At 39.1% G+C, this 58,049-nt stretch overlaps 1 protein-coding gene and 1 pseudogene across 2 annotated transcripts; one reads left to right on the top strand and one right to left on the bottom strand.

The window, feature by feature from the left end:
- The first annotated feature begins 6,071 nt into the window (after nt 1–6,071).
- On the top strand, nt 6,072–43,236 carry PPIL4 (peptidylprolyl isomerase like 4). 2 transcript variants are annotated; one of them, XM_045865724.3, is made up of 13 exons: nt 6,072–6,229; nt 12,236–12,303; nt 12,389–12,453; nt 12,721–12,838; nt 13,966–14,108; nt 15,062–15,158; nt 15,910–16,026; nt 24,209–24,333; nt 26,026–26,092; nt 29,757–29,868; nt 31,419–31,515; nt 35,719–35,866; nt 42,422–43,236. In XM_045865724.3, the coding sequence occupies exons 1-13, from the start codon at nt 6,160–6,162 to the stop codon at nt 42,671–42,673; spliced, it is 1,479 nt and encodes a 492-aa protein (XP_045721680.1). In that variant the 5' UTR covers nt 6,072–6,159; the 3' UTR covers nt 42,674–43,236. The 2 variants fall into 2 exon arrangements, with proteins under 2 accessions (XP_045721680.1, XP_064454280.1); XM_064598210.1 differs by lacking the exon at nt 31,419–31,515 and having other exon boundaries at nt 35,679–35,866.
- A 4,367-nt stretch (nt 43,237–47,603) lies between these two features.
- LOC123838062 (U6 spliceosomal RNA) lies at nt 47,604–47,702 on the bottom strand (annotated as a pseudogene).
- Between the last annotated feature and the right edge of the window lie 10,347 nt (nt 47,703–58,049).

Below are 58,049 nucleotides of genomic sequence, written 5' to 3'. Positions count from 1 at the left end.
TGGAGACATTGCCATTCAAGGCAGAATAAGAAACATTTAACCTTTTTTTAAAATAAAACTTTGGACATGGAAAGAACACAAGTCTCTCTCTTAGCCCTTCTTCTTTATCAACCCCTCTCCCCGTGGATACTTTTCTAGCTAGGGTAATTATAAAATCTTTGTAGGGTGTACTACAAAATCATTCAACTAACTCCTTGCCTACTGTGAGATATGTAACAACATTATTAACTTGCACGTGGTTTCTGCAGTCCCAACCACTCTTGGGTTCCAACTACAACCACTTGGTTTTTCACTCTATTTCAGACTTCTGGGATTAAAAACGAATCTGGAGATCAGAACACATGACATGTGGATCTGCATAATTTGAATTAGTAATATATGTATAAGATTTTAAAGTACATTTATATGAAAAAGTAGACAGGGAAAGTGAAGTAGCCTGTTTCCCAACAGATCACTCCCCATAGTCTGACTATCCATTATCCGTCCACGTGTTTTGTCTCCATAGCTAGCTCTGAGCTCCAGGAAGGCTGTGGACAAAAAACAGTAAAGAAGCTTGCTAGAGTTGGAGTTTGTTGGAAGTTTAGGAACACACCAACAGGCAATTGTCTGCCACACCAACTAAGTGTCCCACAATTTAATTCAATTCTGATATTATCTACCTAGAGATTGCATCAGATCCCACAGGATAAGGGATCAGTCCCCTGAGACAGCCCCCGCCTACTCTCACCCACACACACTTCAGATGCCAATTGCAAGCCCGGGTTATTACCTGTGCTTTTGACCAATCAGCTACAGAGCATAGGTTCCAATAACCCCCTCCTTGGATTGGATTAATTTGCTAGAGCAACTCATAGAACTCAGGGAAACACTTACTTATATTTGCCAGTTTGTTATAGATAGATATAATAAAAGATAGAACAGCCAGATGGAAAGAGATGCATAGGGTAAGGTATGTGGGAAGGGGCAGAGCTTCCATGCCCTCCCCAGGGACACCATATTCCTAGCACCTCCCCCTGTTCACCAACCTTGAAGCTCTCTGAACTGTGTACTTATGGGATTTTAATGGAGGCATCATCAATCATTAACTCCATTTTCAGCCCTTGTCCCATTTCAAGAGTATGAGGGGCAGGGCTGAAAATTCTAAGCTTCTAGTCACATCTTGGTCTTTCTGGTGACCAGCCCTCATCCAGGAGCCAGCCAGAAGCCCACCCAGAGTTACCACAGTAGAACAAAAGACACTCTTATCACCCAGGAAATCACAAGGGTTTCAGAAGCTCTGTGTCAGAGACAGAGTCAAAGAGCAATATTACGGGTGCCTGACTGGTTCATTTGGTAGAGCATGTAACTTTCAATCTTGGGGTTGTGAGTTCAAGCCCCATATTGGGCCTAGAACTTACTTTAAAAAAAACAAAAAGAGGCGGCGCCTGGGTGGCTCAGTTGGTTAAGTGTCTGCCTTCCACTCAGGTCATGATCGCAGGGTCCTGGAATCGAGCCCGTGTCGGGCTCTCTGCTAGGTGGGAAGCCTGCTTCTCCCTCTCCCACTCTCCCTGCTTGTGTTCCCTCTCTCGCTGTGTCTCTGTCAAATAAATAAAATCTTAAAAATAAATAAATAAATAAATAAAAACAAAATTAAAAAAAAAGAGAGAGAGAGACCAATCTTAGAACAAGAGATGCTCCTAGTGTTCTTATCTCTTAGGAAATTACAGGGTTTCAGGAGCTCCATGCCAGGAGCTGGGGCAGGGACCAATATATTTTCTATTAATTCACAGCATGTCTTTTATATGCAAAACAACCAATCCAGAGCCCATATTCTGAATCCCTTCTTCCACCAGGCTTTTACGGTCCAGGAGGCAATATTCCTCTGTCCTAATCATCCCAGACCAGGTACCAGACAACTAGAGACAGCCTATAATATACCCCAGAGCCCACTGATATTATTAAAACTAGCCAATTCTAAGCCTGTTTATCCTACCTTGTCTCACCTTCCCCCCATGGAAACCACAATAAGGACTCCTGCCTATAGTTTCCTCTTGGCTCCTTCCACCTCCTGACCAACCCTGATATTTTCTATTTGGCCCTGCATGGCATGTTGTGCCCCCCCACCCCACCTCTTTGGGAACTGTGAGTAACAAACTATCTTTTCAATGGCAGTCATCTCCTGACCTGTTGGCTTCACCATACATGAATAATAATAAAACCTACATTTTATTTTTTTTAAAGATTTTATTTATTTATTTGACAGAGAGAGACACAGTGAGAGAGGGAACACAAGCAGGGGGAGTGGGAGAAGGAGAAGCAGGCTTCCCGCAGAGCGGGGAGCCCGATGCGGGGCTCGATCCCAGGACCCTGGGATCATGACCTGAGCCGAAGGCAGACGCTTAATGACCGAGACACCCAGGTGCCCCTAAAACCTACATTTTAAAACACCATACTAATATCTACTGAAAAGGCCAATACTGTAATAATCACAACAAAGAAAAGGCGGTTGAAGTTCTTGACAAGGCAGATGAAGAAGCAGGTAAAGATTGCTTCCAAAGAGGGCAAAATGTCCTGCTTTCTAGCCAGCCAGAAATGTTCTCTAGCCCCTGGACTGTCACTGTCCCAGATATCTTACTGTAAATGTTATGACAACAGTGACTACGATGAATCTCAGTTCACCAAACTGAGATTCCTCAGGATGTGAGGAGAAAAAGCAGGAAAAGGAACAGATAAAGAAAATCATGCTGGACTTGTCAAGCACATGAATGCTTCTGCACCATATAATATTATATTTGATCATAAATATGTGTTTTTGTTGTTCATACATTTAATCATTTAAAATCATGATTTTACTTTTGGCAATTTTAGTAAGGCTACAGACATTTGAATGTGATTGTTCAGATTAGTATATGAAATGATGTCAACAAAGAAATTCGTCATAATGGTTGGTGATGTTGATATTCGGAAGGCAATACAAATTTACTAATCTTTTCTCTAGACTAAATCTACTTTAGTAGTTACATTTGGTAGAATTGTGAAGGTTGTATCTCATTTCTTTTCACCTATATATCTACTATATAAACCACTTAAGTATTTATACCATTAGAATTCAAAGTGTAATACGATGCCGACAAGCATAAACTATATAACATCATGAAATTATATTTTTCCCATGAAGGTAGAATATTTGATATTTAGTGATATATCAGTGTGTATATGTGTGTATATATATTCAGGATAGCATAATTTAAAGATATAGCAAATTACACACTGAAGAATAAATAAGGTATTCTATCTTTGGCTTAAGATATCACACCTGGGCCTCGAGTCTGCTAAAGAGTCTGGCCATATCATTTATGGTGATTAGTGTATCACTTTCTATGTTAAAGCATTCCTCGTATTTATTATGTCAATTTCTAATTCTCTTTGAATAGTCCAAATTTGTCTTTAAAAATTATTTAACTTTTCCAAATCCTCTCTTTTTCTTGATCTATTTCTTTTAAGCATACACAGAAATTTTTTTTTTTCAATTTAAATTCAATTAATTGGTGCGCCTGGGTGGCTTAGTCGGTTAAGCTTCTGCCTTGGGCTCAGGTCATGATCCCAGGGTCCTGGGATCAAGCCCTGTATCATTAGGCTTCCTGCTCAGAGGGGAGCCTGCTTCTCCCTCTCCCTTTGCCTCTTCCCCAGCTTGTGCTTCCTCACTTGCTGTCAAATAAATAAAATCTTAAAAAAATAAATTCAAGTAACATATAGTGTATTATTAGTTTCAGAGGTAGAGTTCAGTGATTCATCAGTCTTATAGAATATCCAGTCCTCATTACATCACATGCCCTCCTAATGTCCATCACCCAGTTACCCCATCCTCCCACCCTCTCCCCTCCAGCAACTCTGTTTGCTTTCTATGATTAAGAGTCTCTCATGGTTTGTCTCTGTCTCTGATTTCATCTTGTTTTATTTTTCCCTCCCTTCCCCTATGATCCTGTTTTGTTTCTTAAATTCTACATTATCAGTGAGATCATATGATAATTGTTTTTCTCTGATTGACTTATTTTGCTTAGCATAATACCCTCTAGTTCTATCCATGTTTTGCAAACAACAAGATTTCATTTTTCTGTGAGGGCTGAGTAATATTCCATTATGAATGTATACACACACACACCTTCTTTATCCATTCATCTGGGCTCTTTCCATAGTTTGGCTATTGTGGACATTGCTGCTATAAACATTGGGGTGCAGGTGCCCCTTCTGATCACTACATTTGCATACATAGAACTTTACCAAATATTATCCTGTAATTTCTAGTCTTACTATTAAAATTATATTGGGAAAAGATTAGTATATGTGCTGCCTAAGTGAGCACTATATTGGGAAAAGATTAGATGAGTTTTATACAGTATCCAAAATAGCTGTAGCACTTTATATTCCCATCAACAATCCCATTGTTACTTTAATTTGTATTTTTTTTTAAGATTTTATTTATTTATTTGAGAGAGAGAGAGAGAATGAGAGACAGAGAGCACGAGAGGGAAGGGGATCAGAGGGAGAAGCAGGCCCCCCACTGAGCGGGGAGCCTGATGCGGGACTCGATCCCGGGACTCCAGGATCATGACCTGAGCTGAAGGCAGTCGCTTAACCAACTGAGCCACCCAGGCGCCCTTAATTTGTATTTCTTTAATTAATTGCCAATATTCATCAATTCACTCAACTAATATTTATTCACCCATTATGTGGCAGGCTGTTATAGGCACTAGGGATACAGCAATAAACAAAACTGGCAAGATTGGCTATAACCTTCTAGAGCTTATATTTTAGTAATATAAAAATAATTTATATTTATCATCAACAAATTCATAAATAGCGTGTTAGATAGTAAAGAGAGCCATGGGGAAAAAGCTTTATGGAGAAAAACAAAAGTGTATGTATGTGGGTTTAATTTTAATTATGGTAGTCGGGGAAAGCTTCACTGAGAGGTGACAAGTGAGCAAGAGGCCTAAAGGAGGTGAAGGAGAGCCATGAAAATATCTCGGGGAAGAGGGTTGTAACTGGAGTGGGCAGCCAGCCCAAAGGCCCAGAGGCAGAAGTGCGGCCAACAGTGTTCAAAGAATAGCAAAAGTCTAGTGTGGCTTCCAAGTAAGAGAGAAGCCAGGTAGATACGGCAGCAGAGAGAGTATCATGTATGGCCTTGCAGACCATTATAAAAACGTTGGCTTTTGGTGAGAGGTGAAGTCATTGGAAGCTGTAATTGTACAAAATGGTATAAAAGTGACTGACCTGTTTGGTCAGATTTAGGGGAATAAACTGCATGAAAACCCTCAACAGAGGCCAAAAATCGTTTTGTTTTTTTTTTTTTAAAGATTTTATTTATTTATTTGACAGAGAAAGACACAGCGAGAGAGGGAACACAAGCAGGGGGAGTGGGAGAGGGGGAAGCAGACTCCCTGCCAAGCAGGCAGCCCGATGCGGGACTCGATCCAGGGACTCCAGGATCATGACCTGAGCCGAAGGCAGTCGCTTAACCAACTGAGCCACCCAGGCGCCCCCAAAAATCGTTTTATAAGTCTTCAAATTGAAAGATTACTGATAAACCAGTAGAGATTTGGGGCTGAAGCCTACTGTCTTTTAGCTTGTCGCAGTACGGACCTGTCACTATTAGCAGAGCTTCTGTCCTAGGCACGATTAGCCAGGGAAGAACTCCTTGTTAATCACCTTTCTGGGTAACAAACTGTACATTTAAGGCCTAAAGGTTTTGATTCAGGACGACGAAAAACACTGATCAGGAAATCCAGAGTAGTTGTCCCAATAACGTGGGAGAAGCTGGCGCCGTGGTCGCTCTCGATGCTCCCCGAGGAGCAGAGAAGAAAGGGCTGCTCGAAGGTCCGCCCTGTTCTTGAGAAGGGCACAAAAGGGACACAAAACCCTTTACAAAAGTCCTTTTGAGCGACGGGCTCCCGCGCCAGTCGCCCAGGAAGAACCAGGATTTTCAAAAAAGGCCGCGTCGGAGGCAGCGTGGGTCGGCGCCGACCAGGCGGGCCGCGACGGGAGGGGCGTCGCCGAAGGGAGGGGCGTCGCCGAAGGGATGACGTAAAAAGGCGTCGCGCCGAGAGTGACGCGTGGCGTAGATCACGACGGGCTGCGCCTGTCACACCCGCGGCTTGTTGCGGAGGAGGAGCGGGCGCCATGGCGGTTCTGCTGGAGACCACTTTGGGCGACGTCGTCATCGATCTGTACACTGAGGAGCGGCCGCGCGGTGAGACCCGGGCCCCGCTCACGTCTCGCCAGGGCCACGATCTCCTTTCCCTACTGTCCCTTCGCTGCCCGGTCCCCTTGACTGGGTTCGAGCTTCTAGGCTGCCGGTGCCCACGACTGGGCTATTTTATTAGCGGGCCGTGGTTCGAAAAGTTTTTGTGAGGAGCAGCCTCTCTCCTGTATCTGGGGCTGGCCAATCGGGTGGCGGGTGCTTGTGGCATTAAATGCCTATGGGGTGTGTGTGTGTGTGTGTGTGTGTGTGTGTGTGTGTGTGTGTGTGTGTGTGTGTGGTGCAGGCTGCATATACCATAGCCATAGCTTATGTGGCTTTACTGCGCTTTACTCGTGAGAGGAACACAACCTGTATTCCTTGGCGTGTAATCAGTAAGTCCTAATGGAAGCGGGAAGGATGTGTTTGGAGCAGCGAGTGTGAGCATCCCGCCGCGGTGGAGGAAGGGCTGTCCAGAGATGTGCACGGAGCCCTAGCAAACACTCACTTATCGTCTGCTGTGCAAGACTGCCAAGCTCTGGGATAGGCGTCTTGTCCTGGAGGGTCTAATTTTCCACTGGGAGAAATGGACGTGGGAGCCCCTTTAAGTGTTGTAGGTCTTACAACCCATTGTAAGTGGTGTAGTTGAAGAATGTGTAAGTTGCTATGGAAACCAGTGGAGGGAGTAATTCTTCCCGCTTGGGGGCGGGGAGAAGCGAAGAAAGCCAAGAAAGTAGACCACTTGAACTAGCTCTTTCAAAAGATGAGTGGGAATGAGGGTGGTTTTTTTTTTTGCTTGGAATTTTCTGGAAACAGCAAGTAGTTTGGCATGGCTTGAAGGAATGATGCGTGCTGTGGAATGGCAGACTACGAGTCTGGTCCTATAGGTTATATTGGTTAGATCAGATGTGAATAGTCTTGTGTGCTGTTCTGATGGCTAGGGTCTTTGAAGGTTTTAAAAGCAGGATCGAGGCATGGCAAATTTGTTTTAGGAAGATAACAGGCAACAGTGTGGAGACTGTATCAGAATTGGGAGAAACTAGAGGCCACAGAGATTAGTTACAGTCAGGATCCTGTCCCCTTGGAATGCAGAGTCTATCAAAGAGGATGAAACAGTATGTACAATAAGTGTCTTTCTGCTATGTTACACTCTATCTCACACTGAGTTGTTCCCCCCCCCCCCCCCCGCATGCTCAATCATACATCCATACCTTTCTCATACTGTTGCCTCTACTCCAATGATTCTCTCTACTGTTGTCCTTTTGGCAAACTTCCTGCTTATTATTCAAACCTTGGATCAAGCATGATTTCTTCTGTGAAGCTCTCCCTTGCCCCTAAGAGGAATTAGATCTGTTTTTTTCTGCTGTCTTTTTAAACAGCATGTAACACATTTTGTTATATCATTTACCTGTTAATCCTGGAATTGTTTGCAAAGGCTTAGTTGCCTTCTTGTCTATCCTAAGCACCTGGTGCAATGCCTGCCACTTTGCACACATTAAAGGCTCATTACAGTGACTAATGTGTGTGTGTGTGTATATATATAGTCTAATGTATATATATAGTCTAATGTATATATATACATTATGTCTAATGTATATATACGTGTTTATTAGTTAGGATTCTCAGTGCAGATGATAGAAACTCAAACTGGCTTAAACAAAGAAAATAGTTGATTGCCTCCTGTTACTGAGGTAAGCTTGGCTTTAAGGATGGTGGGATCCAGAAATTCAAAGGATGTTATAGGGAATTGTATTTTTCATCTCTTGGTTTTGCTTTCTGTTGAATTTGTTTGACACCCTCTTCACGTGGGACAGCACCTAGCAAATGAATGGGCCCCTTTCCCCAGGGTTGTGAAGAACTAAAGGGGAGGTAGGGTTATCCTACCTAGTTAACACAGACAGAATAGACAAATAGCGATTCTGCAAAGATAGTTTGGAAGACTAAAAAGATAAGCCCACCCCATTTGTATGTATTTGTAAGCCTGTGATCGGATATTTACTTACATGTATAACTACTTACCGCTTCAGAGTAAATATATCCAGACTTAGTTTTCTTCCTCTTTCCCTCCCTCTCTCCCTTCCTTCTATTTTTTCCTTTTTTTCCTTTTTATTATAGAAAACTTATATACAGAAGGAGAGTCATGAAAATGAGCCCTCATGTGCCAATGACCAGTTAACGAACGGTTGTCAACACATAACCAATATCGTTTCATTTATACTGGATTTTTTGTAATAAATCCATTACATGGGACTTATTTAATCTGCAGTTACTTCAATTTGTATTTCTAAAAAGTGATTAAAAAAATAACCATAAATCAGGGCACCTGGGTGGCTCAGTTGGTTAAGCGACTGCCTTTGGCTCAGGTCATGATCCTGGAGTCCCGGGATCGAGTCCTGCATCAGGCTCCCTGCTCGGCGGGGAGTCTGCTTCTCCCTCTGACCCTCCCCCTTCTCATGCTCTCTGTCTCTCATTCTCTGTCTCAAATAAATAAATAAATAAAATCTTAAAAAAAAAAAAAACCACAAATCATTATCACATCTGAAAAAATGGGCAATAATTTTTTGGTATCATTCATATTTTCCTTTTGTCTCGTAAGTGTTTTAAAAATATTTGGGGGCGCCTGGGTGGCTCAGTTGGTTAAGCGACTGCCTTCGGCTCAGGTCATGATCCTGGAGTCCCGGGATCGAGTCCCGCATTGGGCTCCCTGCTTGGCAGGGAGCCTGCTTCTCCCTCTGACCCTCCCCCCTCTCATGTGCTCTCTGTCTCTCTCATTCTCTCTCTGTCTCAAATAAATAAATAAAATCTTTAAAAAAAAATATTTGGTAATTTAAGGATGCAAACAAGGTTCATTTATTATATTGCCTGATACAGCTCTTAAATATCTTTTAATCTATAGCTCCTCCCCCTTGCCTTATTTATTTATTTATTTTAAATTTTATTTATTTATTTGACAGAGAGAGACACAGCAAAAGAGGGAACACGAGCAGGAGGAGTGGGAGAGGGAAAAGCAGGCTTCCTGCTGAGCAGGGAGCCTGATGCGTTGGGGGGCTCCATCCAAGGGCCCTGGGATCATGACCTGAGCTGAAGGCAGTAGCTTAATGACTGAGCCACCCAGGAGCCCCTCCCCTTGCCTTTTTTTTTTTTTTAAATTTTGTTTATTTGAATTTAGGTGACACATAATGTCACATTAGTTTCAGGTGCAAGATAGTGATTCACCTTCTCTATACGTTATGCTGTGTTCACACCCCCCCCTGCCTATTTTTAAAGACTTTATTTTTTTAGAGCAATTTAAGGTTCATAGCAAAACTGAGGGGAAGGTATATAGAGAGATTTCCCATAGACCCCTATCGCCACGTATGTGCAGCCTCTCCCATTTTCAGTATCCCCCACCAGGGTCTACCTTTGTTGTACATCTGTACCATTTGTACCATTTGATGAACCTACATCGACACGTCATAATCCATAGTTTACATTGAGGTACACTCTTGGGTGTTGTACATTGTATGAGTTTGGACAAATGTATAATACATATATCCACCATTACGGTATCATACAGGAAAATCATGTAAATCATGCCCTAAAAATCTCCTGTGCTCTGCCTATTTATTTGCACCCCTCTCCTCAACTCCTGGCAGCCAGTGATCTTTTACTGTATCCATAGATTTGTTTTTTCCAGAATGTTATATGGATAGAATCATACAGTAAGTAATCTTTACAGATTGGTTTCTTTCAATTTGTAATATGCATTTAAGGTTCCTCCATATCTTTTCATGGCTTGATAGCTCATTTCTTTTTAGTAGCAAATAATAATATTCCATTGTTTGGATGTACCACATACTATTTATTCAGTCACCTACTTAAGGACATCTTGGTTGTTTCCATATTTTGGCAATTGTGAACAAACCTGCTATAAACATGTGTATGCAGGTTTTTGTGTGAACATACATTTTCATCTCCTTTGAGTAAATACCAAGAGGTGTGATTGCTAGATTTTATGGTAAGAATGTGTTCAGTTTTGTAAGAAACTGCCAAGGTCCATACGTTATATTGGTTGATATCTTTTAATCTATAGTTTCTTCCCCACCCCAACCCCCATTTTTCCCTTAACGGGTTTTGTTTTGTTTTGTTTTTGAGAGTTTACTTATTTATTTATTTGAGAGAAAGGAGAGAGTATGAGCGGGGGAGGAGCAGAGGGAGAGGGACAAGCGGACTCTGCATGGAGCCGTCGCAGAGCTTGATCCCAGGACCCTGAGATCATGACCTGACGTGAAATAGAGTCTGAAGCTTAACTGACCGAGCCACCCAGGTGCCTCTACCTTAACAACTTTTTGAGAAGGAATCTGAGTCATTTGTTTTATAGAATTTCCCTCATTTTGGATTTGACTGATTTTATCCTTTTTGTATCTTTAAATATATTTTTATCTCTTCTGTTTCTCCTAAATTGCCACTTAGATCTAGAGCCTTGATAAGGTACCGGTTTAATGTTTTTGGCAAGAATATTTTCATATAAGGTAGTCTGCACTTCAGCTGCATCACATTCAGGAAGTACTTGATGTCTGGTTGGTTCTTACTGCGAAGTTAAAATTGGTCGGTGGGTTCAGGCGTGTCCACCTGATGTATCTGTTATAGTGTCCCCATTAGCTTTTCATCTAAGGATTTTGGCAGCCATTGATCACTACCTAGATCCATTATTTTTGTTTTCTAGTTAAAGGACTACTCTTGTATTTAACAGTAATCCCAGAAATGTATTTTTCTAGGAAAACAATCAAAATCCTGATATTCAAGACCTTTCAATACCTTGGCCCCATCTTACCCCTCTGGTCTATTTACCCTCTATTACTTTGTATTACCAGAGTGTTACAGAGCTGAGACTGGTCTTTTGGACCCTTCAAAAAACATTTATATTTGCACATCCAGACTTATTCATACTGTCTTCCCAGTTTGAAATGCTTACTCTCTACTCGTTGCCTGTCTAGTTCTTGTATTTTTTTTTTTTTTAAAGATTTCATTTATTTATTTGACAGATAGAGACACAGCAAGAAAGGAACACAAGCAGGGGGAATGGGAGAGGGAGAAGCAGGCTTCCCGCAGAGCAGGGAGCCCGATGCAGGTCTCGATCCCAGGACCCTGGGATCATGACCCGAGCTGAAGGCAGATGCTTAACGACTGAGCCACCCAGGCGCCCCGTCTAGTTCTTTTAATGCCCACCTTCAGCCTCTATGAGGTCTTCTAATTTCCCTAGCCAGAAACAATCTTCCTTTTGAACTTTGTGGCTTTTTTAAAACCACTTTTTACCATTTTACTATATAAGTGGCCCAGATGGTATTATTAGATATATCCAGTATTGTAATTATTTTGCTCGGGTGTAAGGACCCTGGACAGCCTCATAGGTCTTTCTGTCTGGTTTCTAGCTTAGTGTTCTGAGAGTTTGTTAGTGTACAACTAGACTATGAACTTGTTGAGGGGAGGGGCTGTGGTTTAATGGCATTTGTGATAGCAGTGCCAGGCACCTAGAAGATACTCCATAAATATTTACTGAATAAATGAGTGTATTTATATGAGAAAGCTGGTACATGATCAGTATATGGATTTTTCCGAAGAGCTGTTTAGTCGTCATTAAAGAAATTGGTCTCAGATATTTGATTTTATCTAATTTATATAATTTGTACCCATTTTCAGATACTCTGATAGATTCTTTTCCATCATAGTATCCTCTTTGGGTTTTTTTTCTCTTGCAAAACTAATCCATTAGTTAATGGTTGCCTGTCCCAAATAAGTGTCAGTTTCCTGCATTAGCTCAGATGCCCAAGAAGTCCTAAGAAAAAGAGAATAAAAAGATAATTTAAAATATATTGCCTTTTTCTAGACTTACTGCCTTTTTTATGATTTAGGATATTTGACCATTGGGGGGTGTTTGTATGGTAATTTAGAAATGAAATTATGCGAACTAAGCATTTACTTGCTTAAAAATGTTTTTGTGAACCACTATGATAAATTTAGTATTTACTTTTCTTTCAGCCTGCTTGAATTTCCTGAAGTTGTGCAAAATAAAGTATTACAATTATTGTCTTATTCACAACGTACAGGTGAGTTGGTGGATATAAGTCATGTCCTTTATTATTGGAACCATCTAGCAAACTCTGAATTAACAAAGTACCTTGTTTATTATAGAGGGATTTTATCATACAAACTGGTGATCCTACAGGGACTGGCCGTGGAGGAGAGTCTGTTTTTGGGTAAGTTCTTTTATTTTTAAATGAGAAAAAATAGAATTGCCTCTTAACAGTGTTATCTAACATATTTCAATCTGCATTTTAAAATACAATTCAAATATAGATTTTTTTCCAAGTTCCCTAGATGTCTATAGCAAATAAAAAAAAAAGAGAATATTTTGAATCATAGTGGCATTTCTATAAAGAAATGGTAATCCTGTTTGTTACTAGTACTTTGTATTTCACGTTGAGAGTACTTATATTTTATAACTTTACTGTATGTATTTTCAGTCAACTGTATGGTGATCAAGCAAGCTTTTTCGAGGCTGAAAAAGTACCAAGAATTAAGCACAAGAAGAAAGGCACTGTGTCCATGGTGAACAATGGCAGCGATCAACATGGATCTCAGGTTAGGAAATGAGTAAGAAGATGAGTTTTGTTTTATTTTTAAATTTTTATTTACTTTTTTTATAGAGAACATTTTTTTAAAGATTTTATTTATTTATTTGAGAGAGCGAGAGCATGAGCAGGGGGAGAGGGAGCCCAGTGCAAGGCTCAATCCCAGGACCCTGGGATCATGATGTGAGCTGAAGGCAGATGCTTAACTGACTGTGCCACCCAGGTGCCCCAAGATGAGTTTTGTTTTAAAATGAAGGACTGGAAAGAGCCACAAGTTATCGCTTTAAGCTATCCAATAAGAAGAGAATTTCAAAGATAATTGTTAGAAGAAAAATATTATACTATATTTTTTTTATATAAAAAAATTATTTTGGGGGGCACCTGGCTGGCTCAGTCAGTAGAGCATGTGACTCCTCAGGGTTGTGAGTTTGAGCCCCATGTTGGGTGTAGAGGTTACTTAAAAATAAAATATTTTAAAAAAATTACTTTGTTCTTTTAAAAAAATTTATTTATTTATTTATTTTTATTAGAGAGAGAAGGGGGGTCAGAGGGAGAGATAGAATCTTAAGCAGGCTCCACCCCAGCATGAGCCTGACACAGGGCTCGATCTCATGACCTGAGCTGAAATCAAGAGTCAGATGCTTAACCAACTGAGCCACCCAGTCGCCTGTACTTTTTTCTTTTAAAGGCATGTCCAGTGTGAGGAGTTCAGAAGATACAAAAACGTATAACATTATCCACAATCCTACTATCCATGGATCATCACTGTTCACATTGTGGTCTCTTTCCTTTTGGTATTTATTACTTCAAAACAGATCATGTTGAGAACCTTTCATTCATTGTCTGATCCTCACAACAACCCATTTTGGGGTAGATGCTTTTTTTCCCCTCACAATTCACATGTGAAGAAACTGAGCTTTGGTTTGCCCAAGTATTTTAAACAATCAGGGAAGCATCTGTATGTGTATTGATATTTTATGTATAAGCTTGTACTTTTTAATTAGTACTAGTAACAAGTGGGTAAGAATCCATGCAGTGAATGTAGAGTATTGTGTTTGTATATTTTTGTCAGTCTGTAACTGATTTCAGTTTGAATTATAGATATATATTTATATTTTTCTGTGTCTTTCTATTCAGTTTCTTATTACTACAGGAGATAATCTAGATTATCTTGATGGTGTTCATACAGTGTTCGGTGAGGTGACAGAAGGCATGGACATAATTAAGAAAATTAATGAGACCTTTGTTGACAAGGACTTTGTACCATATCAAGATATCAGGTGTGGTTGCTATCTCAATGTACTAGAATGTTTTAATACTGTGATGTTTGTGGAGATGGCAAGCATAGAACTGGTTTTTGGATAATTCCAAAATGTGAATTAATACGAGACTATACGAATCCATAAAGTAAAAAAGACCTTTTGTACTTTTATACTTCTTTTTTTTTTAAAGATTTTATTTATTTATTTGAGAGAGAGAGAGAGAATGAGAGAGAACACGAGAGGGGGGAGGGTCAGAGGGAGAAGCAGACTCCCTGCTGAGCAGGGAGCCCAATGTGGGACTCAATCCCGGGACTCCAGGATCATGACGTGAGCCGAGGGCAGTCGCTTAACCAACTGAGCCACCCAGGCGCCCTTGTATTTTTATACTTCTACTAATTATTTATAATTGCTTATGTTGGGAGGAATTATTAATTCTTAATTTAGGTTTAGTTTTTTGTTTTTTTTTTTAAAGATTTTTATTTATTTATTTAACAGAGAGAAAGACAGTGAGAGAGGGAACACAAGCAGGGGGAGTGGGAGAGGGAGAAGCAGGCTTCCCGCTGAGCAGGGAGCCCGATGCGGGGCTTGATTCCAGGCCCCTGGGATCATGACCTGAGTCGAAGGCAGACACCCAATGACTGAGCCACCCAGGCGCCCCTCCTTAATTTAGTTTTAAAAAATGTATATTATTGAGAAATATGGCAAAAGCACTAAGATTTAGACATATTAATATTAGATATATTATTTTAGAGTAATGCAGAGTAGTAAATCTAATATCAAACAATGAAAAACAGTAACACTGGATTGTGAAAGTATACTCTCATAATGTATACTTGTGCATTAAAATTTAAGTGCCTATGATTTTTGGGCATTAGAGATACTTAAGACATTTGTTATAATCTTTATAAAAAGTAAAACATGAATTCTGAAATAATGTAAATGAAACCTTTGACTTGGATTTATTTTGTAAGGATAAATCATACAGTGATTTTAGATGATCCGTTTGATGACCCTCCTGATTTATTAATTCCTGATCGATCACCAGAACCTACAAGGGAACAGCTAGATGTAAGTAGAGTCCTCTTGTAATTGAATGTACATGCATATTAATGCTTTGTATAGATTTTGCTTTTTAGTTTATTAAAACTTATTTCTTCAGAATGACTATCTTGCTTGATCAGTTCTACTAGGACAAGTTTAGCCTTCTTTTTCTATTCCATAGAGATACTAATTTTTCTAGCTATGTTTTGATTTCCCTAATTTCCTTTCTTCAATTTCTGTTCCACCAGAAGAGCCTTAGCTCTGGAAGCTTATGTGAATACCTTGCGAAAATGTTTTTCTTGTCTCCTAACTCTAGGAGTGTAGCTTTAAGGCTAAGGTAAACTATCATCTTGTAAGGGAGTTTTCAACTGGGAACACTCTGGAGCCATGCTAGAACCCAGAAATTTTTGTGAAATAATGTAGACTTTTCCTTCATATTTTTTAAGATATAAGTTTCTGTTTATGAGGCTTTCTCAAAGCGGAATTGATCTTCATAGTTGGGATTTGGTGCTTAATTTTTAAGGTCATTTATTTTCTGCATTCAGCACTGAGTTGGGTACCAGATAATTTCTTTATAATGTTTATCTTGATTTAATAATAAATTAGAAGCTTAGTCTGGCTCATATTATCAAATTAATTTAAATCAATTTTCAGAGGCTTATAAGTTTCAGTCTATTCTAACACATTTGATGGAACCAAGGACAAAGCATCACATCTCCCGTATTTCTCAGATTTTTCAATTCTTTCACTATATGTTTAAGTAACTTCTGCCTTACAGAGTGGTCGAATAGGAGCAGATGAAGAAATTGATGATTTCAAAGGAAGATCAGCTGAAGAAGTAGAAGAAATAAAGGCAGAAAAAGAGGCCAAAACTCAGGCTATTCTATTAGAAATGGTAAGATGATTATCTTTGTTCAGATAGTTGTTCTGCAGTTTATTTAATATACAATTAATTGTGAGTTTATTTTTTGGTTCTTTTTTTTTTTTTTTTTAGGTTGGGAGAGGGCGGGACACAGAGGGGCGAGGGAGAGAGAGAATCTCAAGCAGGTTCCACACCCAGCACAGAGCCCAATGTGGGGCTCAATCCCACAACCCTGACATAATAACCTGAGCTGAAATTAAGAGTTGGATGCTCATCCAGCTGAGCCACTCAGGCACTTCCCGCTGAGCAGGGAGCCCGATGCGGGGGCTCCCTTTAATACTTTGATAGTCAGAGTATTAAAAATTTAGCTAAGAGTTCTTTTCTGGATTAAATTTTATATGACATAATACATGAAAGTAAACAAATTTGGTTCCAAAATCAATACAGTACCAAGTGCCTTTTTAAAAAATGAGCAGTGGATATACAATTTACAAATATGCATTGAATTTCAATTGTTTATATTCATCCCATTTTTGAAGACTGTTTATTGGATCGAATTTTATTTGTATTAAAGAACAATTCTTTGTTCTTTATTATTTTTATATTTTTATTATATATATAATAATTTTTTATATTTATATATAAAATAATTTATATATATTATAATAATTTTATTATATTATATATATAATAAAGATATTATAATATCTTTATATTATTATTATATATGTTCTTTATTTATTAAAGAACAATTCTTTGATTGTGGGGCACCTGGGTGGCTCAGTTGGTTAAGTGGCTGCCTTCGGCTCAGGTCACGATCCTGGGGTCCTGGGATCGAGCCCCACGTCCGGCTCCCTACTCAGCAGAGAGCCTGCTTCTCCTTCTCCCTCTGCCTGCCACTCTGCCTACTTGTGCTCTCTCTTTCTCTGTCAAATAAATAAATAAAATCTTTAAAAAAACAAAAACAAAATAAAACCAAAACAATTCTTTGTTGAAAAGAATTGTTGTAAAGTGTTGAGGTTAAGTAGTTACAGGATACAAGGAACCTGGGTAGAAATTGAGTACTGTAAAACATACTCCTTTGTATTACAGTATGAAGTCATTTGGGGAACAGTTCTTTAGTACTGATTAATTGACCTACTAGACATTTTTTCCATTTGTTAATTTTTTGTGGAATAGGCATATCTGTCCCATAGTAGATCATCAATAAATATTTGAATGGATAATTCAGTTTTTATTATTATCATTGTTTTATATAGTAGAGTTTTCAAATTCTTCATCTGTTTCAAAATTCATATTCACATCACCAGTCTGGAGGAACAAATATTAAAGACTATAATTCAGGGGCGCCTGGGTGGCTCAGTCGTTAAGCGTCTGCCTTCGGCTCAGGTCATGATCCCAGGGTCCTGGGATCGAGCCCCGCATTGGGCTCCCTGCTCAGCGGGAGGCCTGCTTCTCCCTCTCCCACTCCCCCTGCTTGTGTTCTCTCTCTCGCTGTCTCTCTCTCTGTCAAATAAATAAATAAAATCTTTAAAAAAAAAAAAAAGACTATAATTCAAGAAAACTTTACTGAATTAAAAAATATTTGAAAATCTACACTGTGTAGCTGAGACTATTGGCCCAGAACAACCAACAGCATGACAAATTCTTTTTTTTTTTTTTTTTAAGATTTTATTTATATATTTGAGAGAGAGAGAATGAGAGACAGAGAGCATGAGAGGGAGGAGGGTCAGAGGGAGAAGCAGACTCCCTGCCGAGCAGGGAGCCCGATGCGGGACTCGATCCAGGGACTCCAGGATCATGACCTGAGCTGAAGGCAGTCGCTTAACCAACTGAGCCACCCAGGCGCCCCCAGCATGACAAATTCTAAGAAAGTTACTGAACTTAAAAGAAAAATCTTTTTCTCTTTTAAGATTTATTTATTTATTTTAGAGAGAATGCAGTGGGGAGCGGCAGAGGGAGAGGGAGAGAGTGTAAAGCAGACTCCACCCTGAGTGGGGAGCCTGATAAGGGGCTCAGTCTCACAACCCTGAGATCATGACCTAAGCAGAAACCAAGAGTCGAGCGCTTAACTGACTGTTCCACCCAGGCACCCCAAAAGAAGAATCTTTTGAGCAACTGGGCAACAAAAATGACTTATAGGGAAAGAATATTAGATTATCATCAGAGGTTTTTGTGTTTGTTTTTGTTTTTAAAGATTTTATTTGTTTATTAGAGAGAGAGAGCACAAGCAGGGGGAGCGGCAGGCAGAGGGAGAAGCAGACTCCCTTCTGAGCAAGGAGCCTGATGCAGGGCTCGATCCCAGGACCCTGGGATCATGACCTGAGCTGAAGGCAGACGCCCAACCTACTGAGCCACTCAGGTGTCCCTATCATCAGAGTTTTTAATAGCAAAAGTGTAGGCAGTTTATGCCAGAAAGATGTTGGATTAACATAACAAAACTTTATTTTCAGATAATTTCAAATTTATGAGAAAGTTACAAAAAATAGTATAGAGAACTTCTCTATATCTTTTATTCCGATTCACCAATTTTTTTTTTTTTTAAGAGAAGGAGAGAGGCAGGGAGGTGCAGAGAGAGAGGGAGAGAGAGAATCTTAAGCAGGTTCCACGCCCAGTGCCAAGCCCAGTGCGGAGCTCAATCTCATGACGCTGAGACCAAGACCTGAGCCAAAATCAAGAGTCAGATGCTTAACTGACTAAGCCACCCAGGCACCCCCAAATTCACCAGTTTTTAACATTTTTGACAATTCTGCTGATTATTTGTTCTGTCTCTCTCTCTGATTATACATGCACATACACATGCTATTTTCCTGGACTCATAGAAAGTAAGACCTAAACATCATACCTTTTTACCTCTTACATCAGTGTGTATTTCCGAAGATCAACAATATTATACATATTCACAGTACAGTTATCAAAATCAGGATATTTAAAATTGATAGAAATTACAGCCCATATTTCAATTTTGTCAGTTATTTCAGTAATATCTTTTACAGCTTTTCCCATTCGGTCTAGAATCAAGCTCATAATCATCTGTTGCATTTTTAATTTTTATTTTTTTAAATTTTTAAAAAAGATTTTTATTTATTTATTTGACAGAGAGAGTGCACAAGTAGCAGAGTAGCAGGGAGAGGGAGAGGGAGAAGCAGGCTCTCCGCTGAGCAGGGAGCCTAATGCTGGGCTCGATCCCAGGATCCCAGGTTTATGACCTGAGCCAAAGGCAGATGCTTAACCAACTGAGCCACCCGGGCATCTGTTGCATTTAGTTATCATATTTCTTCTAACATCTGGGGGAATTCCTTAACCTGTCTTTATTTTTCGTGCTATTAACATTTTAGAGCAGTATAGGTCATCTGTTTTATAGAATATTCTTCAATTTAGGTTTATCTACTGTTGCCTTGAGATTAGATTCAGATTATGCACACAGCCAGAATACTACACAAGTGACCTTCTCAGATGTTGTATTTGCAGGTGTACAATAGCTATATGCCCGTCACTGGGAAGTGTTCATTTTGATTACTTGAGCAAGGTAGTCCACTGCCTAGTGTCTCCATTGCATACTTTCTGTTTTCCCCTTGCGACTAGTAGCAGTCTGTAGCATTTGAGACCTTTTAAATATCTTGTTCCTTATCAAATTGTCCCTGTGGATTTCTTAGCTGTTCATGATTCTTACCTGAACCAGTGTTGACTCTAATGGGTGCAAAATGGTGATTTTCTAACTCCCCTACTCCTTCCATATTGCCAGCCTGCCTTCTACTGTAAGGAACGGCCCTCCTTTCTTATCTTTTTATTATATGTTCATTTTTAGTATGGACTCATGGATTCCTTTTTTGGCTTTGATTTTAATAAATAGGCTTTATTTTTTAGAGCTGTTTTAGGTTTATTTATTTATTTTTGTATTTAAAAGATTTTATTTATTTGAGAGAGAGAGAGAGCACATGAGCAGGGGAAGGGGCAGAGAGAGAGGGAGAAGCAGACTCCCTGCTGAGCAGGGAGCCAGATGCGGGGCTCATGATCTGAGCCGAAAGCAGACGCTTAACTGACTAAGCAACCCAGGCACCCCACTGTTTTAAGTTTATAAAAAAAATTGAACAGAAAGTACAGAGAATTCTTCTGTGTACTCCCCTCCACGTCCCCAACAGTTTTTCTTATTAACATCTTGCATTTGTGTGGTACAATTGGTGAGTCAATAGTGATAATATTATTAAGTAAAGTCCATAATTTACATTAGGTTTTACTCTTTGTGTTGTACATTCTGTGGGTTTTGAGAAATGTATAATGATATATATCTACCATCATAGTATCATAGAGAATAGTTTCACTCCCTAAAAATCCCCGCATATTTATCCCTCCCTGCCCCCAACCCCTGGCAACCACTGATCTTTTTTATTGCCTGCATACTTATGCGTTTTCCAGAATGTCATATGGTTGGAATCATACAGTATATATCCTTTTAAGATTGACTTCTTCCACTTGGCCATATGCATTTACGTTTCCTCCATGTCTTTTTGTGGCTTGATAGCTTATTTCTTTTGATCAAAAAATTTATTCCATTGTTTGGACGTACCATGGTTTGTTTATCCATTCACCTATTAAAAAACGTCTTAATTGCTTCCAAGTTTTGGCAAGTATGCCTAAAACTGCTATAAAACTATAACTAAATATAAAACTGCAGTTACTAGAATTTATGGTAAGATTATGTTTATCTTTGTAAGAAACTGCCAAGCTGTCTTCAGACTGGCTGTCCATTTTGCATTCCCACTAGTAATGATTGAGAGTTCCTGGGATGCCTGGGTGGCTCAGTCGGTTAAGCTCAGGTCATGATCCCAGGGTCCTGGGATCAAGTCCCGCATCTGGCTTCTTGCTCAGCAGGGAGCCTGCTTCTTCTTCTGCCTGCCATTCCCCCTGCTTTTCACGCGTGCTTTCTTTCTCTCTCTCTGACAAATAAATAAAACAAATAAATAAAATCTTTAAAAAAAAATTGAAAGTTCCTGTTGCTCAACATCCTTGTCAGCATTTGGTATTGTCAGTGTTTTGGATTTTAGCCATTCTAATAGGTGATCCTGTGTTGTTTTGATTCTCAATATTAACAGGTTTCACCTTTTTTTTTTTTTTTAAGTTTTATTTATGTAAGTAATCTCGGGGCTTGAACTCACTACCCTGAGATCAAGAGTCACACACTCCTCCTACTGAGCCAGCCGGGTGCCCCTGTTTTTTTTTTTTTGAAGTAGGCTCTATGACCAACCATGAGGCTTGAATTCAAAACCCTGAGATCAAGAGTCACATGCTCTACCAGCTGAGCCAGTCAGGTGCCCCTCTACTATTTTTAATTTTTTAATTATTGTTATTTTTAATGTGGGGCTTGAGCTCATGATCCTGGGATCAAGACCTGAGCTGAGATCAAGAGTTGGACACTTAACTGACTGAGCCACGCAGGTGCTTTTTTAAAGATTTTATTTATTTATTTGACAGAGAGAAAGACAGCGAGAGAGGGAACACGAGCAGGGGGGCAGTGGGAGAGGGAGAAGCAGGCCCCCCGTGGAGCAGAGAGCCCGATGCGGGGCTCGATCCCAGGATCCTGGGATCACGACCCGAGCTGAAGGCAGACGCTTAACAACCAAGCCACCCAGGCACACCTCCTATCTTCTGTTTTTAAAAATCATAAAACTGAAAGCAAACCAAACGAAAAAAACCATTAGTTCCTTTTACTTTGTGTCTAATAAAATGATAATTCAACTAGTATTTTGCAGTGTTAGTTTTGAACTTCATAGTTATGAATATTTAAATTTCCTTGTATTATTTATTTTTAATTTTTTAAAAGATGTTATTTTTATTTTTTTTAAGACTTTATTTATTTGTGAGAGAGAGAGTGAGCAAGCACAAGCAGGGGGAGCAGCAGGCTGAGGGAGAAGGAGGCTCCCTGCTGAGCAAGGAGACTGATGCGGGACTTGATCCCAGACGCTTAACTGACTGAGCCATGCAGGCATCCCTAAGATTTTATTTTTAAGTAATCTCTACACCCAGTGTAGGGCTCAAACTTAGAACTCCAAGATCAAGAGTCATATGTCCCACTGGCTGAGCCAGTCAGGTGCCCCCCCCATAGTATTTTAAAGTTACTTTTGACTAAGTAGTATATATAGCAAGTTCTTTTTTAACTCATTAACCTTTTTTTTTCTTCTGTGCTTCCTTTAGATGTGGTATTATAGATGCTTTTCAGAATTTTTTACTGATTTGCTCTTCCTCTTACATACTGTGATATTGTTTATTGGACATAGATAATTGTCTTTTTAAAAAAAAATTTTTTTTAAAGTAAGCTTTACGCCCAACATGGGACTTGAACTCATGACCCTGAGATCAAGGGTTGCATGTTCTACTGACTGAGCCAGGCAGGCACCCCGGATTATTGTCTTTTGATGGGCTTCAGAAACACTGAGCAGATCTTACTGGCTCTGTTGCTTATTACTGTTCCTGATTTTTTTTTTTTTTTTTTAAGATTTTATTTATTTATTTGACAGAGAGAGAGACACAGCGAGAGAGGGAACACAAGCAGGGGTGTGGGAGAGGGAGAAGCAGACCTCCCGCGGAGCAGGGAGCCCGATGTGGGGCTCGATCCCAGGACCTGGAATCATGACCTGAGCCGAAGGCAGACGCCCAACGACTGAGCCACCCAGGCGCCCCATTACTGTTCCTGATTAAAAAAAGTTTTTTTAAGTGTGTTTATCCAAGAGGAGACAGTTTACATGATAATGTTATCAGAAATTATCTCTTGAGAGTTTTTGAATATACGTATAAAGGAATATTGTTTTCCTATCTAAAGGTCCATGGGAAATACAGTTTTCCCACAATGAAACCAATTCTATCATCATGGTTTTCTCCCAGAGTCACCCTCACTGGTTCTTCATTAGGAAGTGGGATTCCCTGCTCAGTGCAGTAGTTGTCTGTGAAGTTGACTTCAGTTTGGCCAAAGTAGAAGATGATAGGATAAGAGTAAAAAGCTAGAAACACTGTCCAGGAATTGTTGCGGTTTCGTATTGAACAACAGTGTGGAAAGAATGGGGCATTACTAATGCAGAAGCCTAGAGTCAGGATGATAATATGTTTCAAAAGTTTGTTAAAAACAAGCAAAACTAAAACTCTATTTCTGGGGATACATACATACGTGGGAAAACTGAAGATCTAGGGGAATGGCCAAAAAGGAAAACCAAAAAGCAGGACGTTTGGTATTCTGGTGAGAAAGGCAAAGTCATGGGATCGGGGACATTTTAGTTCTTTAGCTAGTTGTTGGCATCATGGGTGTTTTTTATTTTCATGCTTCGTAACTTAGATATACTTTATATAAATTCTTTTTAAAATATATCAAATACTTGAAAAAAGAAAAACAGGAGATAAAATTGGGACTTGGAAGCCAGACAGATCTGTGTTCAAATCCCAACTGTTGCTTACTACTCTGTGGCCTTAAGTTAGTTATTTAACGTTTTTGAATTTTACTTTATTCATTTTTAAAATGGAAACCACATGGTTGTTTTAAGAATTAGTTAGTAGTTGAGCGCCTGGGTGGCTCAGTTGTTAAGCGTCTGCCTTCGGCTCAGGTCATGATCCCAGGGTCCTGGGATGGAGTCCCACATCAGGCTCCCTGCTCAGCGGGGAGTCTGCTTCTCCCTCTGCCTCTGCCTGCCGCTCTGCCTACTTGTGCTCTCTCTATCTCTCTGTCTAATAAATAAAATCTTAAAAAAAAAAAAGAATTAGTAGTGTATATGAAGTGCCAAGCATGGTGTTCATACAAAGTCAGAGGTAGACAAGTATTAGCTATTAATATTACTACCAGGAACATTGTAATTTCTTTTTTTTTTTTTTTTTTAAGATTTTATTTATTTATTTGACAGAGAGAGACACAGCGAGAGAGGGAACACAGCAGGGGGAGTGGGAGAGGGAGAAGCAGGCTTCCCGCGGAGCGGGGAGCCCGATGGAGGGCTCGATCCCAGGATCCTGGGATCACGACCTGAGCCGAAGGCATACGCTTAACAACTGAGGCAGGTGCCCCTAGGAACATTGTAATTTCAAATTTTGAAATCTTACCTAGATTTCTTTTCCTAAGCCTGTAGATTCCTAATGTAAATTTAGTTGTTTAGAGAAGTCAGCATTTTGGGCTAGATAGGGTATTTAGAATAGAAACAACAAAGGAATTGATTTAAATTTTTGTTTACTTATAATTTAGGTGGGAGACCTACCTGATGCAGATATTAAGCCTCCAGAAAATGTGCTGTTTGTGTGTAAATTGAATCCAGTGACCACTGATGAAGATCTGGAGATAATATTCTCAAGATTTGGGCCAATAAGAAGGTAATCTCTAGAATTAGTGAAAGATTTTAGAAAAACTAGGTATTGGTGGTTTTCTAATGACATTTTTTTGATTAATCTGTGAACTCTGGAATTTTGTAGTGGTGAATTTTACAGATGAGTCTTTTGTACAGTAGGGAAGAAAACTAAGTATATGTGTGTGTATGTGTGCATACAAATATATATATACATAATTGAATGTTTGTCCCACTTCCAGCACACACATTTTTGCTTTAAAACAAGAAGTAAATGGAACAGGCCCCTCATTTCATGTTTTTAAAATGAGACTTATAGGGCACCTGGGTGGCTCAGTCGGTTAAGCGTCTGCCTTCAGCTCAGGTCATGATCCCGGGGTCCTGGGATGGAGGGAGCCCCACGTCAGGCTCTCTGCTTAGTGGGAGCCTGCTTCTCCCTCTCTCTACCACTCCCCCTGCTTGTACTCTTTCTCTCTCTGTCAAATAAATAAAATAAAAAATAAAAAATAAAATAAAAGGAGACTTATGAAATGTGAGGAAATGGACAAGCTGCATGGTTTCAACTCCCATCTTACTGGTCCTTTTACTTACTTGTCAAGATGGATTCATTCTATATAACAGCTATACTTATGGGGTAAAATTTGAGCTTGGTTTATATTAAAATTCAAAAACTACAAAGCATAAACTTATTAAATGTGTATATATGTATGAATGTACATACATTATTTTACAGTAACATTAGATATTCTGTAATTCCTCTACATTTGGACCAGAAGTGAATTATGACTTAAAAGAATTTTTTAGCAGTAGTTTACTTTTGGCACAGGAAAGTAAATAGTTTTATCTTACACTTTCTTCAGTGCATTAGAAATTTAGGACTATAGGGGTGCCTGGGTGGCTCAGTCGTTAAGCATCTGCCTTTGGCTCAGGTCATAATCTCAGGGTCCTGGGATCGAGCCCCGCATCGGGCTCCCTGCTTGGCGGGAAGCCTGCTTCTTCCTTTCCCACTCCCACTCCCCCTGCTTGTAGTTCTTCTCTTGCTGTGTCTCTCTCTGTCAAATAAATAAAAAAATTCTTAAAAAAAAAAATTTAGGACTGTAGGCCAAGATTGGGCATTTAGAGTAGAATTGAGATAATTTTGTTACTACACTGGTGAACTACTTTTTTTTAATTGTTATTGAAGAAATTTGGAGGAGTATAGTTCCACGAGTTTAACTTTGATTTTTTTTATAAGAGGTTTTTTGGTTTTTTTTTAAAGATTTTATTTATTTGTCAGAGAGCACAAGCAGGGGGAGCGGCAGGCAGAGGGAGAAGCAGGCTCCCCTCTGAGCAAGGAGCTGGATGTGGGACTCGATCCCAGGATCTTGAGATCATGACCTGAGCCGAAGGCAGACGCTTAACGCTTAACTGACTATGCCACCCAGGTGCCCCATAAGAGGTTTTCTTTTTTAAGATTATTTATTTATTTATGTGAGAGAGAATGAGACAGAGACAGAGACAGAGGGAGAAGCAGACTCCCTGCTTAGCAGGGAGCCCGACTCAGGATGTGATCCCAGGACTCCGGGATCATGACCTGAGCCAAAGGCAGATGCTTAACTGACTGAGCCCCCAGGTGCCCCTTAACTTTGACTTTTAATAACTGCTTATTTTGTTCTTCACTTTTGAAGAGTAAGGGTGAATGCTTTTTCTTTAAAGTCACTTTTTCCAAACTTTCTTTCAGTTGTGAAGTTATTCGGGATTGGAAGACAGGAGAATCCCTCTGTTATGCTTTTATTGAATTTGAAAAGGTAGGTCATAGTATATATATTTTAAGTTTATATTTATTTTGTTCTTATATAGTGTTAAAATGTGAAAAATTATAGAACTTTCTAGTCTCTGAAATTAGAAAATTAGTTTACCCTTTCTCTAGGCACCCAAGAAAAATAATTTTATTATATTCAAATAGAGGGTAAATTCAACATCTGTTGTTGTTAATATATGTACCTTTAGTTTAGGGTCAGGTGCAGTCTGAGTTTATGTATCTTTAAAACTTTAAAGTTTTAGGTGAAATCCTTCACATTGTATATATACGATGATTTTTCAGCATTGTTTATGTAGATCTGTAATTGAGTAATAGAGAACTGGACTGGGTGTAAAGTTCTAGATATTAACCTGAGCTCTGTCATTGACCACCTATTGTATGATATTTGTCACTTTGTTTAGAACTCTTATTTCTAGGCATTAGCCTCCTTATAAATACAACTTGAATATTGGATTAGATAGTATCTTCTAGATCTATAATAATAATGATGATAGCTTATGTCACTCAAATAACTTTTTTTTAAAAATTTATGTTTATTTATTTATTTATTTATTTATTTATTTATTTGACAGAGAGAGAGATAGCGAGAGAGGGAACACAAGCAGGGGGAGTGGGAGAGGGAGAAGCAGGCCTCCCGCAGAGCAGGGAGCCCGATGCGGGGCTCGATCCCAGGACCCTGGGATCATGCATGACCTGAGCCGAAGGCAGACGCTTAACGACTGAGCCACCCAGGCGCCCCTCAAATAACTTTCTTTAAGCTAGGCATTATACTACTTGACCTGCATTTTACCCTCACAACTCTGTGAAATAGATAGGTACTTTCCTCCTTTTCCAAATAACTAAACTGAGACATATAGTGGTCGTGTGACTTGATTAAAATCATGCCCCTAGTGAATGTCATAGCTGGGATTTGAATTTAGAAAAATCTGACACTGTTCCTTTTGCTTTTAGCCACTGTGTGAGGCTGTGTCATTTCTATGCAGCTTTGGACTGATGTGTGTCCAGTAGTAGCTCCTTCCAAGTGATTGTTATTCCAGAGCATTTATCGAATACCTTCTATATTTTAGGCGCTGCGATAGCAGAAAAAACCAGAATTCCAGAGGCCCTCCCTTCACTGCTACTTCTAACACTATAGACCTGTTTTGTCTAATTTTTAAACTTGCTATAAATGTAAACACAGTATGTGTTTTTTTGTGTCCAGCATCTTGTGCTTAATTTGTAAGATTTATAGGTTACTACATATGTAGTAGCATGTTAACTTTTTTCATTAATTTCCACTGACATGGTATTTCATGGTGTGTATATGGAGTTTTGTTGCTATAGAGTATTTTATTATGTGTATCTAAAACAATTTAGATTTCCATTCAGCTGTTATGGACACTTGGGTCCTTTGTAGTTTTGAGCTCTTAAGAAAGGTTCTACTGTAAGCCGTTTCTTCCGTGTGTTTTGGTGTACAGATGTATGCATTTCTGTTGGGTATGTACCTGTGAGTGCATTGCTAGGTCATAGGGTACTTGTGGCTATAGTAGATTTATTTTAATTAGTTTTCCAGGGTGGTTTTGTTTTTTCCCCCCCGAAGTGGTTATACTAATTTTCGCTTCCACTAGCAATGTGTGAGAGTCCCCTGTCAGTTCTTGGTGTGGTCAGTCTTGAAAATTTTTATCCATTCTGGTGAGTGTGTAGGGGTATCTGATGATGGTTTTATTTTGCATTTCCTTGGTTGCGCCCCCTTTCATACGTTTATTGCATTTGGATGTCTTTTTTTTTTTAAATGAAGTAACTGTTCAAGACTTGGCCACTTTTTGATTGGGTGTTTGGCTGCCTTTTTCTTGATTTGTAAGAATTCTTTACATTTTCTGGATACAAGCTTATTTTTTGGTTATATGTGTTGCAAGTATCTTTTCTATAGATTTGCCTTTTCCCCATTTTTAATGGTGTCTTTTGATAAGCAGAAATTTCTGATTTTTAGTTCAGTTTGTCAATATTTTTCTTATGGCTGGTTTTAAAAAACTTTGTTTACCCCCACAGACATGAAAATATTCTCCAATGCTACCTTTAGAAGGTTTGCTGTGAAAAATCTTTCCCACTTAGATCGGTAATTTGATTTTTGTGTAGTAGGTGTACCGTGTTAAATTTCATTTTTCTTACATTGGATAGCAAGGGCACTCAGTATAGTTTATTGAAAAGGTTGTCCTATCCACACAGCTTGGCAGTGCCATCTTTGTCATAAGTCAGGTGCCTACATAAGTGTAAAATATCTGAGAACTTTCTCTTTAGGGAAAGGGCACAGTGATGCAGTTATGCCTGCCCAAGTATAATCATTACAGATTCATCAAACATACATTGATTGTTGTGGCGTCTGGCTGGCTCAGTCAGTAGAGCATGCAACTCTTGGGTCATGAGTTTGAGCCCCATGTTGGATGTAGAGCTTACTTTAAAAAAAAAAAAATACACTGATTGCCTATCATGTGCCAGATGATGTTCTAAATGATGTAGCTACAAAGATGAATAAAGCTTTATATCTTTATGGAGTTTATAATCCATTTAATTCTTGACATACATGGTAAATAAATAAATTATAACGTAGTTTTTGTTTTTTTATCTTCTTCTCTGAATTGTCTCTAGTAAGTTGTGAGCACACCAAAGAATATGTTTCCAGGAATATAGGAGATAATTGATCAATGCTGGGTTGAAATGCATTACTTCTAGTCTTCAGATGTCAGAAATGGAGATGGGGGTTTGTAAAGTTGCTGACAGGAAGAATCCTTATGCAACACCGACCTTGGTATCTCAGGCCCACAGTCCATTATCCACACCCCTGGGCGTAGCTATGTTTCTGATTTCAGGCTTTTTCAGAACTTAGAAAGGTGTGGACTGTGTAATACTCATCTGGGTCAGCACTCCATAATCATTCACAAAGTATTTCTGCACTGAAACAAATGCGTATTCATACTAAGTGGAATAAATCAAGGCCACGGTCTTCTGTTAGGTCAAGTTTTGTTTTCAAATGGATTTTATTTTATTTTTTTAAAGATTTTATTTATTTGACAGAGAGAGAGACAGCCAGAGAGGGAACACAGCAGGGGGAGTGGGAGAGGGAGAAGCAGGCCTCCCGCCGAGCAGGGAGTCTGATGCGGGGCTCCATCCCAGGACCCTGGAATCATGACCTGCGCCAAAGGCAGACGCTTAATGGCTGAGCCTCCCAGGCTCCCCTGTCAAATGGATTTTAACACCAGATTTATAAAAACAGCTTTCAACTTTCAGAGTATTTTTGGGTTTCGAATGAAAGGGTTTGTGGATGGACGTGTACAGCACGATTTGTAAGTGTATGTATGTCCACTACAATCACACTGCCTCGGCTCAAATCCTGGCTCTCACCTTTGCCAGCTGACCTTTGGCAGCTTACATACCTTTCTAAACGTATGTTTTCTCTTCGAGAAGATGGAGATAATAATAGGTAGTACTTCATATACTTGTTATCAGAGTTAACTGAGCTCATAGATGCAGAGCATGCAACAGCATGTGGTGTGTGATAGGCACTCAAATATTAGTGTTAGTAACAACAGACTTGCTGTATTTTCAGTATTTGTTCTAGCTGTAGAAATTTTTTCCATAAAGATTTATGCTTGAGTTTTTGTAATTACTATCAGGAAGAAGATTGTGAGAAAGCGTTCTTCAAAATGGACAATGTCCTTATAGACGACAGAAGAATACATGTGGATTTTAGCCAGTCTGTTGCAAAGGTTAAGTGGAAAGGAAAAGGTATGTCGGTTCAGCTTCCTTTGTTTCTGTTCACTGTGCATGCGTGTGTGTGCATTGTGTGTGTGCGTTTGCACGCGTGTGCCTCTACTTCTTTTGTCTTAGTGCTGTTCATTAGGAGAAATGTTCATTGATGGAACTCTGCCATTTATGGTTTCACGTAGGTGCTAGCAAGAACCTAACATACAGGGGAGTGTGTGTGAGTGTGTCTATGTGTATTTAAGCTGATAGTGAATATATTTACTATTTTTGTGTTATAAATTACTTATAATTACCCACTGCAAACATGGCATATTTGCAAAGTAATGATTTTGATGGTTGTGATGGCTTGGTTCTTCTAGTTGCAAAACTCTTTTAAGTTTTTTTGAAGTTTGTTTGTTTTAGTGATGATATGGTAGAAAATTGAAAAGGTGGTGTAAAAAACTCTCCCTCATCTATCCATTTCCCTCCCCAGAGGTAACCACTCTTACCTGTTTCTTGTATTATTTTCCACATACATTCTTTGAACATACATACATATGTATTTATTTTATGTTAGAATTTCCTCTTATTTCATGTTTTTATTCCCATGAAGGTTTTATGTATATTTGTAGCTTTCTCTTTTAAAAAAGGAAGTATATATATTTTATACATACAGTTTTCATCTTGGGAGCAGAGGGGCTGCATAGGATGCTTTTTCCTGGCCCTGCCACTGAGGGCCAGTCAAGATATAACAGTAGAGGGGCGCCTTCGGCTCAGGTCATGATCCTGGAGTCCCGGGATCGAGTCCCGCATCGGGCTCCCTGCTCAGCAGGGAGTCTGCTTCTCCGTCTGACCCTCCCCCCTCTCATGTGCTCTCTCTCTCTCTCATTCTGTCTCAAATAAATAAATAAAATCTTTAAAAAAAAAAAAAGATATAACAGTAGGTCCTATTTTTCTGAAGGGATTGTTGATTTCATTTCTGGCACTTGGGAGGGAATATAGGTGACTTAAGCAAGAATTTCAAAGCAGAGACAGTTTATCTTTGGTGTTGTTGCCAGCCCTCCCCTTACACACCCGTTAGTGAACTTCTGTGTACATTCCTGCTGTCCTGCTATCTGCTTGGTGCTCTGGAGATCTTGGTCAGTGTCTCTTCTGACAGATCAGAGATCTTTAAAGCCTCACTTCTTCCAAACTTCTAAGCCTCTCAGATCTCAGACTCCAGTCTCAAGCCCTCAATTTCCTTTGGACCTAAATTTCTCATGGACTTAATAGCCCTACTTAAATACTGTATTATTTCCCAGTGAAATGTATTCACTGTATCATTTAGGATTTGAAAGTTTGATGTTGTAATACTCACATATATCGTTAGGTGGCAGCATATAGCTACTTAGCAAAACGGGTTTCATTTGAAATAGTAATGGAGAATGAATTACTCTTCTTTTGTTTTCTTCTCAGCCTTTTTCTGTCCGCCAATATATATGCCACTTATAAAATAGCTGATGTATTATACCTCTTAAAATTAATTTTTGTTCTTTAATAAATTAGGTGAGTTTTTTTACTAAGTCTTTTTTTTTTTTTTTTTTAATAAATAGGTGGGAAATACACCAAGAGTGATTTCAAGGAGTATGAAAAGGAACAGGATAAACCGTCTAATTTAGTTTTGAAAGATAAAGTAAAGCCCAAGCAGGAGTATCCTTTACAAGAACCAATTAGTCAATATGTATAGACCATCCACTCTGTGTAGAATACTGTGTGATATGTTATAAAAAGTCACAGTCTGTAGAAGACAAGGTTCCTGAATCCAGTGGTTTGTGAAGACATCGTTTAGTTTATTGTAATCCTGTTTCAACATCTTACATAAACTTTTCTTTTTTGGTATATTCTCTAATGTATGGATAAGGTTAGGGTTGAAAAAAATCTCTAGCTTAATTCTTTTCCCTCCTTACTCTTAGGTTAAGGTTAACACTTACTCTGAAATCTTCAGGTAAGATTCGTATTTTGTATACAATTGTAATGTTTTAAATTCCTCATACTCAGAAATTTTCTTCATGTAGCTACGCTAAATTCTTGGTGTTAACCTTCCTCATAATATTTAACTTCTTTGGATGGTAAATACGTAGATTAACAAAATCCTATTGTTCTCTTACATGATTAGGTTGCTTCTTTCTGCTTAGTACATTGTCAGTCTAGCAACAAATATTTATTGGGCTCCTATTTGTATGCAAGAGTTAGCTTTTATAGGATTAAAAAATCCATTGACTTGACCATTTTAATTTAGGTTCTTCCAAGTTTTAGTTGAGACAAGTAAAAATCAGTGAAACATACTATTTACATTATGTCATTTTAATTTGTTCATTGATATTCTCATTATAAATCTATCACTCTTCACATTGCGAAAGTTATTTCTTTTGTGATTCTTTCTGGTAAATGGTTTCTTTGTTTCCTAATTCCTGTTGGTGTTTTAGGGATTCTTTCTCCCACACTGTCTTAGACATTTCTTTTCCAAGTATTCATCAAGGAAAGATGAATATCAGGTTGACTGGTTACATACTCATTTTAAAAAATGTGTTGACTGTCTACAGTGCATAAAGCATTGTAAGGCGTAAGAGGTGTAAGAGGAGGATGAAGTCTGATATGTATTGACATGAGGAGGAGGCTTTCACACGCAAGCACACCAAACAGTAAGCTAAGATATAGTCTAAAAAGATGGAACATAAGGGGGGATATGATTGAAATATTAAAATCATAAAAGGTATGGATGGAATACACTTGAGATTTATTTGACAAATCTTTGAAATTAAATTTAGGCTAACCACTAGTAGCTGCAGCTGGCAGAAGGGACGTGTGTAGGGCAGATAAAAGGAAGTACAGACATAGAGTGTAAGGTACAAGGAGGTGTCATCTTTTCCCTCATAGAGGTAAGTAGTTCAGGCTGAAAAGAAAGAATATGTAGTATTAAAATGTTCTAAATTCAAGATGATAGATTACTAGAAGTTAAGAAAAGAAACCAGGCATGTTTGAGAATAAATCTGTAGCTCAGTTACTATCCAGTAGAAGTTTCTACAGTGATGGAAACTATCTCCACCATCCAGTGTGGCTACTAACCACATGTGGTTTTTGAACATGTGAAATGGACTGAGGAACTGAATTTTAAAGTTTGCTTAATTTTAATTAATTTAAACAACCACATGTGGCTAGTATTGAACAGTGTCTGCTTTCAGTCTTTTGAAATTAATGGAGAAGACAGACATGACCTGATGCAAACCATTGTTAATTATTCTCAAACAGAATATTAAACAAGGAAAAAGGAAATTCTTGAGTCTGACCCGGTAAGATAATCTTTCTTGGTAACTGATTTCATTTTAGCAAGGCATTTATAATCTCAGGTACAATAATAGAGTGACAGAACATGTGTTTGTAATATGTAAGAGATATATATATATATATTTTTCCCCCCACCTTGTATATTATGTATTATGTGACTTTTTTAATATGGCAGGGAAAGGAGATTCAGAGGACAATCTAATAATCAGATTAAGTTTAGTGGGGTTTTTTAAATATATAATTAGATAAGCTTTAAGTTAAAAAGGCGTGGTGGAGATACACTTTTATGGATCTTGAGAGAAAGTGAAATTATTGTAAATTAGACTACTAATAAGATTAAAAATAGAACAAAAGGAAAGGCAAGTTTAATTTGGCCGGGGTAGACCTTGGGGAATAAATTGGGGAAAGGAAGTCAGAGAGATCACAAATCTATGGTTAATTCAAAGGACTTTGGAAAGATTTGACACATGCAAGTGTTGCCTGTAGTAGTGAGTAGAAGATAGTGGGTAAGCGAGGGAGAAGAGATGTGACAAGTGTCTTGGCGATATGGTAAATAATCAAGTACTTATTTGGCGTCTGTTACACACCCAGCTTAGCAGTGAAACATAGCCCCTGCCCTCATAGACCTTACGTTTTATTGTTGGAGGGGTGATGAACAGACATTAAATAATTACCAGGAATCAAATATAAATATGTCTAGAGTGTTGCAAAGAAGTACATTTGTGGGATATGGGGCTTACAGAGGTGAGGAGTCAGGGAGGACCCTCAGGTAACACTAAGAGAAGTGACATTAAAGCTGCACCTTGAATATGGGGGGAGAGCTATGATGGGAGGCTGTTTTCTCTGACTTGATCCATCATTTAAGAAATCCAGTTTATGTTATGCCCAGCACAATCCAAGTACGGCCATTTACACGCACACATAATTGAAACAGAAATGCCATAGTATTTTTATTAGGTGCCATATATTCTGTTTTCTATTCTACATTATTACAAAATGCTGGCTGTGACACACTAAATGGATTTTGGACGGAGGGAGCTGCATGTGTAAAGCAACACAGTGAGTGAAATCCTGGGCAAGGGCTGTTGAATTTGTCCCTGCAAAAGGAGAGGCTCCAGAAGCTACTCTGGAAACAGTGTGACATAGTATAAAGGAGAAAAGAAGTTAGAGATAATGGAGTAGGAATAGGATATGGTACAGGCTGACTGGCCATCTTTAGCCATCTTGTGAAAAGCCAAGAGGATGCGGCATTTTCCTGTTCAATGTTATGTAGAAGTGAGACGTCCCCGAGGAAGGCATAGAGCTGCGGTGTTGTGCAAACAGACCCGACGCTCTGGTCCTGAGGGAAGTGTGTCCCCCATTCCTCTAGTTGCACATACCTCTAAAACAGCTCTGTGTGGTGGGCTTCCTCCTAAGCTTTTTTTTTGAAAACCACTATTCTGGCCCTTGTCAGCCTTCCTCAAACACTATTTTAGAATTTGAGATTATTTTCAACAGAGTGTAACGGTTTTGTATTTTCTCTTATTCTAAGACATAATAGTATATTAGAGAAAATACATCTCTCTGAATTAAAACACATTATCACAATTTTTATACCACATTTATGTGAAATTAAGACAAGATTCACTCATGTCTATAAATATTGAGTCACTGTGTTGTACACCTGAAACTAATACAATATTGTATGTCAACTACACTTCAACTAAGAAAAAAAGATCCACTCACAATTTACCATCTAGACAAATGATACCATTTCTCGTTGTTTCTTTCAAATCTTGATCTTTTATGATTTGTAAAGTTATGATTACCATATGGTATAAACAATTTTTATTTCAAGCTTTTTCCACTTTTAATTTTTCATAAACACTTTTCTGGTTTTTTTCATAGCATTCACTTATCATTGCTAATAACTTTCTTTGTATATCCTGTTGAAGTTCTACAGTATATTTAAGAATGTCCTTATTACTAGGCTTTTGTTACTCTCGGTTTCTGTTACAAAAAATAATTGTTATATATACCTTTGTTCATTTAACTTATTTTAATCTTTTATAAATTCTTCAATTTAAATACGTCGGCTCTTGCGAGGCATTGCTAAATTTCCTCCTATAGGATTGAACTAATTAATACTTCAAAAGAGGTGTCACATGAATGTATCTTCTATCTCCTGTAGCTCCTCTGGCATTGGGGTTTGTCATATCTTAATTTTTTCCGGTGAAACTTACCTCATTTTGTAAGTTTAAGTTTTTTTCATTACTGACAAATAGGTTTCCTTATTTTTTATGGCTACTTAAATTTTCATTTGTGGATTTAGCCTTTTTTGCCCTCCATGTTTTTTGCCCACTCACTTGCCAGTTGTTAATTGTTTATTTAAGGTCAGGGTTCTTTCCATTTTTCCTGAAAGAAAATACGAAGTAGATATGTTTCAGAAAAAGACTCTATGCTATGAGGTGCTTTTTGCTTTAAAAAAATACCTTTAGCCTCATGGCCTCCTTTGGTTACCAGATTCTTATGTTTTGATGTATTATCAGTGTCAGTTCTCACATCTGTCCTTAACTGCTGCTGCTGCAGTGCAAAATACGATCTTGTACTAGATGAGCAAGCCGAAGATTCAAAATCAAGTCACTCACACACAAGTAAAAAACACAAGAAGAAAACTCGTCACTGCTCTGAAGAAAAAGAAGATGAGGACTACATGCCGATCAGAAATACTAATCAGGTACTTGTAATGTCCAGCCTTAGCTGTAGAGAGAAATATTTTATCCCTCTGTAAATTACTTCTGAGTGACATAATATAGGGGGTAAGGGTATAGTTGTGAACAGGGTGGCCATGTTCCTAACTCTAGAACATAGAATGGTTTCACTGGGGTGATGGACTGTAGTTTTTGAGAATGTATCTCACAAATGATAAAAGATTGTTTTCAGAGTAACTTAGTATATCATCCAGTTCCATATTATGAAACGAGTGATTTCTGAACCTGTGGACACTTACTTAACTCCCATCAGGTGCAAGTGTGGTTGTGCTGAAAAAGTGCTCATTTGTCATTTTAACTTACCACCAAGTGCTATGGATAGTACTTACAGCTCTTGAAGTTTTTTTTTTTTTTTAATTTATTTTTTATTATTTATATATTTTTTAAAGATTTTTATTTATTTATTTGAAAGAGAGAGCATGAGCAGGGGGAGGGGGAGAAGCAGACTCCCTTGCTGAGCAGGGAGCCCGATGCAGGGCTTGATCCCAGAACACTGGGATCATGACCTGAGCCAAAGGCAGTCACTTAACCGACTGAGCCACTCAGGCTCCCGGCTCTTGAAGTTTTAAGACCTGTGAAACATTTATGCCCTTCCATATTGTGTATCTGAAATAAAAAGAGCACTCATACTTAACTTGATCATCCCAAATGTGTTCTTGAACAATACATGTTCTTTTTTTTTTAAGATTTATTTATTTATTTGTGTGTGTATGAGAGAGAGAGAAAGAGGGAGAACCATCACTAGCAGGGGAGGGGCAGAGAGATAAGCAGACTGCCTGCTGAGCTCAGAGCCTGACAGGGGGCTTAATCGCAGGACCCTGAGATCATGACCTGAGCGGAAGTCGAAGTCAGACCCTCAGCTGACTGAGCCACCCAGGTGCCCCAACAATACATTTTCTAAGACAGTGATACTAATAATTCCTCAAAGAAAATTGGTTCTAGTGAGAAGTCATTTCTAGCCTGCGTTTTGGCTCTCAGTTAAATGAAAAGCAAATTACAGGACAGCCCCTTGCTTTTGTGTTACCATGGGAGGACTTTGGAGCAGGGCCTGGTGGGTAAAGAGATCTTAGTAGGCAGAGGTGAGAGGGTGAAAATTCAAGATGGTGAGAATGGCACGTCAAGCAAAGACCCAGAGAAGGAGAGATGTAGTATGGTTGGCAAAGTGCAGGATTGGCTTCAGAGAAGCCAGGTGGAAGTTTCTGCACCACTAGCCATTGATGTGACCTCAACAAGGTCCTGCGCTTTCTGAGCCACAGCTGCCTCCTCGGTGAAATTGAGGTTATACTTATCTCACAGGCATGTTGTCAAGATTAAGTGAAGAGAAGTGTGTGTGCACACATTTTCTACATGGCTGTTATTTTACTATTACAGTCAAATTACTGTGTTTTGTCATGATTATTCTTTTTTTGAATTACTGTGTTTTAAATCAGAATAGTTTCTGTGGTAAGGCCGTTCACTGGATTCATATTTTATTTAATTTGTTTCTTTTCAGTGTTTAGAGATTGCTTTATTTTTTATTTTTCATTTTTTTTTTAAAGATTTTATTTATTTATTCATGAGAGAGAGAGAGAGGCAGAGCGAGAAGCAGGCTCCCAAGGAGCAGGGAGCCCGATGTAGGACTCGATCCCAGGACCCTGAGATCATGACCTGAGCCGAAGGCAGACGCCTAACCATCTGAGCCACCCAGGCGCCCTAGAGATTGCTTTAAATAATTTTTTGTGTGTTTTGTAGTTTTAAAAATTTCTTGTATGCTTCCAAAGTAAAGTCTGCGAAGCGGTACGTGTGAAGAACCTAGATTCTTCCCCCTACCCTTCACTTCTGCCCCCACGGCAGCCCCTCAGTGTGTTTCATGGGTTGTACTTCATTTTTAAAAAATTTCAGCAGATATGTATTTTATATATAATATTCTTAGTTTCCTCTGTTCTAGCTAGCATGTATTCCTACTCCTCGCTGTCATCTTGAGGACCTCTCTTTTTCCATAGCCTTTTTGCTGTTTAAAGAGTGCCCTCGTTCATGCCCTGCCCTCAGTGTTTAAGTCACACCTTTCCTCTGTTCCTCAGTTCTCCCAACTAAGACGCCCATGAATCAGTGACAGCGGCGTCTGTGTGCGTACAGTGTGAGGTGGATACGATTTTCCCCATTTCACAACCGAGAAAGTGAAAACTGAAGAGTTTAAGTGACTTGCCCTGGTTTTACAGCGCTGATCAGTGGCAGAGCCACAGTGTGAATCCGGGCTTGTTCTCCTAGCCACTTGCTGCTGCTCTGACCTGGAGTATATTGCTGGCGGTTTTCTGTTGCTAGTCGGATAAAATTGGTCTCCTCGTGTGATAGTCCAGTGTCATCCGCCTGGCACAGCTCCCTCTTAATTTCTGTACGTATTAGTTTGGCCTGAGACCACCCCAGTCTTTTGAAATGGTGGCTGCGTCACATTTCTATGAATATTTCGCATGTTTTCCACTGGAACTCGTTGATCTCCGCCCCCTGCGTCACCCCGGACCACCGTCCATGTTTTTTTAGCCGCGGCTTCCCGTCCTGCACTGGCACATGGACTCCTCAGTGAGTTTAGGCCTGACGTGCAGTATGTTGGTCTATTTGCAATAATCAGAGGTCCAAGAAATCTAAAATCTGGCTGCATTTTAAGTCTCTGATTTTGTGCATCCCTTTTGTGCATCTTTTTTTATCCTGCTGTTTGATTACTTTAAAACTTTACAATAGAAAATATTTTTCTTTTTTGGCATGGAGTAAAAGCCATCAAGTAGTTTTTTGGGGGAATGTGGTTAGAACTTTTAAAAATAATTTTAAATCAGTTGGCAATTACAAAATTGTTAAGTTCCAACTAATAATCTCCTAACTTATTTCTCCCCTCAAAGCAAATGTTTTTTGATTTTGTACTTTGATTTAATAATACAAGTATCCTAATTTTCTTTCCAATAAAATAGCGTCTGTATTTAACAGTTTAGTGGGCCCAATTTTTTGTTTTATTATTCTGATTTTTATCCTTTTGATTTCAGTCTCAAAAATATAATCATTAAAGGGAATTTTCAGTACTAGGTTATTCTCAGGTGTAGCTCAGATTTTCCTATTTGTTGGTATTTTGCTTGGTGGGCCTAGTTTCCTAAGAATATTTTAACTTATTTCTTCAAGTTCTTTGTTTTTTATTGAGTGACAGCCTTACTGTTCAATTTGAAAACTTCTGTGTTTAATTTTTCCACCTCATGTCTTTATTCCAGAGATGGTTACTATGTTGTTGAGGTTTGGGTTTTACTGGGGTTCCAGGAAGTGAGTTTTCGGCTGTGGGTTGCCTGGCTGAGAAGTATGCATCCTGGTTGTCAATCCTCCTCTGTGGCTTTCGTAGGTGTTTATTATTCTTATAATTGGGGACTCTATTTTTGCTGTCATTTTGATCAGTTAATGTTATTTTAGTGATTTAGATTTAACTAAATCTTTGATTTACTCCTAGAGACCTGAGCAAGGATAGCTTTTAGTTTAGATTTTTTTGGACTGCTTTACATGAAATCATTGGATAGGTTAAGGTGATTGCTTTAAATTGTCCACTTAAAAAATAAATAAATTTGGCCATTTTATGGTGTTTTTTCTTTCCTTTTTAGCCACATACTAGTTTAGTCATTTTGTCTTATGGCTTAAGTGTATAAAATGATAGAATTTTTTAAAAGTCTCTACTGGAAGGGACTTACAGCCCATCTAATTCATTCCCTTCCCCTTAGATGTAAAGATCCTGACCCCACAGGCCTGTGGCCCTTTGTAGTTTAATGAGAGAGCTAGAACTTTAACATTATATTGATTCAGTCAGGTATGGGTTTTCTTCATTATTCTGTACCACCCCCTTTTCAATTTTATATGTCAAGTTACTGATCAATTAAAAAATTATCTCCACCCTGTACAGATCTCCTGAGTCTCACTTTCCTTATTTGCTAGAATGAGGGTCATATTGTACTCCAGAAGCACTTAGCACTGTGCTAACACATACTTAAAGGATCAGTTCTGATATGGCTTCATCCAGCCATCTGACCTTTTCCTCTTCATGAACATGGTGCTGATTCTTCCTTGCTTTTCAGTTTTCACTTCTACTCCGTGCATTAGCCTTCTTGCAGCCAATCCACAGCCAAACCCACTCATTCTTTGAGGCTAATCTCAAGTCCTAACTTCTCTATGAAACCTTCCCTGGTAAATCTAACCTCAAGATTATTTCTTGTTTGACACATCTCCTAAATGGCAAAGACCATTTGAACCTAGAGCTGCCCAACTTTAAAGCTTGTATAGCTTTGAAAAATACTCCCAAGTAGGAGAGGTTTTAAGGTTTCAGTGCATTTCAGATTTTCAGCTTCATCAAGTTTTTCAAAGAATTAAATACTGTATAATCTTTTATCTCCTTCTCTCTTATTGTAAACACTCAAAGCACTTAAGTGCCTCTTTGTATAATTACTAAAGATTTTATACTTATACATCAGTTAGCAGTCTCTCCATTTTAAAAGTTTGTTGTCTCAACCAATACAGGAGTTAAGTATACAGACAGAATAGTACACAGATATTTACATTTTGTATATGTTACAGGAAGCACAAAAAATTCTTTTATCTAGGGCTGTCATATATTGCTAGAAAGTAGTAGTTAAAGAGTTAAACCAAGTACTCACTTTCTACCTCTGGGACTCTTACAGAGTGAGAATAACTATTTAGGGATTGTGCAGGAAATCATGAAACAGTTTATAAAGCTGTATTCCACAAACACTGATTATAACAATCATGTTAGATCTATTTCCACATGCTGCAATCTCCATGCCAGGTGTAATATACAGTATCTAGACAATACATCGAATAATTACGAATCCTTTGCTTAAAACCCAGTCCTTAACCATGGGTATTCATCACTCTAGATTTGAAAGCTTGACATTTACATCTATTTTATTTATTTATTTATTTTTAATTTTTTTTAAAGATTTTATTTGAGAGAGAGAGAATGAGAGAGAGAGAGCATGAGAGGGGGGAGGGTCCGAGGGAGAAGCAGACTCCTTGCTGAGCAGGGAGCCCGATATGGGACTCGATCCTGGGACTCCAGGATCATGACCTGAGCCGAAGGCAGTGGCTTAACCAACTGAGCCACCCAGGTGCCCCTACATCTATTTTAATAATGTCTGTGGTAGAGTTGGGACCCTTGGGAACTCAATCCTTAGGATTTTGCTTTCCTCTGAGAGAAATCTTTTAAGGAAGTTGAATTTTATGAACTGTCTCTTGAAAGAACATTGGCTCTGGTCTCTTTAGATTTGGGCCACTTGCTGAGATACTCATTTTATTTTACTTTATTTTTTTAAGTGGGCTCCATGCCCAGTGTGGAGTCCAAGGCAGGGCTTGAACTCATGACCCTGAGATCAAGACCTGAGCTGAGATGAAGAGTCAGATGTTCAACCAACTGAGCCACCCAGGTGCCCCCAAGATAGTCATTTTAATTAGGGATAGAACACAAACAGAAATAGAATTGTTGTAACTAGCCCTCTTCATATAGGAAAATTAGTATTGTTACTTAAAAATTAGTAAGAATAGAATTTAGGGTCACTGGGTGGCTCACCTGCTTAAGATTCTCTCCCTCTACCCCCCTCCTCTCTCTGTCTCTGTCTCTATCTCTCTCACCGCCCCCCCCCGCAAAAGAATTTAATGTATCTACTCTGGTGGCCCATTGTTTCTTAACTCATTTTAAAAGAAATATGTAAATAAATGATTTTATTTATTTATTTATTTATTATTTTTTAAAGAGTTCCTTATTAGAGAAAGAGTGCATGCACATGCAGGGGGAGGGGCAGAGGGAATCTCAGGCAGACTCCCCTCCGAGTGTAGAGCCTGACCCATGAGATCATTACTTGAGTCAAAACCAAGAGTCAGATGCTTAACTGACTGAGCCACCCAGGCGCCCCAATAAATGATTTTAATAAAAAACATACATCAGCCTAATATAAACAAGGAAAATATATTTGAAGATTTGAAGAGTTGTTATAAAATAAACACTTTAAAAATAATCACTCAGACTAAAGTATGCAGTATCTGTTTTATCGACTTGTCTAAAACCTCTTCTGGCTATGTTATTTAAATGTCTTCCTTATAGGGTTTTTATGGGAATTTTAGTAATTCCATTGCAGATCAACTGGGGAGTGGAGGAGGGAGGGGTAGAAAGGTGACCAGCCACAGCCAGAATTCTTGGTATTGCGATTTTCTCTAAACAGTTGTTCTAATTTCAGTTGGGTGGATTTCAGTTCTTTGTTTTTGGATCTGATCCTTCAGTTCAGCTGAAGTAGTAGTTACAAAGCAATGAGATTGATAAGAAAAATGATTAAGTCTTTTTCTGAATTATTTTTGCTTTCTAATTTATGAGATTCTTGGGATTAGTGGTGGTGGTCAAATTTGAGCTGTTATAGCTTCTTGCTATGGTAGACTTTCTGAGTTTTATTAATTGACAGTACCTATAAAATTATTTTACGGATTCACTTGTAACTCTCTCTCCATTCCTTTGACAGGATATCTACAGGGAGATGGGGTTTGGTCACTATGAAGAAGAAGAAAGCTGTTGGGAGAAACAGAAGAGTGAAAAGAGAGACCGACCTCAAAACCGAAGTCGTAGCCGATCTCGAGAAAGGGACGGCCACTATAGTAATAGTCACAAATCCAAATATCAGACTGACCCCTACGAAAGAGAACGGAGTAAAAAGAGAGACCGAAGCAGGAGTCCCAAGAAATCCAAAGATAAAGAAAAATCTAAGTACAGATGAAAAATGAGGAATCAGACATGAGTGGCTAATGCATTCACTGTTGTCTAACTTAGAGCATCAGCTATTCAGATTTTGTGTCAAAGCCGTTAAAGACTCTGCTTGTTGCTTTTTTTCACACTAGGGTTATGGCCCTTTTCAGTTGATACTGATTGTATAGGGCACAGAAAGACAATAAAAAACTGAACATTTTCTTTGTATACTTTTTTACACTAATTTTATTGTTATACATAAACAGTAGTCTTCATTTTTAAAGTCTTTCACATTTTCCACTCTTCTTTTTTTTAAATGAAGTATTTCATACTTACAAAAATTCACAAACATGTATATATAAGGTATAAAGAATAGTAAATATTTGTGTGCCCATGAGCCAGCTTAAGAAATAGAATATCACCTGCATTTTAGAAACTTTCTTTATGCTCTCTCCTCAAGTGATGATTATTCTGAATTTTGTATTTGTCATTCTCTTGCTTGTTATAGTTTTTACACCAATGTATGTATTCTGAAATGAAATGTTAAATTTTGTATGTTTCTGAATTTTATATAAATGGCATAATGTATGTTTACTTCTGTGACTTGCTTTTTTCAACTTAGTATTTTTAGAGAGTCATTCATTTTTATTGCTTTATAGTATTGTACGAATAGACCGCAATTTACCCATTCTTCTGTTAATGGACATTTGGAGTTGTTGGTTTGTTTTTGTTTTTGCTATTGCAAACAGTGCTGCTATGAACATTCTGTATCTAGGAGTGATATTGCTTGCTCACATGGTATGAATATTTTCATCTTTACAAGATAATGCCAAATTATATTCTGCAGTGGCTGAACCAGTTTATACCCCGACCAGCTCTATGTGAATTACCTTTGTTTTACATCATCTCAAACACATCTTAGTTTCAGACTTTTAAATTTTGCCAATGTAGTGAATGCTTAGTGGTACCTTCTTGTGGTTTCCAGCAAGAAGACTACTATTATTCTTATATTTGTTCTTCTATATGTAACTTGTTCTTTTTCTCTGGCTGCTTTTACTGTTTTCTCTTTATCACTGCTGTTGTGCAATTTGATTATGATGTGCTTGGTGTAGTTTTTTTTCATGTTTCTTCTGCTGGGGCTGTTTACCTACAGGTTTATGGTTTTCACCAAATTTGGAAAAACTATGGGTATTATTTATTCAGTTTTTTTCTGTCCCTCCCCTCCTCTCACTCCTCTCCTAAGACTCCAATGACTTGTATGTTAGGCCATCTGATGTTGTCACACATTATACCGATGCTCCATTTGGGTGAAGTCTTTTTCTCCTGTTCCATATTGAATAGTTTCCATGGCTGTGTCCTCAAGTTCATTAATCTTTTCTCCTGAAGTATCTAATCTTCTGTTAATCCCATCCAGTTTATTTTTCACCTCACACGTAATTTTTTAATTTTAGAAGTTCCATTTGGGTCTTTTTTATATCCCCCATGCTTTTCCTTAACAGGCTCATGCTTTCCTCCATTTTTTTTTTTTTAAACACCTGGAGTACGTTAATAATAGCTGTGCTAATGTACTTGATCATTCTGTCATTGGTATCATTTCTGGTCTATTTCTATTGATTGATTTTTTCCCCACCCATTATTGAGTTGTAATTTACTTTTCACTGGTAATTTTTGGATTTTACATTGCTGTGTACTAGAGTTCTTGTGTTCCTTTAAATATATTGAGCTTTTTCTGGAACATAATTAAGTTACTTGGAAACAGTCTGATCCTTTCATAGCTTGCCTTTTAAGTATAATGAGGTAGGACCAGAAGAGCTTTTAGGGCTAATTTGGCTCACTACTGAGGTAATACCCTCTGAATAATCTCCCCTTTGCTTAGTCTCTTAGGAGATTTCTCCTCTCTGGCTGTTGGGAACAAGAACAATTTTGAGCCCTATATGAGCTCCCAGGTTGTGCTGCCTGCTCTTTTCTGGTGGTTCTTTCCCACCTTCGGGTAGTTTCCTCCTGTGTATACACGGATTAGGATTCAGCTGAAGACTCAGGCAAACCCTCTGTAGATGTGGAACTCTCCCTCTGTAGTTCCGTCCTCTTTGCACTACTCTGCCCTACAAACTGCATCTTGGCTCTGCCAACTCTCTCCCCCCAGAGACTCCCAGGCTCTTCAGAGTCACACCCGTCATAGTGCTACAGTGTAGAAGTCGCACAGTTAGCTCAGGCAGTTGTCACTTTCTTGTTGGTTTTCCTTCTCTCAAGAGTCACTGGCTTGCGCTGGCTGCTGTCCAGCGCCTGAAAAACTTGGCAGCAGATCTTTAATTGTTTAAAACGGGGAAGGTAAATCCTGGTCCTGTCACTTCTTTTTGGCCTGAGTGGAAATCTCGCTATTTAAATTTGCATTTCTTTCTTTTTTAAGATTTTATTTATTTGTGAGAGAGAGAATGAGAGACAGCATGAGAGGGAGGAGGGTCAGAGGGAGAAGCAGACCCCCTGCTGAGCAGGGAGCCCGATGCGGGACTCGATCCCGGGACTCCAGGATCATGACCTGAGCCGAAGGCAGTCGCTTAACCAACTGAGCCACCCAGGCACCCTAAATTTGCATTTCTTAAATGCTAACAAGGTTGAGCATTTTTTGGTATGTATTTTTTTTTTAAAGATTTTATTTATTTGACACAGAGAGACACAGCGAGAGAGGGAACACAAGCAGGGGGAGTGGGAGAGGGAGAAGCAGGCTTCCCGCGGACCAGGGAGCCCAATGGGGGCTCGATCCCAGGACCCTGGGATCATGACCTGAGCCGAAGGCAGACGCTTAACGACTGAGCCATCCAGGCGCCCCTTTTCGTATGTATTATATTCATTCCCAGTTGCTCTCTGTGACGTTTTACATGTCTTGCCCATTTTATGTGAAGTTACTGTCTTTCTTACAGAATTCTTCAAGGAGTTTTTCTTAAGGACTGTGGTACTAATCCATTATTACGATTAGATGTTGTAAACATTTTCTCTCAGTTTGTGGCTTATTTTTTCACCTTTTTATTGATGCCCTTGGAAGAGCACAAGGTATGAATGTCTCCTCAACTTTGTAATATGAAAAGTTTCATAATACATAGAAACACGAAAATAATGAACATCCGTATACCTTCCATCCAGATTTAAGTCAATAACACTTTATTGTTGAACAGTTTGTAAGTAAATTGAAAACATCATGACCTTTCACTTTTCAGTATTTCACCATGCATTTCTTAAAAAGCAAGTATCCTGTATAACCACACTTGAGAAAATTAACAATAATATTATCACACTTGAGAAAATTAACAATAAGTGTGCCTGGCTGGCTCAGTCGGTAGAGCATGCAACTCGATCTCAGGGTCATGAGTTGCAGCCCCACGTTGGGTGTAGAGATTACTTAAAAAAGAAAAGTAACAATAATCCCATAATATATAACACATAGTCTATATTTGAATTTCCCTGATTGTCTCAAGAATACCATTTTTAGGTGTTGATTTGTTTTTAAACCCAAACTCAAGGTTCATGCATTGCATGTTGTTCTTGTCATTTTTATTTTCTTAATCTAGAAGTTTCTTACCCATCCATCCCACCTCTTTTTTTTTTTAATGACATTGACTTTTTGAAGAGTTCGGGCCAGAATATTTCATAGAATGTTTCAGATTCTGGGAATTACTTGATGGTATCTTCATGGTGTGTTCTAGCTCTTCTGTTTCCTATAAACTGGAAGTTAGGTCTAAATGTTTGATTAGAATTAGGTTATATATTTTAGGCAGAAATTTTTAAGTTAAATGTCAGATTTATTAGCCTTTCTCTGTGTGTTTTGTGCTTTTTGTATTTTGTTTAAGAAATCCTTAATAAAGACATTCTCCTATATTCTAAAATTTGTAAGTAAAGCTTTGGTTTGTTTTTTTTTTAATTAAAAAAATTATTTGGAAATGGAAGAATGGTTCGGCACGAGTCAATCTATCATTGTAATTAAATGCATTAACAGAATAAAGGGAAAATAACTGATTATTTTATACATTTAGAAAAGAGACGATAAAATTCAATACTCATGATTTTTAAGATACAATAGTAAAGTTTTGTTCTTTACATTTAAATCTTTAATCTACATTGTATGTGTGTATGTATATGGTGTGATACAATAAAAAAATTACCTTTTTTAAAAACCGTGATACAACCAGTTGTCCAGAACCCATTAGTAAATGGTTCATCTATTCCCTGTTGATCTACCCTTCCACTTCTGTCATATACATTTCCATATATAAGTGGATTTTGTTTCATGGGCTCTCTGTTCCATCGGTTTGTTTATCCCACTACCAGTACCAAACATCTACATTTCTGTGACTATAGAAAGTCTTTAAGCAAGTCCCCTCACCTGTTTTATTAGTAATGCCTATGCCCTTTGTTTTGTGCAATTTTGGAATCAGCTTCCCTGGTTTCCCAAAGAATTCTGTTGGGATTTTAATTGCATTTGCATTCAAACAATAGGAACTTGTGTGGAAAAAACAACATCATAATATTAGATCTTCCTATTCATAAAAATAGCATAGCCCTCCAGTTCTTGAACCTTTTAGGATTTTCCTTATGAAGTTTTCCTTAGATTTACTCCTAGCTTCCGTAACTTTTATGAATAAGATTTGATTCTATTCTGTTCTATTATAAATAGTATTCTTTTTAAAGATATTACTTATTTATTTATTTATTTGAGAGAGAGAGCACAAGCAGAGGGAGAGGGAGAAGCAGCCTCCCCGTGGAGCAGGAAGCTGGATGGATACCGGGCTCCATCCCAGGATCCTGAGATCATGACCTGAGCCAAAGGCAGACACCCGCCTGAGCCACCCAGGCGCCCCTAAATAGTATCTTTTAAACATATGATTTTGTTTCCTGACCTATGAGGTGGCACATTTCTTTCAACTTTTGATTTTGAGATAATTTGAGATTTACAGAAACATTGCAAAAATGAAAATATGGAACGCTTTGCTAATTTTCATGTCATTCTTGTGCAGGGTCCGTGCCAATCTCTGTTCCAATTCCAGTATATGTGCTACTGAAGTGAGTACACAAGTTGTTTTTGATCACTGCCCTTAATATCCAGCCATTTTACAAAAGTCTTATATTTAGAATTGGTCTCTAGGGTTTTTTGGGGTCTTTTATGTGGATGATAATGTTATTTGCAAATACATTGTTTTTTTTTTTTTTCTTTCCTCTTTCCCATTTTTAAAGTTATTTTTAAAAATATGTATAGGGACGCCTGGGTGGCTCAGTCGTTAAGCGTCTGCCTTCGGCTCAGGTCATGATCCCTGGGTCCTGGGATCGAGCCCCGCATCGGGCTCCCTGCTCTGCGGGAAGCCTGCTTCTTCCTCTCCCACCCCCCCTGCTTGTGTTCCTGCTCTTGCTGTCTCTCTCTCTGTCAAATAAATAAAATAAATCTTAAAAAAAATATATGTATATACTGGGGCGCCTGGGTGGCTCAGTCAGCTAAGCGTCTGCTTTCAGCTCAGGTCATGATTCCAGGGTCCTGGGATCGAGCCCCGCACTGGGCTCTCTGCTCGGCGGGAAGCCTGCTTCTTCCTCTCCCACTCCCCCTGCTTGTGTTCCTCTCTTGCTGTGTCTCTCTCTGTCAAATAAATAAATAAAATCTTTAAAAAAAAGTGTATATACTTGAGGCATCTGGGTGGCTCACTCAGTTATGCTTTTAGCTCAGGACATGATTCTGGAGTCCCGGGATCGAGCCCCACATCAGGCTCCCCACTCAGCAGGGAGTCTGCTTCTCCTTCTGACCCTCCCCTCTCTCATGCTCTCTTTCTTTCACTCTCTCAAATAAATAAATAAAATCTTTAAAAAATATATGTATATACTTATTTATAGTGGTGGTGTTCTTTTAGTGCTTGCTGGCTATGATTTCTAGTACAGTGATGAAGTTGGCCTATAATTTTCCCTTGTTTGTGTTACTCTTTTCTGGTTTTGATGTCCAGGTTATAGAATCAGTTAGTGTTTTCTCTCTCTTTTTGTCTATTCTCTTCAAAAAGAAGAAAAAGATGTAAATTATCCATTCCTTGAAAATTGGTCCTTGAAAATTAGGTAGAGCTTGCCTATGACATTGTCTGAACTTTATATTTCCTCTGTGAGAAAATTTCTTTACTATTAGATTTCAATGATTATAGAATTACTAGCCTTTCTGTTTCTTTCAAGTGTTTAGTTATTTTTGTTATTACATTTTTTCTGGGAATTTGTTATTTTCATTGAAGTTTTCAATTTATTGGTATGAAATTGTTTCTAATATATCTGGTAGATTTTTTACTATCCTTTTTTTACTTTTATTTTACACCTTATGTTTTAGTGTGCCTCTGAAACAATATATAGCTGGATTATTTTTTAACATAATTTTAACTTTAATTGATGGGTTTAATCTTAATTGTTTACTGATATATTTGGATTTATTCCTACCACCTTATTTTGTGCCTTTTCAGTTCTGTCCCCCCCCCCCACTTTCCTTTTTCTTTTTTTAGATTTTATTTATCTGTTTATTTAGAGCATGTGGGTGGGGGGGGAGGGGTAGGAGGAGAGGGAGAGAGAATCTCAAGCAGACTCCCAGCTGAGCATGGAGCCCAACTCGAGGCTGGATCTCATCACGACTTGAGCCAAAATCAAGTCGGATGCTCAACTGTCTGAGCCAACTAGGCACCCCTCCCCACCTAATTTTTCTAATTTAAAACAGTAAAAGAAAATTCTACACACCTCTCCCCCCCCATATTTTTTTAATTAGGGGAATTGCCTTTGAATTTTACCATCTGCATTTCAAGTGTTATGTAGGTATCTTCACCTTTCTCTCTAACTGAAGATCTTGGGAATGTTTTTTTTTTTTTTTTTTTTAATGATCTTGGGAATCTTAAAGTTTAAATTGTCCGTCTTCCAACTTTTGCACTACAATCTCTCCAGTATTTTAGTCTTAGCTTGTGATTTTTAACCTTGCAGATTAGACCCTATGGTTATTATTGTTTTTATACTGGTAATTGTTTAGATTTGCCCATGTGTTAAATCAGTTTCTTTACTCACTTGTCTTCTTGCATCTCGGACCTCCCACCTAGGATAATTTTCCTACTTTCTGAAGCATATCTTTGATGTCCCTTTAGCCAAGTCTGTTGGTGGCTAAGCCCTTTGTTTTTGTTTATCAAAAGTGTTTTTAATTCCCCCATGTTCTTTAAAGTTGATTTTTTTATATACCCAGTTCTAAGGTGACAGTAATTTTTTTCTCAGTGCTCTAAGATACTCATTTTTGACTTACTATTGCTGTGGAGAAATCTATTGCCATTCCAAATGTCATTCTTTTGGAGGTTACTGTGTCTTTTCTTTCTGGCTACTTTATTGTCATTAATTAAACTTCTAATTTTGAACAAATTTTTAAAAGATTTTATTTATTTGAGAGAGAAAGAATGAGAGAGAGCGAGAGAGAGCACAAGAGTGGGGAGGGTCAGAGGGAGAAGCAGATTCCCCGCTGAGCAGGGAGCCCCGTGCGGGACTTGATCCCGGGACTCTAGGATCATGACCTGAGCTGAAGGCAGTTGCTTAACCAACTGAGCCACCCAGGCGCCCCTAAACTTCTAATTTTGAAGATCATTATAGGTTCACATGCAGTTGTAAGAAATAAGCAGAGAGATCTTATGGTACCCTTTATCCAGTTTCTCTGAATGGTAACATTTTCCAGAATATTGACACTAACACAGTAAAGATACAGAACATGCCCATCACAAGGATCCCTCATGTTGCCCTTTTATAGGCATACCCACTTCCTTACCTCCTATTCCGTCCTTTACCTCTAACAACCACTATCCTGTTCTCCATTCCTATAATTTTGGTCATTTCAAGAATTTTATATAAGTGAAATTATGTAGCCTTTTGGGGTTGGCTTTTTTCCACCACTCAGTGTAATTCTTTGAAGATTCTTCCAGGTTGTTGACTATATCAGTATTTCATCCATTGTTATTGTTGGTATTCCACAGTATGGATGTACCACAGTTTAGCCATTCACCCATTGAAGGACATCTAGGTTGTTCATGGTTTTGGACTACGATAAATAAAGCTGCTGTTGATTTTTGTTTAAACATAAGTCTTTATTTCTCTTGGGTAAAAGCCTAAGAGTGCAGTTGCTCTGTCATATGATAATTGCATCTTTAGATTTTTAAGAAACTACTGAACTGTTTTCCAGAGTGTTCATAAATTTTACATTCCCACCAGCAATACATGAGTGATCCAGGTTCTCCACATCCTTGTCAGTATTCGGCGTTTTTGTTATGTTTATTTTAGCTATTCTGAGAGATGTGTAGTTATATCTAATTGTGGTTTTAATTCTGTTGCCCTGATTGCTAATGATGTTGGATATCTTTTCATGTACTCATTTTTCCATCTTTGTCTCCTGGTGAAATGTCTCTTCATGTCCTTTGCCTGTTTCTAATTGGGTTTTTTTTTTCTTTTTTACTTTTCAGTTTTGAGAGTTTTTTTTGTTTTGTTTTGTTTTTTAAGATTTTTAAATTTATTTGAGAGAGAGTGAGCACAAGCAGGTGGAGGGACAGAGGGAGAGGGAGAAATGGACTCACTGCTGAGCAGGAAGCCTGACGCGGGGCTTGATCCCAGGACCCTGGATCATGACCTGAGCTAAAGGCAGACAATTAACCGACAGAGCCACCCAGGCACCCTTGAGAGTTCTTTACATATTCTAGATATTATTTCTTTGTTGGCTATGTTTGCAAATATTTTCACCCAGTGTGCAGCTTGTCTTTTCATCCTCTTACAGGGTCTTTGCAGGGCAAAAGATTTGAATTTTATTTAAGTTTAGTGTATCAGTTTTTCCTTTTATGCACTGTGCTTTTTGGTGTCAAGAGTAAGAACTCTTTGTCTAGCCCTAGATCCTGAGGTTTTCTTCTTACTTTTTTTTCTAAAAGTTTCAGAGTTTTACATTTAAGTTTGTGATCCATTCTGAGTTAACCCACTTGCTGTAGCACCATTTGTTGGAAAGTCTCTGGCTGCTATTTTAAGGGTTTTTCTTTGTCTTGCGTGCCAGAGTTTCACTCTGATATGTCTAGATACAGATTTAGATTTCTTGGTATATCATTTGTCTCATGATTATTATGCCTTGTATATTATGTCTGATGGTTTCAGATTTTTCATTATTCTGGAAACTTCACTGCCATTTTCTCTTCAAATATTGCCTCTCCCCTGTTCATTCTGTTCTTTCCTTTTGTAACTCCAGTCAGTTTTGTTAGGTCTCCTTCTTCTGTTCTTTGTATCTTCACTTTCATAATTTCCATATGGTGCATTCTGAATAATTTCTTCATGTCTGTTTTCCAGGGCACCCATTATTTCTTCATATAAGCCAAATCTGCTCTTTAACCCATCCACTGATTTTTTTTCCATTCACTGAATTTTTAATTTCAGTGATTCGTTTTTAGAAGTCCTGTTTGATTCTTTTTCAAGTTGCCAGGGTTATTTTTTATTTCCTTTTTTCTTTGATCACTTATTTCCACTCTGTTTTATTTTCATGGTTACTTTATATTGTGTTTTTGACAATTCCAATATCTTAATTTCTTGAGAATTTAAATCTTCAGTTTTTTTTTTCTGTTAACTTTTTTTTTTTTTAAGATTTTATTTATTTGAGAGAGAGAGAATGAGAGACAGAGAGCATGAGAGAAAGGAGGGTCAGAGGGAGAAGCAGGCTCCCTGCCGAGCAGGGAGCCCGATGTGGGACTCGATCCCGGGACTCCAGGATCATGACCTGAGCCGAAGGCAGTCGCTTAACCAACTGAGCCACCCAGGAGCCCTTTTCTGTTAACTCTTGTACATAGTGGCTTCTTGTGTGTTTTCTTTTTTTTTTTTTTTAAATCGGCAATACATAATTTGGGACTCCTAAGTTACCTAAATTGGGAATGCTTTTCTCCAAAGAGGATTTATATTTGCTTTTCAGGCAAATCACATGACCTGGAGCCACTTTAATTTCTTGGCTTATAGTTTCCATGTGCATGCATAGTGTAGACCATAGTGAGAGTTAACAAAATATCAGGGAAAACAGTCTGTTTTAAGGTCTATTTCTATCTCCATCATTGCAGAGCTGGGAAGATGCCTGCAGATGTTCTTTTCTAGCCTAGACTTTCTCCAATAGTGAGCCCTTCTAGTCCCTGGCTTTAGGATCCCAATTCTCAGGGCCCAGAGCCTGGTCTTTTTTGGCATCTCTCATCCCTGTGGCCTGAGGCCTTTACCCCCCCAAGCTCTGCATGAAGGCTGGTAGTTTGCTTACCATTTTGTTAATATATTTTTGGGTCTTGAGGAAATCCCTAACTGTCTTCCAATCTCATTAGCGTATTTAAAGTATGACTGCTATAATTTATCTGGCGTGTGGGTGTTTTACAGGGACTGATATGGGGGGGAGGGTGGTATGGGGGGTGTCACAATTCATAACATCCCATCTACCATACTGCTAAGAGCAGTTGTCTCTCCAACTATTGTTCATAATTCTTAACCATCATTAGAAAACATTGTAATGTCATTACATAAGAAACTATCACCCTGAATATAGAAAAATAAAGGTTATCCATTCTAGAAGATTCTGGAATGTCTGAAAGAATGAACAAGAGAAAAATAATGGTTGAATATCATAGGAGTAGTAGGAAGAAATAACCTACTGACACCTAAAACTTGAATTCAGTAGGTTTAGTGGGAAAAATAAAAGCAGTACAAATTTCAGAATCAAGCATTTCAAGGAAAAATTATCCTTGATTGTAAAAGCCGGTATTTTAGGTGTGAAAGAGTAGGTTTTTTTGTTTTTGTTTTAATTTAGAAAGAGAGTGCTGGGGAAAGGGGCAGAGGGAGAAAGAGAATCTCAAGCAGACTCCCCACTGAGCCTGACATGGGGCCAATCTCATCTCACAACCCTGAGATCATGACCTGAGCCGAAATCAAGAGTCAGATGCTTAACTGACTGAACCACCCAGGCGCCTCGAAGGACTGTAGTTTTAACAAAGATGTATGTATACAAGCACAGAGTTCTGTTAATCAGAAAGTGGTTTTAATAGCAGTGACCTCTCATCACAGTGTCCGTCAAGTATCCTTGATGACGCCGTATTCCTACTACTACCATCTACGGTAAAGTGACCATGTTTCCTGTGTCTTCTGTTTTGCTTCTCGAGGTTTTTGGTGAATTCAAAACCAGGCTCCAGTAACATGTCTTAGTCGCTTTTGCTAAAACCAGAGAAAAAAGCTGAACAAGATATAGTAAATTGTTTTCTATTAGCAGGAAAAAAAAAGTTGTTTTTTTTTAAGTTATTTTAAGGCTAAAATTGCTCACTCATTATAACTTTGCTGTGAAGTTTCAGGTTGATCTGCCTTATCTATTGAATTTTCAAAGGTTTTGATCAGAATGAGCAAAAGCTAAAAGTAGAGAAGCCGTAAGTACGCACAGCAAAAGAAACTAAATAAGCTTCTACTTTCACAAGTGTCTTTAAATAAATTGGTTGTTTTTTAGTTACTGAAAGATATATTTCATATCTATGTTTTCCATTCATCATAAAAAAATTTTAATCGCAAGTTTGACATTTCTTCCCCATCTAGACTGAGTCACAAAGAATGCATGGTAGGTAGTAAAATCGAAATCGCAGGAGTCTTACCTTTCAGAGGCTGTTGCTATGAAACCGTTTTGATGGGAAATTTTAGAGAAGCTTGCGCTTCCTGTTGTTAAATGATAGAATATGGAGATCCCCTTAATTTTCAAAATTGTCTTTTTTTTAAAGCAAGTGGGATCTCAGTTATTGCGACTGGAACAATCTTCATTCTTACCCTATCTTACCCCACACAGGACTGCCCATTAGGTTTAATTTTGCTTTTGCCTTCTCTCTCTGCCTTGTGCAGTGAATGGGCAGATGGGCAGGGCTTTTGAGAGATGTTTCCTGTGCAGTGAAAGGCTGTATGACTATTATTTATTTTGCCTAGAACACTAGGAAGCTTGAGACACACAAGGGACTGCAGATAGGGTAAGCTACTTTATACGAGAGAGCAGTTATTACATGAAAAGAGAAGTTAGAAAGGCGCTGCTTTGTTGTCGTGAATCTAGAACAAGACCACAGTGACCACTGGCTCCTCAAAAAGAGGAAAGTTTGGTTTTGTTTCCTCCAAAGGCAGTTTAGTCTGGCCGTGAGAGCTTGAGGTTCCGTGCCAGAAAAGTTGAGAGCAAAGGCAAGCCGTGAGGGGGAGAGCGACGTGACGGTGTGGCTAAGGCAGAGGACTGTGGAGGGTGCCGAGCATGGAAAGGGAGCGGGGAACCAGGAAAGGAGTGTGCTGAGTGCAGAACTGAGAAGCTAGGCTTTGATTTGCCAGACAGTGGAAACTTAGAACTTGTTCCTGAGAAGGGAAGTGGCGCTGGGATCGTTGAGGAAAGTTACTCTGGGAGCCATGGAAGGCTCGTCATCGGGGGTTGGCACCAAATCCCTCAGACGGCATCATGTACGATTCCTTCAACCTCCATTGAACACAGTCCCAATCCAGATTCACATCAAAGTAGGCTTCCCGGAGGAGGTGATGTAGAAGCCAGAACCTGCCTGTGATACCCACTTGGTATAGCGCCAGAACATGGAACGGGCATCACAAGAAAAAAAAAACGTGTCAAAGTCACACCATCTTTGCTACATAATCACTCATTTGGCATTACAGGGAATAACTCAGATATCCTTGGAATGGTCACGGATGGACAGGCTTTTAATCAAACATCGTTGTGGTGCAGGGTCGGGGTGGAGACTGCCGGTTGACTGGGGCTCGCCTAGTACAGTGTGGGTGGGATGCGAGGCAGAGGCTAGCCCGGGGCCAGCCTGAGCACAGGCACCTCACCTGATTCATCTTTTCGCATCTGGCCAGCAGGAGAGTGCCTCACGTCAAGTGGGAAACCAGCCTCACAATTCTGCAATCTCAGCAGATGGCAGTAAATGTATTTTTAACTTTATCATAAGTGTTGTTTCATAATTATGTTGATAATTATCTACTACTCATTCTCTGCAAACAAACCAAAGACACACATCTGTGGCCTTTTCTCCCAGCATATGCTTATGGGAAATAATGTGATGGGCCTCACGGTAAAGCTCACTATCTTCCGGTCTGTCCTAGGTGCGCAGGCCCAGGTGATGCTATATCACGGGAGGAGAGCTGCTCCTTGGCCTGGCAGCCGGCCCTCAGGCGCGAGGACTCACCCAGTTGCTCCTCTACCCGTCTCCCCATAAGGTACCAGTAGGCTTAGCTCAGTAAATGGTGGCCATAACTAAGAACTCGGAAAGAAAGGTGGTTTGGGGATTGAGGAGTATGTTCGTTTCCTAGAGCTGCCATTACAAATTACCACTAACTGGGCGCCTTAAAACAACAGATTCATTCTCACAGTTCTGGAGGCTAGAAGTCCAAAACCACTGTGTTGGCAGGCCCGCGCCCCCTCGCCTCTTCCTAGCTTCCAGTGGCGTTTCTTGGCTTGCAGCTACATCACTCCAGTCTCTGCTTCTCTTCATCGGGCCTTCCCCGGGGCTCCTCTGTGTCCCCGCATCCAACTCTCCCTGTCCTTTCTCTAATTAACACACTGGACTTAGGGCCCACCCGAACCCAGCCTAACAACTTCCTTGATTACATCTCCGCAGGCCCTGTTTCCAAATCAAGTCACATTCACATATATTGGAGCTTAGGACTTGAGTGTATCTTTTGGGGGGCACAATTCACCCCACTGTAAGGGGTGAGGTATTTGCAAAGTTCAAGAAAAGCCTCTGCAGCACTTTGGTCAGAAGCCAGCAAAGATGCTGTTGCGAGAAAACCAGGCTGAGCCCCAGAGCCCAAGTTTCTAGACGCGGAACGTTGCAAGTGCTCACATGTGAGCATTAGCCCGGGAGAAGGTGCCTTAGTTTACGACCTGTATCCCCACTCATTCTTTGTCCTCAGCCTAGGTTCCTCCACCTGGTTCTCATAAACCTCATGTCTTTTGATTCATAGTCTGTCTTTCTCGCCATGGAGAGAGGGGTAGACCATCTCATATCCCCCTCAGAGCTTTTGTGAGAGAAGCCCAGACTCCAGAAAAGGCGGGCTCTCCAGAGTCACCTGACATCCATGGGAGCTATGTGTCACGGCAGCTTTAGGGACATTTTCCAGAATGCCAACTTATTTAGGTTATAGAGATACAATCTCGCTCTCGAAGTAGAGAATGTCTCCAGGACCAAACAGACACATCTGAGCCCAGGTTAGCGAACCAGGCAGTAAACAACAGGGCAGGGAATTCAGCAGCCCCGGACGGAGAAGGAGTAAAAGAAGTTTGCGAGTGTCCCGGCAGATCAGTACTTTTAGGGCTCTAGTTTGAACCTGGAGCACTCTGAGACCCGCCCTTTTTCCCAACCTGGTAGCTTCATTATGGCCCAGAAACGAACATTATTTTGCTTAAAGAAGCAACAAAACAGCCTGGGTGAAAGAACATATTCATTAATGATTTAGTTAATTTAATTTAATTTAATTTTTTAAAGATTTTATTTATTAGAGGGAGAGAGAGCAGGGGGAAGGGGAGGCAGAGGGAGAAGCAGACTCCCTGCCGAGCAGGGAGCCTGATGTGGGGCTTGATCCCAGGACCCTGGGATCTTGACCTGAGCTGAAGGCAGACACTTGACTCACTGAGCCGCCTAGGTGCCCCATTTAATTTTATTTTTAAAATTAAAATGCTCCTCGAAAAAGTTTTTCCTGAGCTGAGCTATTTCACCTCGAGGCTGAGTACCAGCCGTCTGGATCTTGTCAAGCTTCCTTGTGCCTCTGAGCCTAGGCCTAGACTTGCCCTCTATCTGGAATGTCCCAGAGAACCCAGACTTCTGGAAACTCCAGCCTGTCATCTGAAATCAGCTGAGCCTTATTTCCTCCACGAAGCCTCCCCTGCCTCCTCACAGGGTGGGAGTTTCCTCTTCGATGGACCCCCTAGTCCAGTAGTTCTCAGTCAGGGGCCATTTTGCCCCCACGGGGACACTTGACAACGTCTGGGAACATTCATAGTTGTCACAATGTGATGATGGGTTGTCCTACTGCTTGCTAGTGAGTACAGGCCAGAGAAAGTGCTGAACATCCTCCAGTGCACAGGACGGTCCCTGCATGGCAAAGAATTTTCCAGCCCCAAACGTCAATAGCACCAAGACTGAGAACGCCTGCTCTGGTCTAACGTTTACCCCGTGACCGTAACTCTTCGACTGCAGTCTTGCCTCCGCTCACTCAGGGGCAGAAACGTCGTTCAGTTGGTGCCGATGTTCTCAGCCTGGTGCACGGCGTGAAATGAAACTGGAATGTACTTAACAGTTTTTATTGCCTTGATCCCTGCAGTTAAGATCACATCTCAGGTGGAACTCAGAGGAGTGATGCATAGATATTAT

Source organism: Mirounga angustirostris, unplaced genomic scaffold, assembly GCF_029215605.1.
Source record: "Mirounga angustirostris isolate CCGP_5_RB_7025 unplaced genomic scaffold, mMirAng1.0.hap1 SCAF_8, whole genome shotgun sequence".
In the NCBI taxonomy this organism is placed as follows: Eukaryota; Metazoa; Chordata; class Mammalia; order Carnivora; family Phocidae; genus Mirounga; species Mirounga angustirostris.
Note: the sequence above shows the minus strand (reverse complement) of the source record. Positions and strands in the feature narration are given on the sequence as shown.

Excerpts from the sequence above, each read along its gene's own strand:
- PPIL4 (XM_045865724.3), top strand. The coding sequence starts at position 6,160 with ATGGCGGTTCTGCTGGAGACCACTTTGGGCGACGTCGTCATCGATCTG. Across the intron at positions 12,454-12,720 it reads GGAGGAGAGTCTGTTTTTGG|TCAACTGTATGGTGATCAAG; the intron begins GTAAGTTCTTTT and ends ATGTATTTTCAG. Across the intron at positions 16,027-24,208 it reads AGGCTATTCTATTAGAAATG|GTGGGAGACCTACCTGATGC; the intron begins GTAAGATGATTA and ends CTTATAATTTAG.